Below are 72089 nucleotides of genomic sequence, written 5' to 3' on the forward strand. Positions count from 1 at the left end.
TAGGGGAAGGTTGCCGCCAATGATCCATAACAGTTTTCGATTTTTTTAGAAAGGAAATCCAACTCTAATTTCACATTAATAATAGGAACAATTTCTCAGTATATATTTCTCTTTTAAAAATAAAATTCCCTTTCATGATAAATATACACAATAAAGAATGAAAAATAAAAATAAAATATTTTAGCATGTGGTCCATTCATGGCTACCGGTTGCTATGGATGTAGCCTTTTTTTTTCTCCTTAATATTTGACTTTGATGTGTCCTTTAAAATATTTTAAAACTCTTTCATATTTTTTTTTTACGAAATGCGGAAAAACAACATTAACGCATAACCGACATCAACTATAATGTGAACTTCGTCAAAAGTAGAATGCTACTTCGCACTGCTCTCTAGCGGATTGCCGAAAGTTTGTCTTCAAAATTCGCAGGGAAAACAGCGGCGGTCGGCACACTACTCTTTCCAGGCACAAGTTACTATGGCAAGTGCTGAACGCTCGTTTCCGCAAATTAAACGAAAAGTTATCTTCAGTGAAACATGTGTGTAAAAACCTTCATTGTACAATAAAAAAGAAACAGCGAAAAATTAATTTTTTCCAAAGCAGTAAATATTGTTACAAATTCTGTAAATAGTTATTATTTTAGCAACGTAACCTGTGAATAGTTTCCCGTAACGAATATACAGCCCCTATACATTCGGCTGAAGTATATGGTCCCCTATTTTTTTTCATTGATAAGATTTGTGAATGAAAAGAAATAAGAAAGTGTGGAACGGTGTAACATTTTCTGGAATAGTTGAGAGATCTCTTTTGGGGTGTATAAAAAGCCGTTATGCATGATAAAAAGTTAGTTTCGATTGAGGATTTGTAATGAGAGTGCAGTAGCTCTGATTATTGCGAGGCATTTCGCTTTGTTGTTTTCGTATTTCGATGTAAATACGTGTGTAACCGTTGAGTTTACGGTGTTGATTGATATTTGCTTAATTGCTGATGATTAATTTTTAACATTTTTTCACAAATCTTATCAATGAAAAAAAATAGGGGACCATATACTTCAGCCGAATGTATAGGGGCTGTATATTCATTACGGGAAACTATTCACAGGTTACGTTGCTAAAATAATTACTATTTACAGAATTTGTAACAATATGTTTTAGCACAAACAAAATCACGCATTAAATAAGCATGCATTAAATGTGTTAGTATTTGTAAGTTTTCTTCTGAAAAAATATAGGGTCCCAAATGGTTTCTACACCAAGGTCCTTTAGACCACAGACCAGGGTACGATCAAGCCATAGTGACAATGTGGGCCTAGATTTCATGCGGGCCTTTCCCTTATTAGTGGTATGAATTCAATTAAAAGTGTTCCGATTTTTTTTTCTTGTTTTAATGCAATATTTACTCTAGTTGTAGAAACTGCGAAAAATTTTAAGGTGATATTGTAAGATTATTATGCATTACTGTTTATGCATTATTATTTTGTTATGCTAATGCAGTAAATATTAATTTTGAACCACAAATGATAAACAAAAGACATTTTAACAAATATTTTGTTTTCTGTTATTTTATATTTAATACTAATAGATGCAAATTCTATAACATATAATATAACTTTGAAAGGAAATGGGGGCTTTAACCTGGGGTCCCTGGGCATGCCACAATCAGGGCCTGACTTAGACAGCTTTTTTTTTTTTTCGGAGCTTTAATAATATTTTTTTCTACCTCACGAATAGTGAAGGAAAGAGAAAACCACCGGGAAAGGAATGGATTTTTTTCGAAGTTAAGCATTGAAAGACTTTTCCGAATAACCATTTTCAAAGCACTTCACCATGAACTTATAATTTATGTTATCGGACAGGTCAAAGGACAAAAGACGCATGACAGTTCCAACCTCGTTTATTAACTGATAAATAAATTCTGCGGCCAAGGATAGGGAGAAAATCGCAAATTTGGTGACCCGTGTGGAAAACATGGGGATTAAACGTGTTTTTCCATTGGTTCAATCTTTAGCAGTGTAACCTATGAATGTAATGCTTTTGAACGAGCTTTTCCGACCACGTGTTTAAGAGTCGGTTAGTGGACACCATTTTGTCTTTGTCGTCTAATTTCAGGACAGCAGAACCCGGAGAATCTTGAAGCGAGTTTGGGTTTGCAATTGTAGTAAGTTTTTTTTATTTTAAATTTCTTATTATTTTTTTTCATTTAAAGCATAGATAAAAGATTAAAGCTTCAAATAATTTTTATGCATGAACTTGGCTAAAAAAAATGATCGTTCTGGCAGTCACGGCAGTACCGTTCTTCGATTTTAACGAGTCGCGGCAAAAGCTTTAAACTGCTGCACTTACCGCCCATCTTCCTTCAAATTTTTAAATCGAAATTCAACAGGAAAAAACCACATAGAAATAGGGTGAATTTTATTGTCACTCCCAGAAGTTGCCGCCCGTGGCAAAGGCAGGGTGCCACTGGCGACAAAAAATGAGACTATTGCTACTATTTTGAAGCAATGGCGACTTTTTTAGCTAAAATGTGATCAAAACGACTATTTTGCAATCAATCGCAAAAAAGCGGTGACTTTTTAGAGAAAACGCGACTAAAATGTATAAGAACTCCTTTTTTTCCCCAAAGGCGAAAAAATTAAAAAAATTTAAAATTCGCTTATTAGTTTACTTTCTACTTTTCAAAATAATTTAAAAAATCTGGAAAGTTTTGCCGCGTTTATTTTGTCAAAATTAGCGTTTTAAAAAGTTGGAAAATGAAATGTAATAAAAATATTCACGATCAGAAATGTGTGATGTTCATAGTTTTGAACGAAATGTTGTGTTTTTGCAATCGCAATTTTCGTACACACTGTTAAAAAAATTTCCTGAAAATAACGGATAAAGTACCGGCAACAAAGTTGCCGTAAATATTACGTCTCCGTTAAATTATTTTCCGTGACTTAACAGAAGTTCCATTTCTCATTTCTCCGTTTAGTTCTGTTCTTCCATTTATAAATTTTCCGTGACTTAACGAAAATTCTATTTCTCTTCTTTCCGTTGATCTATTTTTCCGTTTTTAAATTTTCCGTTCATCTATTTTTCCGTTTTTATATTTTCTGTGTCTTTACAGAACTTTCGGTTCTTGATTTTTCGTTGCGCTATTTTTTCGTTTCTCATTTTCACATATTTTACTGAAATTTCATTCTCGTTTTTCTATCCTATGTTTAAAATGATATATAGAGAAAAATAGTTAACTATTCAAAAACTATTATTGTTTTAATTTGTATTTATTACTCATATTTTAAGTGAAATTTTTGCTTGATAACTTACTTTTCAAGGCATCTATCTCGAAATTTGCACCTTCAGATGAATAAAAATAATCGAAAAGTACCAGCAAGGAAATTAGTGGATTTAAATATAACACCAATTTTTGATGTTGATACTGTTCGATATTTCCTTCCACATCTCCTCGTACATATTCTGGCGTGGCATGGAAAAGCATACATGAAAAATAGAATATTTTTATTTGCAGAATGAGTCAAATAAAACACCATCAAAAACCGGTTGACTTTATCATGGAATAATATACCTGATGGAGAGTACCGCATACCAATTTACTGTGTTTAAAAACAGAATCATTGACATACACGTGAAGAATTTTTTGCTCAGATGATGTATATCCCCCCCCCCCCTCGGTGATTTCCGCATTTTTCACTCATTGGAATAGCAACATAGATTTTTAGTGCATAAGCATTATACTTAGGCTAAACATATCAATCAGTTCGTTTTACCCGAAATGTTTTTACAAGAAACTTGCAATAATCTCAAATAAGTTGTTGGATGAGATCCTAAGGAAATAAATTAAATAATTTATATTTTTTATTATAAATGAAATCCCGAAAGGAGTAATGAATGTTTCCAGATTTCGAAGTAGTCAAGAAAACTTATTCTTGTCAAAATTGTAATTGTATTTTCAAAGATTAACAATCTACTATACCTTTTCGCAAAAAATATAACAGCAAGAAATACTTTTATTTAGAGATTCAAAATGTTTACCTTCAATCTGTCAAAAAAAAAAAAAAAAAACTGAGTGATTTTTTCTGTCTTGCTCGCACACCACGATAATCTCCGGTTGATACGAAATGTTGGCCATTTAACTTTTTAATGACTTTCAAGAATACAACGCGTTAGAGCAAAAAACAGTAACTTTATAATAGTTCTATAAATTCTAAATCAGCTACCATCGGAATTCTATCAAATGCACATTAACAAGAAAAATACATTTGTATATTAACATGTACAAAGATATTCAACAATACTTACATGTGACCAGCGGTGCTAAATTTAAGTGTCTCCATTGCATCTGGACACAAGTAATCCAATAGCCTTTATTTTAAATGGATAACACGAGATCCTAAAACTATTCTCACCGCTAGAACACACAATATGACTAACGAATAGAATTGTCGTCGACGACGACGAACGTCGTCTAACGAATAGAATTTCGAAGTATTGAGCAAAATAATACACCGCAATAATATTCTAATATTGTCTCAGTAAAACCCACATCAAATCACCAAGGCGATCAAAACACTTCTGCCTGTCTGAAAATGGTGCAAACATTTTTCCAAACTTACAAAGCCCAAAGGCGTAAAAACAGTTTCGACATAGTACTAGTATATTACTTTCCAAACATGAAATAGCAAGTTATCTGTTTTGTCTACGGCATCTGAGTTGTTATTCTAAATAAGCTTTTAATTAACAACATGTAACAGTGCGATTTAATAAGCACTCTCAAAAAGCGATGTTTATCATGACTTGAAGGCTAATCAGAATACTAACAAAGTACAGCACAGCGGCAACCCTAGAAATGGAGAAATTCTGTTTTCATCACTTCCTTTCGTGATATTTCTGTTGTTGGAGGGAAAAAATACGTTTTGAAGCATTACGGAAATATTCTGTTAAAATCAGTCAGAAAACTACCTGAACTTTCAGGTTTTTTTTTAACAGTGCAGGTTTAGTTTTTTGCGGTAGCAATTTTCACTAAAAGTTTGTTTCCGCTACGATTAATTCTTATCAACTGTTTGCATTCTGAATGAATGTCAATAAAATTTTGCGTTTAAACTCTAGTAGCTTTATTAGGTGCAATCATTTTTTTGAAAACGAGCGTTAATTCAGAGATGTGCCGACCAAAACACGCTAGAGCAATCTTAGGAGCAGGAAAATAGTGAATTTGGAGCAGGCTGGAGTAGTAAAATTGTAAATTTGGAATAAATTGCAGCAGCAAAACTTAACTTTTTGCATCAAATTGGATCAACTTCTCACACGCAGAAACATGATCAAATGATTAAAAAAAGTATTAATAAATAAATAAATAAAAAAAATAAAGCGATTAAAGGTGTAAAAACACCATTATTTGAACTAATCAGTAAAGCTATTCTAATCTCACTTTTTGTTACTTTATTTGTCAAATAGTTTTCAAACCTGAAAAGTCCGGTCTTGCTCCACTTTTTCTTACGCTTTTTCTGATTTAAAGTCTGATTAGTTCACACATTTACTTTGCTTCATACATTGCTGCTTTTATTGCACATTTAAGTTAATAGTTCTACTTATTCTAAAAATTTGTTTGCTTTTATGTAGTTTAGATAAACATAAAACTCAAAAACATATTAAAAGGCGGGGGGGGGGGGGGGGGTGGAAGAATGATTAAAAAAACTTACCTCAACAACTTACAAGTGTGTTTTAAAGAGTTATAAATGTATACTTTTTTTGATTGGTATGTGTAAGTTAGTTACTAATTTGACCTTATTTATAAACATGTTTGTACATGTTATACTGAACTGTACTTGATTAACAAATCTGAAAGTTCAAACAAGGCCCCATTAAAAATTATACTTTAAACTGTTTCATATTTAATCATATAACAAACAAGTAATAATGATATTACTATGAAAAAATTTGATTTTGAGAAATAATGCATAGGGAAAGGAATTTTTAAATTCATGCGAAAAAAATAAATAAAAATTAATAATTAAATAACAATTTAACAATAAATAAATGAAATTTAAAAAAAGCGTTCACAATGAAAATATTTTTAAAACTAGATAATGAGGGTATATTTAAAAATTTACATGATTACCAAAATTTTACGAAAAGCTAAAAATAAATTGCTATGTTTGCATATTCATTTCCAAAGCATTAGAATTCCCCAAATTTTGTTCTCTGTCTCCAATCAAAATTATAGATTAATTTTAGTTCCAAAAATCTTAAGAAACTCAAGATCAAGACTTCTGAGAAAGAAAGAAGAAGAAGAAAAAAAAAAAAAAACAATTTTTACAGATGGCATGTCACAAATCAATTTGGATGCAACTGGATTGAGATTTTCGAGTGGGCGTGGCAAAAAGACGAACGAACAAGTCCTCTCTTACCGAAAATAAAATAGAAGGATTGTTGAAAATAATGATCAATGCAAAATTATTGAATTAAAAGTGGCAGAATCACATAGTAAATTAAAACGATCGAGCTTTGCTAAAGCAGATTTCAAACTGAATAAAAAAAATCTGAAGCAGCTCGAAAAATCGTAAAAAACAGCTTCAAATGAATAAACTTTACGCTAATCTGCAGGAACTGCCAAATATGCTGAAGGGACTGCAATATTAAATGCAAAACCCGCATTTTCGGACGCAAGTTTCTTCGATTTGGAGCAGAAAAGTACATTTGAGGAGTTTACTTTAAAAAGATTACATCCAGTTTTATATTTTTTTAGCAAAAAAAATAAAATTTTGCGCACAAACGCTAACTGTTAGAATTTCGAATTTTTCGCAATGTTTTAGTAGGATAACAAGTGACTATTGGCAAAAAATTGGCATAAGTCTAGGAATTTTTCCTCAATTTTATCAGACCAAAATTGCCAATTTCATTTTGGATATATTCCCTTAACAGTGGATATCATAGCTTTTGCCAAAAAAAAACATGCATTTTCTAGTTTACTTTCAAAATGGATTAAACAGTTTTGCATTTTTTTGGCAAAACGAAAAAAACTTTTTATGCACAAACACTAACTGTTAGAACTTCGAATTTTTCAATGTTTTGGTAGAATAACAAGTGACTATTGGAATAAGTCTAGGAATTTTTCCACTATTATATCAGACCTAAATTGCCAATCTTATTTTGGATATTATTTTCCCTTTTGGTGTAAAGCAGTGGATATCATCACCTTTTGCAAAAAAAAAAAAAAAAAAAAAAACGCATTTTCTTCAGAAATCAACTTTAAAATTGAAACAAAATATTCAACATTTTTTAAATATATATATATATATATATATATATATATATATATATATATATATATATATATATATATATATATATATATATATATACACATATATATATATACACATATATATATACATATATATATATATATATATATATATATATATATATATATATATATATATATTACTCTACTTCATTCCTTCCTACTTACTTTATTCTTTTCATTGAACATTTAAAAAAAAAGGACCTTCGATGCAATTAAGTATGAACAAAGAAACCACCCAAGCCGATTCAAATAACAACGTTGTAGGTATTAATAGATCACATTTTTAATCACAATTTTTCAAGTAATCACAATTTAATCGTTAATTAATCACAATTTAGGTCGCGCTTGTCTAACATAACAGACTTGCACAAGGCGCAAGGTGCTGCAATCTCTTAATACGGACGGGTATCATGCTTGACTGGAAATGTTCAGCCAGTGCCTCGCTACGTATTTTATTTGTGAACTACTTTTGAATTAAAAGTGGCAAATTCAAATTTGGATGTGTGCCCTTTTGATATGAAAGTGAATGAGTGGGTACCGGCAAATAAGGGATAAGTTGCACTTTGCTGTAAAAGACCTGGCGAGAAATAAGGGGATGGATATACTTACACCGTTTAGGAGGTAAAACCAATGTTTACGCATTTTTTCATAGTAGATATAAATCACTTTCAAGAAGAAAGAAATTCATGGGTCGTTAGGCTTATATTAGAGATTCTGAAAACGAAAAAAAAAAGTTTTTTTCCCAAAAGTGTATATAATCAGTTTTCAAAGTTAACTCGTATGTAGCAGCTCGTAGGATCGAGATTGGCGTAGCAGCGAATGCTGCGTTTCTATTCTATTTCTTTTTATGCAGCTTGTCCTTTTACTGTTGTTATTAATTTACAATCAGACAATGAGAAATTGTATCAGAAAGTGTCTGTATTTATTTCTTTAGTATACCTTTAAAAGAGATGTACTGAAGTCTGGAAAATATTTACTGAAGTTTCTTTTTTTCAAGGGTTATTTAGTGAACATCTTCGGCAGGTTTGACGTGTGTCCAGCGCCCTGCTGCGAGTGGTCCTGCTTAGATACCAAGCAGCCAAAATATGTCGATTGAAGTATCAGTGCATTAATTCATTAATATAGTTTATATGCTTTTTTTTTAAAAAAAAAAGGAAAACTATTTTCTGCACCTGGCGACTTTTTTTCATATTTTAGGCTACTGAAGCTACTATTTTTAGTAGCGGAATCCAGTGGCAGCTCCCTAGATCCGGCACCGAGTTAAGATCTCATAATCGACTTCGCCCTTTTCCCAATAATCCGAGCGGGCCCGATTAATCCAACTTGGATTTCTCTCACAACAATTACGACACATGTGTAACACACAACAGTAATTAAGGTGTATTAGTAAATCATTTAAACAAACAGTATTATTTGAATATAATGCCGTGCTAAGCACAAAAGCCATATCTGCAGTTGAGCTGAAAATGAGATTTTGCTTTTTAAAGTTAAACGCCTTCATATATACTTACGTGAGATATAATTTTTAAGATTATTTTTTTTTTTTTTGAATACTTCTCTTCACAAATGACCATAAAACATTGCATTTAGCTAAATCATGTTAAAAATACTTGATTAGCACTTTTGATAAGCACAGTGCAGATATGAATGAGACTTCTGAACTTAGCAAGGCAGTAAGAAATAGTAATTAGCATTTAATAAATACTATCAGGCCCGGGGCCCGGATATATAAATGTTCGGCACCTCCCCAGAGGCCAGCAGTGTATTTTGCAACGGTAATAAGTTTTAGTGACTATTTTTTCAATTTCTTGGGCCGTTGGGCCCTTTAAGGCAGGTGTGCCTACGGCCCCCTAAGGGCAAGGGTACACATCCCTAAATATCACAAAGACACCCCCAAAAAAGTGAAATACACCTTAAAATCCTCCCCCCCCCAACTGCAGGTACACAGATCCAGACCTGAATAGTAAAAATAGTTACAATAGTTTTTTTAAAAACTAACATTCTAAACTGCTCCAATTGATTTCAACATGTCAGGAAAAAATAATTTCAATCACAATGGGGCCGGGGGTCTCATGATCATTTTTTACTTTGAATGACATTTCGGTTTAATGAAGTTTTTAAAATGTCTCTCTAAGTAATTAAAGTTCTAAGTTCTTGGCATGTAGTAGAATCAATTGTAGAAGCAAACATTTATTATTATTATTGTATGAAAATCGAATTCTGAGACATTTTGCAAACTATTGATAAAACTGAAGCCATTCTTCACTTGCAAGACTTTTTACATGTGGAAAACATGTTTGTAGTTTATTTATGTAATTTCAAATTGGTATGTATTCTAATTATTTATCATTACTATGAAAAGTTTCTGCTTTGACCTAATTAAAACAATTTTCTTTTTGCTTATTTCAATGTTGCTTTTCACATGCATATTTGAATTACAATTTGCTTTTGTTTCCTATTTCAGAAAAATGCTGACTATGACTGGAAAAGTTTCGTTTATGCTTATTGTATGGATCTTCTCCACTGCTTCTTATGCTCAAGTTCCGACTTCTGATGGTAATTTGAAACTATAGTTGGGTCAAACTTAACCTGGCAGCATTGTGAAGGTTAAGCAGATCCCAACCACATCATAATGACGCCCCAAGTCCTAACTTGGATGTATTCTTCTTTTTGAAATTTTCTTCTGTATCTTTCTAAAGAATTCTCGGTACTTACGTAATATCGCAACCAATTAGATTAGAGGCCTTGACAGCATCTCAATTTTACATATACATGTATTACCAAATAAGGTAGGCGCGTTTACTGTTTTGGCTATGCATAAATAATTGGAATGACGATAACATTTAAATTCGCTGACCTACTGCAGAAAATAAATATTAGTCGTAAAATCAGATTCGGGGAGGGAAATGTAAAATTCTTATTAGTTGCCGGAATATTCCTATTGCATGATCAAGTAAAAAAATTATTAGTTAATAATAGGCAGCATTTAAAATTTAAAATGATTGAGCTTTTTCAGATCCTCTGTGAGAAAATCTCCATCAATGAGCTAGAAAGGTTAGTATTTGACATGGCCTCGGAATCTGTGGTTAAAAAGGCTATAACTCCAGTTCTGTTTCACTTGCCTCAAACAAATTCCATCTTACGTAGAAAACAAAATCCACTCTTCTGATTGGTGTAAAAACTTGAAATGCAAGAGTATGTTTATACCAAAAAATTAGCGAAAGAATGCTAATTAGATTCGGCTTTTATCGCGGTTATTTATAGCCCTATCAACAGGTCCTTTGCTCTTTAATAAAACTCACTTTTCCAGCACTTTTTTCTATTTTTTAACAATCGTTTGGCGCAATTTTACGGCTCTTGTGCCAAAAAACCCAATTTCACCCAGCAATGTTCACATACAATATATTTAACGTAATAAAGTATTTTCTCATCTACTAAATTTCAACTAAGCTTTGTAAAAATTATTTTTAAGTTAAGTGACTATCATACTTTTACTTTTTCTCCTCACAGAAAAGCCGACAGTATCTTGTGCACCAGGTGAAACTAAATGTTATTTTGGTTGTTGTCCATATGCAAATGCAACTTGTTGTTTGGATCGTTATCAATGCTGCAAACATGGAGAAACATGTATACCAGTAGTGGGTATATGCATCAGTAATGAAAACCACATTCAACCTGAAAAATCAATGAAAATACGAAATCAGACTCAAAACTTTACCACTGTATCTGACAGCCATAAGTTACATGTAAGAAAAACTGAATGTTCGTCCAAAACAACCCAATGTGGCGAAGGATGCTGCCCGTACGAGCACGCTACCTGCTGCTCAGATGACCTTCATTGTTGTCCCCAAAATTATTATTGTGACTTTGAAACATCATCTTGTATTCGAAATGGAACTGAGGGACTGGAAGAGGACGAGGAAGATTTCCAATGGTGCCCTGCTAACATGACGAAGTGTGGCTTCTCCAGTTGCTGTCCCCTTCCAGAAGCGGTATGCTGCTTTGACAGCCTTTTTTGTTGTCCAAAAGGCTACTTTTGTGATCTTGAACGGAAAACATGTGCTGAGAAGTTGACAGAGGGATTCATGCTACCAATTAAATGATTTTTTTTAATTCTGATTTCAAATAAAAAATTATCTTTTGGAGTACTGTTTTCTCTTGGTATTTTCAAATTCACACAAAAGTTTTAAGATGACAATTGAAAAATGTGTTTAAAAATAAAATTAATGATAAAATATTACCTTGACTGAAACTAAAGATGTGCTCTTTGTAGTTATGTAGAAAACAAACTTTTACATAACTGTGTGATTATTTTTATTCATACAAATAAGACAAAAAATAGCTGATATGAAAGGAATGCTTTTATTTTTTACATCCTACAATAATTATTCATTTAAATATCACCTTGAATTCACCAACAGATATTAGAAAAACTTCCAAAACAGAAAAATAGTCAAAATATGATTTTGATTTCTAATTTGTTTCAGTCTTTCATTGAAAAGTGTATCCATTAAAAATTTAATTAACACACATATGTATATATATATATATACACACACATTATCATGAAAAGAATAATAAATTATATTGCAAATAAACCAAATCCAGCTTGGTTTTCTTCCAATCAACACCAATATGTAAGTATTGAGTTGTGTGCACTATGACATTTCACCCATATATACAATGTTATATTCAGGGTTGGCAAAATCCCAGGGTTTTTTTTTAAAAAAAAGCCCATGGATCCAGGTTTTTTTTGAAAAAGTATTTTAAATAAAACTCGAAAAAACTCGACTAAAGCTGGGTCTTTTAAAAGAAATGTGTTTTTTTTTTGTCTTGTTTTAGGAAAAAATGTGGGGTACTTGTAGCATATTGTAGCGTAAGTATATGGACAAAGCACAAAAATTGTCTTGGTTTAAAAAAAGCTGGAAAACTAGTTAAAATTCTGCATTTTCTGAAGAAAAGTATAAAAGACGACAAAACCCAAGAATGGTGAAGTTTCAGATTTTTAGTTTCCATGATTACCAATTTTACTTTATTGTATTTCGTTTTCTTATGCAAAACTACTGTAGAACCTCTAGTACCCTTTTCACTGAATTCCAGCTTAATCAAGACATTTCTTTGAACTTTTTGTTGCCTGTTTTTCTATTTCTGTGTACAGAGTAAGAAATATTAAACTTTTTCGCAAGATAATGAAAATACTGTACATCAAGGGCGCCCATATGCAAAATTGTAAGGGGGGGGGGGCTCATATTTTCCCCCATGGTATAGCAGGATATTTTCCCCATGAAAACCGACTTCAGGACAGATTCGTCATTAAAATTTGACATTTTAAATAACTTATTCATTGATGGCTGGAGAAGAAATATTTTTGCAAAGAAAAAAGTACCAAAAGCAAGGAAGTTCTAATTCCTAAGAGGGGGGGGGGGTCTTGAGCTCCCACTTGCCCCCTTTATGGGCGCCCTTACTGTACATCCTATTCTGTTTTCTGTCCGACCGTTTGTAAAAATCTGTTAATTTCTAAAAAATATACCTTGTTTATTCAAGATTTGTGAGATGTTTTTTGCAGAAAATAATCCACATGAAAGCCTTTTAGTTTGAGTAGTTTCCTCTGTACAGTCTACAAATATTGAGAAAATCAGATGTGACAGGACTTAGTCAAGATAGTTTGAGATATTTATTGACTAGTTAAAGAAAAAAGTTAAATATATTTATTTAAAATCTCTGAAGTACTTTTTTAATGTCACTAAGAGTTAAGAAATACTATTAAAGTTCAAAATTGACTTTTTATGTCCATTGTCTGTGGTGAAAATAAAAAAGAAGTTTAAATTGTGAAAGTGTTTAAATTAATTAATTTTTTTAAAAACTTCTCAGAAAATTTAAAAAACCTAAAAGTTGGATAAATAATGGGTTTTTCAAAAGAAAAAAAAAAAAAAACCACTGGGTCCAACCCAATTGGGTCCAATCTGGCCAACCCTGGTTATATTGCATGTGAAACATATCAATAATTATTTTCCTGTCCAGGAAGGAAAACTTGTTACTTCTGCACCAGAGTCTTGGTTGCTCTAGTTTGAAAATGATTGTCAGATCACAATAGTACATATACAATGTACAGTAAAAAGCACACCAAAAAAGGGTACATATTTTCAGCAATACAGTTAATATAGTTTTCAACCTCACAAGGAAAAGGATCCTTTAAATCGAAATTGCACAGTTCAAAATACACCACTTCTGGAGGAAGGAAAGTAAAAGGACTTCACAAATGCATTTCAAAATTCAACCTTTCAGGATTATTGTATTTGTACAGTCTTATCAAAACTAGATCGTTGGTCTTTTCACTTATTATAAGAGTTAAATATTGTATTTTGTAAAATTATGCCCATATCTAGACAATTCAAACCATTTGACCAAAAATATGAAAACATTTCCAAGTCCATTTTCTAAATTTTCAATTTAAAATATACCACATATTTCTGGATTACTCAGACTTTGAAAGAAGCTTGAAATTATTGCAATTAGAAAAGTAATTTGTAAAGTTGTTGAAATGTAAGCAACTGTTTTACTAAAGTCCATCAAACTGAGAAGTAAAAATAAGATCTATTATACCTCAGTTACACTGCATAATTACTCATGTATTTATTGATTATATTTTAAAGACAATATTTTTTAAAATTCTAAGCTAACAAAAGGGGGGGGGGGACAATAATATATAAGTTATAAATCAAGGGAATTCAGCACATCAATGTCAAGTTTAAAGCATGAAAATTGTTTCATGGATTTTGTAAAATATCAATAAATTTTGTTAACTTAATTTATTCCTTTTAGATAGTTCAAGATTCATATATTTTTTTCCTTCATAAGTATGATGACCCATAACATCAGCAAAATAAAGTTGCTTTTGTCTTGACATATATACATTAACTTAAGAAAATGTTCTAAGCATAATATTGTAAACTAAACTGCATACACATGCAGGTTTAAAGCTTATTCACAAGGCATCTGATATCCCATGCTAGCCGAGGCAAATACTAAAGGTATTTAGGGAGAGGCAGCTCGGAATCAGAACTGTATACATTTTGTTTCAGTTTCATGGGGGGGGGGGGGGACCAAACTGTCAAAGGCCTTGCCTCTCGGCAGCGCTGTTTATTCAGAACAAAAAAGAAAGAAAATGCCATTTCTAAACGCATTTTAAGAATGATTTCATTTTAAAGTTCTGCTTCAGGAGTAATTAGATGCAAAAAAAGTTCTTTTTATGGGTTGTGGGAGAGGGAGCTTTTAAAACAAAGCAAAATGTTTACGATTTGTAATATAAGTAAACACGTTGTAATAAATCACTTCAATTACAGTCCTCTAATCTTTTAGGACCCTGATATGGATATATTAATCACTTGACCTAAATTAGTTCAAACAAAAGGTTATGTATGCTCAACAAAATTTACTTTTAATAATTTAAAACACAATGTTGTGTTTGGAGCAAGTGTTCGTGATGGGGGCATGGGGGGGGGGGCAGAAACAAGTTTCAAATAATTTATCAAGTTTTCAAAACTCAACAGCATTATAAGAGGGTGTTTACCTTTTCTCCCATACAATGACCCTGAAAGAGTTAAATAACCAAACTTAATGACTGCCTGTTTCAGCGGCAGCTCAACCGTTATTTTAATTTACATTTTCTCCATGAGTTATACTTTACTGGATGGAAGAGTCGGTCCTAAAAAAGTGGACTGAAGCGAGGAAGCTCTCATGCTCTCCTCCAGGTCGACGTTGTCGTAAAAGGAAAGAGACCTTTGGAGAGGTTGTGGACTTGAAAAGTCTCTCTCATCACAGGAACTTTCAGAAACGCTTTGGAAAGACTTGAGTTGGGTTCTGTTTTCTGAAGAGCTGAAGCTCTCGAGGGAAAGAGTCTCATGGAAGTTGGTTTTATTACCATTGGCAAAAGTCTAGACAAGAAAAAGAAAGACAAAGTTACAAATCACAATAAAGATGTAGATGGAATTTTGTAAACAGGTCTGAAACTTCATTAGTAGCTTCAGATCTGGGGTGAAAGATAGAGAAGGAACAAGGCTTCGGTTAGGCCGAATCATGAGGTGTGATTTGGTTGCTTCAGCTCATAATAATTTATGCGGTAAATATTCATTTAAAAACTATAATTAGGATAAAATATTTTCTTTTGAGCTATGCCCAATTGTACCATATAATAAAACACTGTTGAAAATTATACGTAATAGAAAAAACTTTGTGTGAACTGAATCCTGGGAACTAGAAACTATTCAATACTTAATGCAACTTGAAAGTTGCTAAGAAATAAATAAGTTACATTAAAATATATTTAGTTAATAATTTCATGAATAACTTTAGTTGCTTTAAAATGAAGCTAAAATATTGCAGTATTTAAATATTTCTAGCTTTGACACTTAAAAATTAATGTCAGCTTTCAACATTTACCGAGACCTCAGAGTGAAGATGGATAGAAACATCATTCCACTTAAAAATCGGGAGGAAAGTGCCGCACGCACGGGTCACGTGATGAGCAAACAAACTTCTTGTTTCTCGGCGCCCTAAATTTATTGGCAAGAGTTTGTAAGCCCACAGGTTAATAATTTTAATCTTTCTGCTTCTTGAAATCTTTTAAAGATAACTTGCAAGGGGCCATTCATTAATTAAGTAAGGGTCCCGAGGGGAGGGGCTATTATAAAAATCTCCACATACCCTTACTTCAGGGGGGGGGGGGTCAAACATATTCCTACTACCTAATATTTTCCAAGTTGATATTTTATATTAGAAATTTGCGGTCAATTGGTTTGCAAGAATCATATTTAATTTGCACCTGGAAGTTAGAAAGTATTAAGATGAAGTTTTTTTACTTGTTTTTCAAGGAATGAATAGTGTATAGAATTGCTCTATGTATGATATGTTTTATTTTTAATTAGTATCGCATCATATAATATATTTAAAAAATAAAAATCTTTGATTTATATTTAAAAAAAAAAAAAAAAACTGGAAGTTTCAGTGCAACTGATTCTCTCCTAACAACATTTTATTATTTTGAAAAACGAAATGGAACCTTACATAAGAATAGGAGAGAAAGGTTTGAAAAATTTTACGCACATTTATATGGGGGTAGGGGGGGGGGGGGGAATTTCTCAAATCATCCTTACATAATTAATGAATGGCCCCCAACGTATTAACACAATTTAAAGTTTCTTAGATTTCTCTGAGACCCCTCATCAGATTAAGACACAATTACCAAGGAACCATTTGGAAAGCATACCCTTTCAAACAAAACAAATTTTTTCAAATCGGTCCAGACGTCTTGGAGAAATCAGAGAACATGAATAAAACGCCACAAACAAATACATTGCCTCCTTTGAAGTCTGTCAAAAAGAGTTAAAATGTACAGCAGCTGATATTCAGCGCTTTGTGCCAGCTCTATTCATATATATAAAAAGCACAAACTCTTCATGATGTTTTAATGAACACTGCGGATTTTCATAAATAGTCCAGTTAGTGTTTTTTTTTCCTCAACTTGAGCTTACCAGTGTTATGATTTGGCTTCTTGACAAAAAAAAAAAAAAAAAAAAAAACCCTAAATGCATCACATACGCAAAATCAATTTGATAGTTGAAAAGGGGCGACTACCAAGAAATGATAGATATTTCAATATTTTTAATACAAGCAAACTACCAAGAAACAATATGCATAGAAAGATGTTTTTTATGTTGGAGAACAAAACGGTTTGGCCACAGATCAGCTAAATGTCAAACTTAAAATAAAACGGGAGCATTGAGCAGAAAAATGTGTTTTATGTTGCAGAACAAACCCATTTAGCTACAGAACATTTATTGTAACAAACTTAAAATAGAATTCCCACATCGAAGTCATTCTTGACAAAGAAATGTCTTTTCTTTTAGCCCTTGTAAAAGAAAATATACTTAGTTAACCATTTTTTAAATTTCGTCATGTGTTTTTCCCAAATTTACATTATGTATTGCATACATAACAAAATATTTTCAATCTGATAAAGATTTAGTACAAAATACTGCAAAATGGATTTGCTGCTGCGGCAAACCAAACAAATTATTTTACCAATGAAGTATCTGATAAAGACTAAGTACATCTGATATTGGTAACGAGTTAAATATTTTAAGTAATGCGCAATGTATCCCATAATTACAAGACCATCTTTTATATAGAGAAGTCATTTTCTTTTTTTCCATTGATTCAATTCAGATTTTTATAATTCTGATATGCTGTGCTTCAAATTAATCTTGATTAAGGAGGTTCTATTGCACTTACATAATTTAAAACAAACAAACCATGTTAGTTAGTATGCAAAATTTTAAAACATCTGAAAGCTTAAGGACCTTCAAAAGCTTTATTAAAATTCTCTCATCCTTAATTAGAAGCATTCTAAGAAAATCAAATAGTATAGTTAGATTTAATAACACAAAAAACTTTTACTCCCAAAACTACATAAAGTGAGAATTTCCCACATTTTTCAAAATTTTTGCACTTCCTTTGCATATTTATTGTTAAATATATAATAATAATGAATAAAGAAATAAAATACACATATGAGATATCGTGGGGTAAGTACCGTCATCTAGGACCCGAATTATTGCAAGATCATTTCAGCTCGATTTGCCTTGATATCCCGCGGGGCACACACTATAACTGTAGTTGGGCAAACCCGAGTTTGTCCTATTTATTGGTAACCATATAATGCTTCAAAGATAACTCAACAAATGAATAACTTAACAACGTTTTAATGCACAAAAATTGCAAATTATTGCAAAATTTGTAATTTTTGTGTATTAAAACATTGGTAATTCATTCAATTAAAGGAATTATCATTCACAAATTTTGGAGAGTGAAAATTTGATTCACATGTTATTCAACAATCATTTCTACGTTTTGTTTAATAAGAAGTATTTGTGTCCTTTTCAAACAAAAATTTTTCAACAATCGTGGAGCATTTTTTAAAAACCAAATTTGCAGTTTCCTTGTTGAACAATATGATCTGAATGCATGACTTAAAGATAAGATGTAACTAACCTTTCTAGGAAATTGTTCACTCTGAGTCCTCTTGGGGATGAGTCCAAAAGGCTTTTGGGGAAGCTCATCAGGCATTGGTTCTCCTGGCAGGTGCAGCCTCTTTTTCCTGAGGTCTTCTATTATCATTAAGAGGGCCTCAATAGCAGAATCGTCCTGGTAGCCAAAGTCCTGCTCTAGCTTTATTTGAAGAAACTCAATCAAGTCTTCCATCTCCATTTTGAGAAGGGTTTCTACAAGAGGTAAAGAAGAGAGGCTCTACATGGAACTGTGTTCGAACAATTCTATCATTAAAAAGGTTGTAATTAATGATAAAGAGCATTATTGGAAACCCGCACTTTCGGCTTTAAGCTGGTTTATTGAATTTCCTTTAAAATGCCACAATAATTGCAGCTAAAAGTTGGTTCATATAGGATGGTGGTGTTTCCAAACTTTAAAGTTACTTATTCGCTTTTGATCTATAAATGCTCAAAAAGGTTCGAGGGCAAGGGACTAAACTCGTAATGGGAAGCTGCTTAAACTTTGAATGATGTTCCTCAAACCCCGTTGATACCTATAGAACACAATGGTAAACTACCATCCTGAAAGTGACCCTCTCCATACGGGTACAGCAAAAAGTGTAGAGCGGCACAAAAATCTGTTCTAAAAAAGCTACTGAAATTGGGTTTTATTGTAGAAATCAAAAAGATTTAAAAAATATTAAAAAAAAAAAAAAAAAAAAGAAAAGAAAAAAAAAAGAAAAAATAATATTCTGTTAAAATGCATAAAAACTTCGTTTTTGAAGAGAACAAAATGTTTTTAAAAAAAGGACATCAAGAAGGTTTTCAAAAGGCATAAATATTTTAAGAAATTAACAGTATAAATTGTATGAAAATATGGAATGATACTGACTTTGGTGAAGCTTCATTAATGTGAAAGACATGGCAGTAAGAATGACTTCACCATCTAAAATATAAGCATCCCAAAGGCGGAGAGTTAACGTAAAAGGCACCTATACAAAGGGGGAAAAAAAATAAGTTAATGCCAGAAGTAAACTCAAGATAAAATGTGTTAACATTCAAAACTATCTTGTTTTCAATCAAGTCACATTCTTACTTTTTGGTTTATAGTTATAATGCGTGCAAAATAGTGCACATATTTGACCTGTTAACTACAAATGCATACACAATAAACAGGGCCGAATTTAAGGGAGGGCAGGCGGGGCTACTGTAGCGGGGGCCTCCACAACAAAGGGGCCCCACAATAAAATTTTTACAAAATATCCTAACTTTCAGGGGTCGAAAATATCGGATATATACATATATAACAAAATATTTGGATATATATCCAAATATCCGATATTTTCGAAAATATGATGATCTTTTGAACCCTGATTAGGGGCCTCCACTCCTTCATTGCCCCTGGGCCTCCACACTTCCAAATCCGGCCCTGACAATAAAAGTCATTTAAGTGGAATTTTCTACACAAGATTCCGCATCATAAGCAGGAAAAATACAAATACAATACAAGTGTGACAACCAACAACAAGCTCTGGGCCAGGCTAGGCTGGTCCTAGTCAGTTTATAAGTTCCCAATGAAGATCAATAACCCTTTTAAAGCTATTCACCCCCTTGCTCATTACAGTCTCTTCTGGTAAGCTGTTCCAAGTGCCCACGATCTTACTAAAAAATTAATTTTTCCTAATTTCCAGGTTAGCCTGAGATCTGAATAGCTGAAAACAATTCTTCGTCCTGCTTTCCATGCAAAAATTTAGCCCATTAACATCTTTCATTTTGATAAATTTAAACAACTGAATCATGTCCCCTTTGACTCAGCTTTGCTTCAGGATATACATATTAAGCATGTATCACTACCAGAATAAAATTACTTATATACCAAACAAGAATTTTTCTTGATAACATATCAGTACAATTCCTTGTTTTTCTCTGAGGGGATGGCAGAGAAAAATCATGGAAAATACGTTTTTTCCACTGTAGAGGTTAACTCTAGGAGGAAGAAAACAATGAACTTTTCCTAAATTTTGTTATAAGAAAAAGTTAACACTTGATTATAAAAGAGTTTTTTAAAAACCTACTAATAAAACAAAACTTCCCTTTTTCAACATCAGGAAAATAGTGGCAAAGTAAGAAAGGGAGGGGGAAGGATCCTTCAAATCCCTGACAATCTTAGCAATTTATTCCCGTTTGATTTTTTTTTTTGGCCATCGGCCATCAACATTGGCCATCTTTGAACAATCGGCCAAAAAATGCTATAGGTTGAGTCCTAAAATGCACATAAATTAAGAAAAAAGATTATTTTTTTAAAAATTTGAATTGAATTGAGAATGATATAAAGATACAACATGAACATAGCTTGCAGTTGAGAACTTAAAACATTATGAATAAATTTTCAAAAACAAAAATCAAAAAGGATTTAAGCAATAGAAAAAAGTTACGAAATTAGTGCTCATCGAATATTATCGTACTTACACGATCGAGAAAACACTGGAAGAACCATTTCAAAGTGTACAAGCTGCTATGAATTCCAAACTTGTCCATATGCTTTTTCAATTTTGGAAGATATTTGGTCAGTAGTTGATCGTGGTGCTCTTGAAACCGTTTCAGTTTCGGAAAACCAGGAATAAAGAACCCTGAATGTATGAATATGAACAATTTCAAAATTGAAATATAATGAAAGCATTGTGAATTTAAAGAAATTTTTAAGCATTTTTAAGTCACATTTTACTATTTTATTGTTGAAGACAGAAGCGGAATAAATGCTTTATTTATGTAAACGACCTGGAAAGAAATTTTGTAAGACGGTTCAAGTTATGAATATCATGATTTGATGCTGTAAGGCAATAGTAACATCGATTTGGATAGTTAAGAATTGGTTTAGTTATTTGTTGGCAATTCATTAAAAAGACGAAATTATTATTTTTTTAATATTTACCCATTTTCAATAAATATGCATTTGTTAAAAATTTTTGAGGAAGTATTTGAACACTTGATGCCAAATACTTGGTGTAGTAAAGTTTTTAAAATTTATTTAAAATACTAAATATGCAGATGCTCGTTAACACTTGCTATCATAATTTATAGCAGGTTTAAACATTTTTCCACATGAAAGTTTTTTTGAATAGTTTATTAGATTTGTAGATCAATTATTAGCCAATAACTTACTGTGATTACTAGAAGAGAATTGATGCCAAATACTTGGTGTAGTAAAGTTTTTAAAATTTATTTAAAATACTAAATATGCAGATGCTCGTTAACACTTGCTATCATAATTTATAGCAGGTTTAAACATTTTTCCACATGAAAGTTTTTTTGAATAGTTTATTAGATTTGTAGATCAATTATTAGCCAATAACTTACTGTGATTACTAGAAGAGAAACCAAATAAAATAACAATTGTAATAATAATAAGTGCAAAATGTGTACTGCAGAAGATTAAAAAATCATGGCCTGGTCAATAACGATTTAAATAAAAAAGGACAAAAGTGATGTGGTCATAACAATATTTTATATCTAAGCACAAACTATTAACATCATAATAATGTAATAACAATAAAAAATATAGTTCAGTTTCACAAACAAGGCATGAATGTTCTTATGGGGGGGGGGGGGCGGAGAAAACAAAAGTCCTTACATTTATATGAATATAAACATACTTGAAGTGGCAATACAGCTTAAAACCAAGGGTTTGGTGGTGGTGGTGAGAAGGGTGAGGTTAACTCCCAAACCGTTTTGCTGTCTTAACTATTATTTGCACACACTACATTTTTATTTGAAAAACATGTATATTTCCAAAACTCCAATTCTTTTTCTTCAAGATAAAAAGCATGTGGAAACCGATATTGAGTGGCACAAATACGAAGGGATTTAATCACAAGTGGCATTGTCAGTATTACTAGACCTATATAATGATTCCTACAGACTTGAATAATAGACAAAGTAAGGTGAACAGATTTAGTTTAGTTTTAAGTACAAGAATAATGGAAGCATTTACACACATGAGGCAGTGAGAAGCAAAGGCAAAATTAAAAAGTTGGAGATAACTAGTACAAATAGTATGGGAACCTCTCCTCTGACTTGAGGCAAGAGATAGTACTAGTAGCACTGGAAAGTACTGTTATACAGCATGGGTTATAAAAAAAAAATCAATGAAAGTCTATCTAGGATTTTATCTTTAAACACGCTTTACTCAAAAATGTCCACTTACATCCCTTTGCTTCTCACTGCCTCATACGTATCTTTGTAAAATGCAAAAAAATAGAAAAAGTAAAAAGGCGATTATAATTACCATGCATTGCATGTTTCTGATCAGACATCAAAACTGATAAAGCCCAAAATGAATCCTAAAAATAAAAACAATTAGTTATAAAGACAAAAAATTTAAAAATAGGAAAACATTACATACTAATAATTCAAGTTCCTCAATCTCTTCTTTGATAGGGAGTGTAAGGGGGGGGGGGAAGTAATAAGGTCGAAATGAAACAACAAAAATTAAAACGAGATGCTTAAATATATATAAAAAGTTTTTAGAAGATTAAACATAGTATTCAAAAGACTGTCGTGAGAGATAATTGTGAAAGAAAATGGGTGTTTTCAATGGAAAAGTGGCTTTTGAAACTACATTTAATACACATCTATCATCACCATAATTGGCTCAACAGCCCGTTGTGGGCCTTGGCCTTCTTTAGGAGATCCCGCCAGGCTGTCCTCTCTGCCGCTGACTTCTAGTTTTTGAATTTAATGATATCAAAATCAGTGTCCACACAGTCAACCCATCTCTTTTGTTGGTCTATCCCTTGGTCGCTGTCCAAAAGGGTGTCCATTGAAGACCTTCAATGCAGCTCAATCATTTTCCATTCTCAAAAGATGACAAGCCCATCTCATTCTGTTTAGTTTGGTAAATTTCAAAATATCAATATCTCTAAAAAGTTTATAAAGTTCAAAATTGTATCTCTGTCGTCAATTTCCAGTTCACCATATGATTAAAACATGTTTAAAATTTGATGTATATTTCTAATGTAGCATCCAATCTTCTCAAAGTGTTTGAAAAATCCTCTCAAAGTGTTGGTGTAAAGGTGAGATAGAGCCAGAAAAAAATACATTTTACGACAGGTTTTCTCAAAACTGATATTTTCAATATTGGTTGCTTTTGCTCCACGGTACAGACACAATATGATAATACAGTCGACGCTCATTATAACGACCACACATTATAAAGACCGACCCATTATAACGACCAGTGGTAGAAGTCCCAACTTTGTTCCTATAAACTCTATGTTAATTTGCTTTCGTTATAACGACCGTTCTGTATCGTCTAATCCAATACAGCGACCGAATCAGCGGACGCTATTTCTTGTGTTCTTTCCAATAAAACAAATTTGTAGCTTAAAATGACATTGATTATTGTTTACGGACATCTGCCTGAAGTTTTCAATGTCAAATCCAACTTTAAGAGGGGGTGGAGGGGGGGGGGGCATTACCATTCACCACAGCTAGCACAGAAAAAATAATGGGAGGAAAAATCGAGAAAATTCCAGATTCCTAAGAAAAGGGAGTTGACAGATGTATTGGTAGTTTGGTGTTTGAATCTACTATTTTTAAAGATTTGGGGTTCTCGGGGGACTTTTAAATGTTTCTTTGGAAAGCAAGAGAAACACAATTTATCACCTATATCTGAAACAGAAAATAATGTTTTGCAAAAATCACGTCTGCTAAAAAGGCAGACCTCTGTTTCTGGTTTTATCTTCAGAAATTGTTGTGGTAGTAGTAGTAATAGCAGATCTAAAAGTGTGTAACATTTTCCTCCCTATATTTTCTACTTTAAAACTTGTTTAATATTCTGTCATAATATTTTGCACACTACTTTTCTAAAAATTCCTATGATAAAAAACATTTGGGCATTTACTTGGGCATGCATGATGACGATGTACATTTTTTAAATTTATACCTCTTATAACGACCACTCGTTATAAAGACCTTTTTCTCTGGGACGGAGATGGTCGTTATATGGAGCGTCGACTGTATATGTTCGTTTCCCTAAATTCTAACATAGAAATAAAAATTAAGTATTCAAATGCATACCTGCCAAAATCTACTGGGAAAAGATCCAGTAGATGTTTAAAAAATCCAGCGGATGATTAAGACGATTTTTCATTGTTATTTAAGGAAGAATAGGGTTTCTTATTATCCTTCTTAGTGCAACCAAACGTTCCTTACATCATATACACAATCAAGAGAAACAATCAAAATCCAGGAATCTCCTGGAAAAACCAGTAGAGTTAGCAGGTATACAAATGATAAATGAGAAAAATATCAGATTTGCAGTCTCTCTGCCCTAACACTATATTTCCTTACGGTGCTCTAATGTTTACCACACTAGCCGCCTGCGGCGACCAGCTGGTTCGCCTAGGTTGCCGCCTTTGGCGGCTGTTTGAATTTATTTGGCGATGGTATAAATGACTCTATATCTTTCTATATCAATATTATCAGTCGCATTTTTACGCAAAGATTGCCGTCTTCGGTGGCTGCTTAAATAAATTTGGGGGCGGTATTAAACAATCTATGTCGGTAGTTTTCAAAAAACTGTACGCTTTATTCTTTTAATTAAATAGCTCAAAAAAAAAAAAAAGCTCTCTCCTTGTTCCCCGTAGTGTTCAAAAAATAGCCCCCTGTTTTTATTACAAGTTTGCCGCCAACAGCGGCTGTTTAAACAAGTTTGGTAATGGTATTAATTAATCTGTATCTATCTTTTTCGTATTTTCTATACCTATTTCCAGTTGTGTTTTACGTGATTCACTTTTTTACGCCAAAATTGCTGCCTTCAGCGGCTATCTACCTATACAATCTATCTGTAATTTTTTTTATCCGTGTCTATTTATTTTAACCTCCCCGCTTATTTCCTAATCTAAACAAAGATCATTTAAAACAAATTAGCTTTTATTCATTAAATTAAATAGCCCAAAAAAAGCTCTCTCCCTGTGCCCTGTAGTTTGCAAAAAAAAAACACCTCAATATTTTAATTAAATTAAGTATGCAAATATGTAATACAAATATGTAAAGTAAAATAGATACAGCCAAACGTCCGGCATGGGAGGGGGGTTTGAAAAAAGAAAGAATTCCTAAGTTCAAAAAAAGAAAGAAAAAAAAAGATGAAGCAAATCGAAATCCAGGCATGATGTCACAATAATTGGGAACACCCTATCATGATGTCACAGCTTGATAAGGAAGAACCATTTCTGCCCCTGGTCGGAAGGAGGGTAGAAGATAAAATGCGTCACTTTGAATTTAAAAAATTGTAAAAAAAAAGCTATTGCATATTTTTGAAAAATTGTTTCTTCTGAAGAAGTTGAAATGTTTTGCCCACCACATACTAAATTTTCAGAGAGAAATCTCTCATACTTTTTCTGGGATGGGTTTAGAAAGAAACCCAGAAAAAAGCGAAATATATATCAAAATTTCATAAAAAATTTAAAAAAAACAAACTATATAAAAATTTTAATAAAATTTTTAAAAAATTGTAAAAAAAAAGCTATTGCAATTTTTGAAAACTTTTTTTTTTGAAGAGGGAGAAATGTTTTTACTACTAAATACTAACTTTTCAGAAAGAAATCTCTCATGCTTTTGGCAGGATGGGTTTAGAAAAAAGTTAAACCCAGAAAAAAATGCAAAATAAAGGTTTTTTGAAAAATTCATAAAAAATTCAAAAATCAGTCAATTTTCAAAATTTTTTCAGTTATCATACTTGAGATTAAATTTCCTACAATATAGTACAAAAAATATTTTGCTGGAGCGATTGGTTGGGGTCTGTGACGAATTAAACACAAAAAAGGGCTAAAAATGGCATAATACATTTAATTAAGAAAAAACTAACTAGAAATTTAGAATTTTGGCTTCGAGGTGCACACCCCCAGGGTATGTTCGAATTTTGTGCTAAGTTTCAGAGCTGTATGTGCTATGGGGTCTTTTAGCCATCGGATACAAAGAAACAAAAAAAGAAACAAACACCGTATGCGTTATATATATAGATAAAACATATTTATAAGCAACTATAAAAAAGTACTAAAAACAGGATGAATGAGATTTTTAAAAAATATGAGAAAGCGGGAATTTGAAAGAAGAACTGCCACAGGGAATACTTAACTTGAAATGTTAATCAAAAAGACAATACAAAGCTTTATTCAAAAGATGAACCAAGCTTTAAACACCTGATTCATGGATCAAATGTAGTTTTCTTCTAAGATGAGGACATCTACACAATTTATATGGATTACAAAGAGTTGATTGGTTAAAATGTTTCTATGCATAACTGCCGAGGTATTAGAGAGGTAGTGTGTGAGTTACATAACTTTTAAAAAAAGAGAACATTTCAATTTTAAAAGGCAATAAATTCACATTACTAAACTACTTTCATTGATTTTGCAATTAAGAGTCAGATTGTTTAATTATAAACTAATGTCATCTTTCTTGTATTATTCACTTTACTAAAAAAAAGTGTTTTCTTTTTTACATAAAGAACGATGTTTTTTTCTTTTTTTTTGAATTAGTTAACAAAAACGAACCTCATCATTCATAAACATAAGTAAGAGACCAGCAATCTGATTCATTCCTTGGCAGTAACCCACTTCCTGAAAAAGACAGTTTCAGTACATTAATTCAATATTTATCAACAAATGTTTATCAGAAAAAAGGGTATTTCTTTTAGTACCAAAAGTAATTATTGTGGAAAATACGTATCTTTTTTGAACTAAGATTTTCATTTAGCATAACTATGATAGTTGGTTATACAACAACAACATTTGACAAATATTGACAATTTTAGGATCTTGATAATGATGAAATATTCAAGCTTAAAGTCATCATAAATAAAATATTTATTATTTATATTCATATTTTAAAAATAAATTATTTCTTACGCTTCATGGATTAAGTTCACTTTTATGCAAGAATGTTTCACAATTTTTTTTTTTTTTGGAACGGCAAAAAAGTTCTTATATTTTGTTACTTTTAAAATATCTGAATGATATTCATTAAAGCAGAATTCTTTCAGAATAAAACTAATAAAGAAACTCCACTATTATTTTAAACATTTTTGTGTGAAAGGTTACACATTTGTCCATGGAATTCATTCATGGAAGAATAATATATATATTTTTTCTTTTGATAAGTTTTATATTTCAGAGAAAAATAAACTTTTTAATTGCAGATGATTTAAATATTAATTAGGTTTTGAAACTCATTTTATATAGTACAAAATTTATCAAGTTAACACAAATTCAACAAAACATTGTCCAAACACAAAGCATTAAACAAAATGTAATAAAACTTAAAAACATTCTATTTTTTTTCTTTTATAATAAAAAAAAGTAAAAATCAATGTATCATGGGTATGCAATGAAGATCTTGACAGCAAAAACTGTTTTATTTCCAAAATGGATTTGTCTACATTGATTTTTTATAAAAAGGAAGAAATATTTCAATCACAATCAAATTACATTTTGAAAGTTAAACTTTATTTTATCTATGAAAAATTACTTACAGCATTGTAAACTGAATAAGCTGTTAGCACTTGGAAAAGAGATTGCTGTCTAAAAAAAGAGAGCAAGAAATATATACGGATTTTCATTATGTTTATTTTTAAATACAATCAATGAAAAAAATATTTTTTTTTACTGAAAAACAAAATTAGCCAAAATTAATTTACAAAATGATTAACAATGGGGTCATTTACAAAATTTTAAAAGTATTTTTTTCTGAAAGAACGTGCTTAAAAACATAGGATCCAACTATTTTTTAAATAATTTGTTTAAGTTTAATATTAAAAAAAAATTACTTAAGTCGGTGAACTTTCATTGTTTACATTTCTTGCCGATGACATCACGAATGATGAAATGCCATTTTGTGATGCCATTCACAGAACAAAATATTTAATTCGCATCTTTACTCACGTGTATTGGCAACAATATGGTTTATAGCAAGCATAGAGCTCAATTTTAATTCGCTTCTTGATTATCATAACGTGGAAACGCGGTACAAAGATTCACCAAAGAGCATCATTTGTGACGTCATCAAGATCACGCCTTGTTTGAAAAAATCGGATAGTTGAAAAAATTAATTAAAAAATAACTGTTGGGGAAAATTAAAAAATTTTTTAGGTCCATGTTATTTTTTTGCTTATTCTATAAATTTCAGTGGCTAAACATACTACTTTTGACAGAATGAAACAACCTCATTTACAAGCAAGGAACAAAATATGACAGCACAACATTTTGCACAGAGCTCAGAAAAAAACCTACCAAGTATTATACTGTCATGAGCAAGTAAAGGGCAGTAATTGCAAATTTTTCATTTTTTAAAATTTTTTTTATATTTTTGTCATCTATTGCAGGTTAGCTTTATTGTACAAAATTGCTTATTTGGTTTCCCCTGAAAAAAAAAGGCGCAAAAAAGATGTCTAATTCATACATTTCCCTATTGTTTGTATTGAATCCAAAACGCGTTTCTTCAAATATCTCGATAACTCATTTCTGCAGATACTGCCGTTTACTTGCCAACAGTAGAATATAAGTAAATACTTTAATTTAAAAAAACAGCATTGTACATCTTTTATTTATAAAGTAAAAACTTATAATTGTCAAAATTTGCAACTGCATGAATTTTATTTCATTTCTTAACTGAGAGAATGCATAAAATTGGAAATTATTTTGCAATAAAGTAATGAACGTACTTCGGTCCATATCTTTCTCTGAACATAATGTTATTTCTGAAAGTTCTATTAACATCCAGATCTATTTGCTTGATATCTTTTGAATGTATTCGAGCCTGCTGAACCATCTCCTGCCAAAAATAATAATAATAATTATAAATCAATCAATAATTCAAAGACAAGGTAAAAGAATAACCACATTTAAAACCAAATTTCATTTTAAATATTGAATTTTAGTTGGCTTAGAATATTACTTATGAATATTTTTTTAAAAAAATTACTGTGTTAAGGGGTTACAGTACCTCAAAAATGATGAAACGAACAAAAAAATTTTTATTGCTTATTCCAAAATAAAAAACTATTGTGAATACAGGGGAAAAGTTTCAATGCTTTAGTTCAAATATTTAAAAAGTTATGAGTGGTTTTAGGCCATGCTCCCTATGTGTTCTTATGCAAAAGAAAAACTTCAAATTGCTTTTCTCTATGATGGTTTTTTTGTGTTTTCATGTCATTAGAATCCCTAAGGATTTTTTTCTATTAAAGGTACAGCTTTAAAGTAATACTTTTTGCAATTGGGATAACATATTTGACAAAACTGTGCATTGGATAAGCATTTTATAAATTATTCTAATGTTTAGAGCATGTTAAACCTTTAAAAACCAAATTTTTTTTAAAAAAAACTTTGATTTTTTACATAATTAATCACAGAAAATTTTCTAATGAACTCATATGTAAATGAATGCACAGATTTTTAGAGATGATTATAGTGATCGTTTTGCAAAAACGTTTTTTAAATTAATGCAAAAATAAAAAGTCTTAGGAATTTTAAAAAGTTGAAATTTTCCTCAATTTTTTGAATTTTCAAAAAAAGTAGGCAATATTTTTAAATTTTGAAAATAAATTATTGATTACGAAATAAGTATGCATGTTATGGTTTCAAAGAAATATAAAATAAAAGAAATTGTTTGAAAGGTACTGTGACCCCTTATAAAGACTTAAATCCTGAAATGTATTAAGACTGAAAATTAAACATTTTTAGTAATGAAATGATTTTCTACTTTAAAAAGTAGAAATCTCTTGAAAATATCATTGCCTCAGAGCAACAGTAAGACATCTAATCCCAGAAACAACAGTAAGATATACTACCGTTGTTCTGAGGCGACGATATATCAAAACTTCCCTTGAAAAGATTAATTAAAAAGGCTAGTGCTTCAATGTTCTATTCAACAGAAAACTAAGCTGTCTTTTAATCTTATTTATCAATAAAGAAAAACAATATCACATAAAACAAGAACTTCTACAACGTATTATGGGGTAACACTTATTTAGATATTTAAGTTTTAAAACTTCATACAGTCAAACCTGTCTACAACGATACTCTGGGGACCGAGAAAAAATAACGTTAAAGAGAGTTTGAATAAAAAAATTTCAAATTCAAAAAATATATTTTTACAGCCTTAAATAGAATTTAAAATGAAAGTTTTGCGAAGTAAAAGGCAGATATTATGAACATTGGTTTATATAAGAAATTTAGTTTTTTTTCCTTTTTCCGAGAAACGTGTTGATTATTATTATTTTTTAAAAATCCTTTTATTTTTTATGCAAATCGCGTCAAAAACGAATTTTGCTTAAAAAATGGTCTTTCCAAATTACGTGGAATCGATTCTCTAAAAATGAACTGGTTCGACACTAATGGAGAAAGAAAACGCCCTCGTTCCTAGATGGGCGCCATTTTTAAAAGAAATGAACAGCTGTACACATTTCAATTAATGCTTCATCCCCCTCCTTTGACCCCTCAGCTACAAAATGGTAGACTAACATTGGAAATAATCCAATCTTTTCTTATCTCACATTCCAAACATTATGGAGTCGTTTTTTGAGACAGAAGAAAAAAAAAATCTAGCTCTTAATGGACTTACAGAGAGAAAAAAAATATCAATGCAGACAGGTTTTGTTAGAAAATGATTATCGTTGTACGCAGGTTCAAAATGCATTGAGTAAATGAGAAATCCGCGGGGACCAAACAGAAATATCGTTGAAAGCAGGTTTATCGTTATGGATAGCATCGTCATACACAGGTATTTTATTTATCGTTATATACATAGGCACTTTATTTATCATTATACACAGGTACACTGTATTCAGTTAACAATAAAATAAAAATAATTCGAAATAGGAGGAAATCAGCATGGAAATTTGTACAGTGCTTTAAAATATATTTATAATACATTTCAAACAAAATAATAATTAAAAATAAATTTTTCATACCATTGCGTAATGTATAAGTTTTCAAAAACAGAAAATAAAGAAATAAAATATAAGGAAAATACATGGACGTGGATCAATAAATAAATGAGAACTATTGAAGTTATGAAATTCGTTATGAGCTTTTCTACAACATCAAGAACACATGTATTGATTCATGATATGGGTTATGCATAGTTATTTTAGAAATTTTAGTATGAGATAGAATTTAAGTAAACAAAAAACATAAAGCACACTTGAGAATGTATTCCAGCACACCTCATACTTTCCTTCCTGTTCCATCTTGATCTGCGGAACACCTAACAACCTGCACCACACTTCTCCACGGACAGAATTTGGGATACCTTTGTACACCCTCTCACGTAACTGAAAAGAGAATGGCTTAGTAAAATATATATTTTAAAACCATTAAAAATGATGATGTCCAAAGTTCATTTAAACATTGTAAACATATTTTTCCCTCAGAACAGAGAAAGGATGCTTTTTTGCATGGTAAAAATATTTCTTATTCCTGAAAATCATAACAAGTAATATTTAAAACTGAAAACAATTGTAAAATTTTGAAACATTTCAATAACAGGGAAAAATAAATCCTTTGAATCCCTAGCACAGCCAGAATTAACCTCCAAGAAGGGGGTTTAGGTCATAAAAATCCAAACATATAAACTACCGTATCACAATTGGCTGTAATGTTAAAAGCGCCCAAGAGCTGTGGGAGGGAGAGGTTTGTACCCTATCATTTAGTATACTAAATTTTATACATATTTTTATTTGTAAGTAATAAATTTTGCTGGTTTACATTCTTCAATTTCCATTTCTTCTCTGGCATCTTACAAATGGCACTCAACTCATGACAACTAACCAGTTTTTTTAAACTGTCTTACATGAAAAAATACATGAAAGTATGTGTAACACATAATTAAATTTTGTTATTGTGAAAAAAAAATTGTTGGTCTCACTTCTGCTATGAAACAGTTTCTGAACATTCATAAGTTAAAAAAAAATTGTCCTAAGAATGAAATTTAGCTAGGTTTTGATTCAATGAATATAAGAAATCACACCAGTACAATATCATGTTATAGTTCAGTAAAATCGTGTCTTGAATTTTCATCAGAAAGAAAATATTTCTTATAAATAAAAACCAAGAATTCTATTTTAGTTCATAATAAATAGAATTAAGAATTCTATTTATTATGAACTAAAATAGTTTAAGAAACATTTATTACACTTTCTTTCAAAGAACATTACTCACTTTTACACTATCACAATATTTATCCCATTTTTTCATCATTTTTAGCCATTTTCCAATTCTTTCTTGCTCCCTTTCACGAACCTATAAATAAACTGCAGAGTATTCAGAATGCATTAATTAAATAAGTTCACAACTTAATGCAGGAAAACTTAAGTCAGAATCACAATAAACAAGCCAGCAATTTTACCACTTGAATGTAGAATACGATTCGCAGTAAAAACCACACTGAGAACAGTTTTTTCATTATATACGTCATTTCACAACTTTATGAAATAATTTTCAGCATCTATCAGTACATTTGCACATCAGAATAACTTTTAACTACCATGAGTATTAAAACTCTAATAATGGAAGATGTCGGTTAATAAAGAGGATGTAGTTACTTTGTGGGTGGGAACTAACGATGTAGGCCATAGTAACAACGATGAGTTTACAAAAGAATGAGATTCCCTGCTGGACAAAACAACCAACAGTTCGACAAATGTCCAAGTGGTTGGTTTGCTTCCCAGATATGGAGTGCATAGGAGTTGGTTAAACCAATGGGCTAGGTGTGTGAACCTGGTACTCAAGGTAATTTCCATTAAGCATAGTATCAGGTTTATTGATGTGTGGAGTAAAAGTAAACGCGATTGGATTACTAGGGATGGCCTGCATCTGAGTTCTACAGGGGTCAAAATGGTTAGTGGTTTGGTTTTAGAGGCTTCAGAATCAAAAAACTAAGTCGGAATGGGGGGCATAGCTTAAGAAGCAGAATTCGAAAGGGTACTAACTATTGGGATTTTAGTAGAAACAGAAATAGGGTGGCTAACAAGAGAAAAGATTTTAACAGTTGGGATTCAAATAAACACACAGCATTAAATGAAAGTAAGATGGGCTTACTTAAGGTTTTTTATACCAATGCTCGTAGTAATTGGAACAAGAAGGAAGAATTGAAAAGCATAATAATAGACGAGAGGTTGGATATTATTGGAGTTACCAAAACATGGGCTACTGAAAATGATGCTGATTTATTATCTATTGCTGGGTATAATTTGTTTAGACATGATATAGTAGGTAAAAGAGGTGTTGGGGTTTTATTTTATGTCAGAGACACTATAACTAGCAATGAATTGGTAATTAATGATAAACATAATGAGATTGATATGATTTAGCTGGATTTGATGAGCAATAAGGGCAAAAAATTACAGTTAGGGAACATTTAAAGGCTTTAAGGAAAAGCTAGCAAAAATGGTTGGGGATCATGTTCCCTTTAGAAGAAAGAGTGTCAACACAAAAATTGGGCGGATGTAGTTCCCCAGGGAAACTAAAGATGCTTTAAATTACAAGCAAGCCGCTTCTCATAGGTTTAAGGAAACTGGTCACTGTGCAGATAGGCTCCAATATTGTAAGGCAAGGCATAAATTTAAGTATTTGGTACGAACTCAGAAAAGAGAGATGGAGCAAAGACTGGTAGATAACATAGACAGGAATCCTAAGAGGTTTTTTGCGTACCCTAATTCGAGAAAAGTTCGAAATAGTCATATTGGGCCACACGTTGATGAGCACGGAATTTTAATTCAGGACGATAGTGATATTGCTAATGTTCTTAATGACTTTTTCCGACTAACGACAACTGTATCTCAACAGTTGAAACCAGCAAGACACAAGCTATAGTACAGCTTGAGGACTTTGTATTTTCCAGGGATGACATTTTACTTCATTTGAAAAAAATTAGACTAAGGCTCCGGGACCAGATAATATTTATGCAAAATTTTAGTTGAATGTGCAGAGGAATTAGCAGATGTAATTGTAAATATTTTCAATGTTTCTTTTAACTCGGGGACAGTGCCCGAGGAATGGAAGCTGGCTAACATTAGACCACTCTACAAGAAAGGGTATAAAGGGAGTGCGGGAAATTATAGACCTGTGAGTCTAATTTCGGTGGTTTGCAAAATTTGATACATTGATAAAAATTAAGATAGTAAATTTTTTATATACTAATCTATTGACTAGTTTTCAGTACGGTTTCAGGAAAGGTAAATCTTGTGCAACTAATTTACTACATTTCTATGACAAAGTTACTGTGGCTTTAGACAATAAGAAGCTTGTAGATGTTGTTTACATTGATTTTCAAAAAACTTTCGATAAGGTACCGCATGTTGATCTACTTAGCGAATTAGTTGATATAGGAATAGGAGGGAAAATTTTCACTTGCGCAAAATACTGACTGACCGGAAAGAAACAAAAGGTAGTTGTAAGGGGAAATTATTCTTAATGGAGTGAGGTTTTAAGCGTTGTTCCGCAGGAATCAGTGTTAGGGACTGTTTTGTTTATTGTTTTTATAAACAATATTCATAAAAATATTTCTGAGAACATGAATTGTTTTGCTGACGATGTCAAAGTTACGGGGATTGTAGAAAAAAAAAAGAACAAGCAAATCAGCTGCAAGAGGATCTAGATCATATTACGGAGTGGGCTGATAAATGGGTATGGCTGTTAATGTTGGGAAAAGACAAGTGCTACATTTAGGGCATAGAAATAAGTGTACAAGTTATTACAGTAGAGCGCCGATTATCCGAACACGTCGGGACCGACCCTAGTTCGGATAAGCAAAAGTTCGGATAATTGGACAGACAATTTAAAGGATATCCCTATCTATACAAAAACCTTCACACTTTATCCAGGCTTAGGACTGGCAACACTGTTAGTGCTGGCGTGTTTAAAAATGTTTTTTTTTTTTTGTCTTTTTTTCATTTTTTAAACTTTTTTTGTCTTTTTTTAAAAAAGATTATAATTTAAGTAAAAAAGCTTTTGATTTTTTCTTGCTTCAAAGAAGACATTCTTTTCAATGCTGCCATATCTCTAATGCTTCTTAAATGCATTGCTTGAATAGGATCAGCGTCTTTCTGCCTTTCGAGCCATTTCATAGCTTTTTCAAAGCATTCAAAGGCTTCGCTATGTGATGGACCTGGGTCATTTTCAGAGCATTCATTTTCAATTTCATTTTTATTTTCTTCATTTTCGCCTTCAATCTCAGCCACAATCTCATTGTCATTTAAAATCTGATATCCAGGGTCTTGCATGTCACAATTTAGCCACTCATTAATTTCTTTTTCCTCATAATTTAGGATTCTTCCCATCTCGTTTATAGTTTTACACTCCTCATTTTCCTTATCAGATGCTTCTGCGCCAGTATCAATTTTTTCCCTGTTTAAAATTTTATTCCAGGCATTTTTTAACGTTGATGATTTTACAAGCTTCCAGGAATCGGCAGCCATAATGCAACAATCTTTTAAATTAATGTTTTTGGCATTCTGGGAATCAGGCTCTTCAGTGTCTTCTGATAGAAGCATCTTTCTCAACATTTGCTTTCTATAAAAGCGCTTAAATGTCTCTATTACACTCTGATCCATGGGTTGTATCAGTGATGTAACATTAGGTGGCAAAAACTTTACTCGGAACTTCCCATTTTCCCGTTCAAGGGTATCTGCACACGGATGTGAAGGTGCATTATCAAGAAGTAGGAGTACTCTGCCCTCTTCATACCTTTCTTTATATCTTCTTGATGTGTCTTAACTTTAGGAATGAATGTGTGATCATACCAATCAATGAAACCTTCTGATGTCATCCAAGCCTTCCTTTGAGAAGTGTAAATTACTGGCAGATTTTTCCAATTATTAAAACATCGAGGCTTCTTTGAATGTCCTATCACGAACAATGGTATTCGATGGTTACCGGTTGCATTTGCGCAATTAAGAACTGTGATTCTTTCTTTGTTTAATTTAGTTCCAGAAGCACTTTTTTCGAACCCAGATGCTAATGTTTTTCGGGGTAAAGATCTCCAAAACAGGCCGGTCTCATCTGCATTGTAAATAAATTCTTCTTCGTATTTTTCTGATTTTACAAATTCAATAAATTCTTTTACGAATTTCGTAGCAGACTCTGTAGCTGCAGATAATTTTTCACCATGCAATCCGATTTCGCGTATACCATGCCGTAGCTTAAAATTTCTAAGCCACCCAGAGCTTGCTTGAAATGTATTAGTATTTTCTCCATTCAACTTTTCGTTGAAAAATAGTGCCTTCTCACATAATAAGGGTCCAGAAATGGGATGACCAGATGAGCGTTTCTGCAAAAACCACATGTGCAAAGCTTTATCTACTTTATCATCAAAGGATTTTTTCATCGATTTTCTATCTAAGCTTCCTTGCTCACTTTCAAGTCCCGTTAAATACTTCATAATTGATTCTTCATTCTTTTTTATATCTGATATTGTAGACTTTCCTACACCAAACTCCGCTGCTAATTTTGAAGCGGCTTCATTATTTTTCAGCCTCTTCAATATCTTTCCTTTGTCTCCTAGCGAAAGAACAACTCTTTTTCGCTTTCCAGACATCTTTTCACCTTCGTTGCAGAAAAAGAAATGAGCTAGATCGCTGGTGCAATCAACAACCGCTATCAAGAAACCTTTAGTAACAACCACTAACAACTCTATTAACAACAAGAATTAACAGCGGCTAGCAACCGATATCGACGATAACAAACTCTAAAAAAAGCAGAGCACATGATTCTGAGCAACTCACTTTGTCAACGTAGATACGTCACACAAACCAGTTTTTCCCCACGTGTCCACAGCGAGGGTGGGAGGAGAAGAATGCAAACAGGAATTTTGTGCTTTGACCTTGGTTTCTCAACCCCTTTCTTCAAACCTTTTGTGTTCTCTCTTCCCACTAACAAAACTCCCCAAAAATACCTTGCAGTTTCCGGATTAAAATTTGTATGCCAAGAAAGAAAAGAAAAAAGATAGATAACAGGGTGAAAAAAAAGAGTACGTACGTAATTGAAAGCTTGGTTGGAAGGGACAGAAAAAAAAAATTAGGTTTTGGATGAAAAATATGCCGTTCGCATAAAGTTCGGAAAAAAATTTTAAAAGGCGAAAAACACGGTTCGGATAATTGGAAGTTCGGTTAAAAAATTTTAAAAGGCGAAAAACACGGTTCGGATAATTGGAAGTTCGGTTAATTGGAGTTCGGATAATCGGCGCTCTACTGTATTTGCAAGGTTCTGTCATTAGTCAGGCAGAAAAAGTTACTGATGTGGGCGTCTTAATAAATCGGGATTTAAAGTTTAGCCAACACAGTGCAGCATAGCTAGTAACAAAGTCAATAAGATGCTTGGGTTTATCAATAAATCTATTTTAAACAAATCTAAAGAAGTTATTCTGCCCTTATATAGAAGTTTGGTAAGACTTCATTTGGAGTATGCTGTTCAGTTTTGGTGTCCTTATCTTAAGAAAGATATTAATGTATTGGAAAGGGTTCAAAGGCGGGCTACAAGGCTAATAAGTGGAAGTAAATTTTTGCGGGGAAAGCAGGACAAGGGGTCATTGTTTTAAGCTATTTAAATCTCAGGCTAACTTGGAAATCAGGAAAAACTACTACTTTAGCAGGGTCGTGGGCACTTGGAATAGCTTACCGGAAGAGGCGGTAATGAGCAAGGGAGTGGATAGCTTTAAGAGGGCCATTGATCTTCATTGGGGACTAATTAATTGACTAGGACCAGCCTAGCTGGGCCCAGAGCCTGTTGCTGGTCGTCACTTTTACATTTGTATTAGTAAATGTGCTTCATAATCAAAAGTAAGGGAATTGTCCTGCTCTTTTACTAGCTTCCTGGTTTGTATAGCAGCAGTATTTTCAAGGAGAACCTGGTACAGTAGCCCCTTGTTATATCATGCCTTGTTATATCGCTTATTCGGATATATCGCTCTTTTCTTCTGTCTCCCGAAATATTAAAGTCTAAGAAAAAAAAAACTTTGCTTTAAGTTTCAAACCATTTCTGAAAACATATGGTATTGCTCAGAGAAGGTCTCTTTCTTCTTTATTTTGTCAATAAACAAAAAGAAGCTGTTCTTCAGAATCCACTGGAAAAGCAGCATCAATATGTGTCATCGAAATGTACGTACCCGCGCAGTATATATAAATCTGTAAACTACTTGACATCTTCTTTTGTACTGATACATTGCCTTTACAATGAGTGAGAGACATCAAGCAGGTGTCATACTAGCCCATGTAGAAGAGCACATACGCCCTTCATTTAGTACAGAAAAGATTTGTGCTTGGTTGTACAAACCGGGATTTGCATCAAAAAAAAGAATGACATGGACGGGCAAAAGAGTTTTCTGTAAACAATGGGGTTACTTTTACTTTTCACATCCATTTTACAGCAAGTCAGACATATTAGAAAGTCTATTGGGAATAAGAGGGTATTGGAGAATGCTTACTCTTATCTCCCGGCAGCTCGAAAAGATCGTCTTCATTCACCATTTGTTCTTTTTAACTTTCAGAGGGTGAAAATTTACTTAAATTTCAACCTTGTTTAAATTTCAATAGGTGTGATGATACATTCGTGAACTACATCGAAACCATTAGAAAATCATGTCAGAAAGAACGAATGCTAATTTACTTACGTATTGGACTTATAACTATTTTTAATGACCTCTGTGATATCGCGCTTTCGGATATATCGCTCTTTTTCTTTGTCCCCCGAAAAGCGCGATATAACGAGGGGTTACTGTACTTTTAAACTGTGAATACTATTTTTCATTTAAAAGCTTAGAGTTAAGGTGAAAAAATTAAAAACTTTTAGAATTGAATATGCTAAGGAGTGCTTTTATGTTTGCAATGAAGAATTATTAGAAGGTTTCTAACTGCACAACTCATTCGTTAGTCCTGAAAAGTCTTGCAGTTTATAGAGAATTGAGTTTCATCACAGACTGGCAGTTTAAAAATATTCTACTATATTTATATATACACACACACACACACATTGCTGTGGGCAGGTAAAAAAGGCAGTAACTGCAATTTTTTCTCCGTTTTTTCCATTTTGCCATCTATTGTATGTTAGCTTTATTGCAGTGGTGCGCCCCACCAAGGCAGGGGTCATGGTGCAGACTGGGCCATTGAAATTTTTAAGGGATTCGGGGTTGTTTTGAGGGGTATTCAGGGCTGGATTTGGATGTGCGGAGGCCCCGGGACAACAAAGGAGTGGAGGCCCCTAATTAGGGTTCGAAAAGATCATATTTTCGAAAATATCCAATACTTTGATATATATCCGAATATTTTGATTTATATGTATATATCCGATATTTTAGATCAGCACCTTAATAGTAAATACATCCTGAAGTTAATGCTATTTTTTATTATATTATTATTATAATTTATAGGGGAGAAAAAACGTAAAATTTGCTGACCCGTAAAAGGATATTTTGCAAAAATTTTATTGTGAGGCCCCTTTGTTGTGGAGGTCCGGGGGCAGTATCCCGCCTGCTCTCCCCTAAATCCGGCTCTGGGGGTATTTTCCTCATTTTGAGGGGGGAGTCTGTGAAAATAAGGGGGGCTGCGCCCTTGCTCTTCCACACAAAAGAAAGGGCAAAAAAAAAGTCTACTTCCATTATTTCCTTACTGTTAGTAATCCAAAATGCATTTCTTTAAAGACCTCCCCTTTGTTGTGGAGGCCCCGGGACAGTATCCCGCCTGCTCTCCCCTAAATCCAGCTCTGGGGGTATTTTCCTCATTTTGAGGGGGGAGTCTGTGAAAATAAGGGGGGCTGCGCCCTTGCTCTTCCACACAAAAGAAAGGGCAAAAAAAAAAGTCTACTTCCATTATTTCCTTACTGTTAGTAATCCAAAATGCATTTCTTTAAAGACCTCAAAAACACAATTCTACAGATACTGCCATTCACTAGCACACGGCAGCTTGACTTTGTGTATCAAATAACAAAGCAACACAAAATTATTAGTCACTTTAAATTCTTACACTAAGCAAGGGCTTCATAGTCTTTGAGAAAGACAAAATGAACTATATGAAAGGTTATCAATAATAAGAGATGTAAAGAGGGATTGTTCAATTCAATAGAACTAACCTTCATTTCATGAGCTGTCAGCTTCTCTGGCAGTCTGTGATTGCTTGAAAAAAAAAAAAAAGTTACAAAGTAGTTACAGTATTCAAATTAGCTTATATCGATAATTAATATCTTCAGATAACTTTTCACACACACACACACACAAAAAAAAAAAAAAAAAGATAAAATTCACCACTATTCTCCTTACAATTTACTTTTAATAACTTTTTTTTTTGTTGCAACACAGAGCATGAAATAACTAGATTATAACTGGTAGTAATTTTCAAAACCTTTACATATTATTTAGAGCAAAATAAACCATTAAATGCAACTTTTCATGTGCAAGCAAATTTTTTTTGAGATAATTTTTGGAAGAATGGGTTTGGTTTCAGAGTAGAAAATGCTTCTTTTTTAATAGCAGAGCTGATATAACACTTGATATATATCATGATACATAACATGATCAGTGGTGGCATGGCCCGGTGGGACACCGGGATGCCTCCTGGTGCGGCCCCTTTAAAAAAGCGCCCCCCCCTTCAGAAAAGAGGATTTTTTTTTGTAATTTCCAAAAAAAAAAAAAAAACCTCCTCGGGGAGCAATAAAACCTCTACAGGGGCGCCACCAAAATTTAGCGACAATGTCGCAAATAATTGGGTACTTAAAGAATGAAACCTTTCAATATTTCGCAGTGCCCCTAGATGGCAAAATCTTGCATTAGAGAACTGGCTATATATCACTGCATTTAAAAGAATGCTCCCAGGCAAAACTATTACTCTGAGCACTCTTGGACACATTAATGTATTAGGGGCGTATTTTAGTAAGGCTCCAGGTAATGATACCCAAAAACGTGCACGACTTTCGGAAGCTATGAAGTCTCTACAGGCACCCCGCGAAATTTTGCAACAATGTTGCAAACAATTAGGGACTTATTAATAATGAAACTTTTCAACATTTCGTGGCTCCTTTAGAAGGCAAAATCGTTCTTTAGATATCGGCTCTCTATCACTGTATAAAAAGAATGTTCCGAGGCAAAACAACAGCTACGAGCGCTTTTATATGTATTATGCATTAGGGGCATATCTTAGTAAGGCTCCATGTAAAGATTCATATTTTCAGTTTTTATTTATTTATTTTTTTGAACAGGGAGTGATTGGAAAATTATGTTACTCCTGAAATATCATTTTCAGTAGTTTTGAAATAGCAAAACAATTATCCCAGCAACTGTAGTAATCTTTCACTTAGTTTTACTTCATCATCATTCATACTCAAGTCAGATGCTTAGTTACATAATTCTTTCCAGCAAACATTTAAAAAGAATTACTGAATGAATCCATATTTGTCCATAACATGGTAGACTTCCAATGCCGGGTCTTCCCAAGATAAAATTTCGTTGGTAGGACTTCGCCCAGCATCATACTTGAGGAGAATATCACGGTCATCATCATATGTACAAGAGTTCTCTTCCACATCATCTAAGAGCAAGGGGAAAAAACGATGTTGAAAACTTTTCAAATGAAATTAAAACAAGTGTTAAAGAAAGTAAATCTTCCGAAAACACGAATTTCAAAATACTATTAAGTCTGAAACCCATTTTTAAATGGTCATTACAAATATCACTTTTACCCAGTGGTGTATCCACAGGGGTGCCGATTGGGGCGATCGCCCTCCCCCCAAAAAAAATTTGTAAATTTGAAAGATTTTCAGGAAAAAGTCACCAAAATCTCCACCCCCCCCAACACATCAAAAAAAAAAAATCACCTACAGCTGTATTTTCATAACTTTAATTCCCAACATTTTACAGGGGAGAGTACCTCAACCCCCTCTCTCCAATGTCATCGAAGATCGCTAAAATTTTGAATTTCTAGAGCTTTAATTTCGAAAAGATCGGCGGAATCCGAAACTTTTTCGAAAATGTTGTTAATGAGGGCATTCAATTTCATTTTTAGAACTTCAATTCTGAAAAATTCCGGGGGAGAACAACCGATACCAAACTTTTCCCCAAACATCATTGAAGATCCATTAAAACATAACGTTTTTGAAGCTTTATCGAAAAGTTGAGGGATAGCTCCTGGCCCCATCCTTTCTCTTAACGCTACCAAAGATAGCCAACCATCGCGATTCAAAGCTCCAATTTCGAACAATTTCCGATGGAAAATTTCAAAACCCCGTTCCTTTCCCCTACGTCATAAAAGATGAGTTACGACTGCGTTTTCAGGGCTTCAATTTCGAAAAATTTCCGGAGAGGAGCCCCAATGTCCTTCTTTCCTCATTTGTCAACATCATTGAAAGATCGTCTAAAACAGCGTTTTTGGAGCTCCTACATCGAAAAATTTCTGGGGAAAACTTCTGAACCCCATTCTGCTACGTCATCAAAGGTGGCTTGCAATTGCGTTTTTAGGACTTTAATTCCGATTTTTTTTCCGGGGGGAAAGCCCCCGAACACCCTGATGCTTAGCATCACTAAAGATCTAAAATTGCGTTTTCGAAGCTATAATATCAAAAAACGACTGTGGGAGGATTCTTGAATCTCATCCTTTCTCTTCAAGAAACCAAAGATATCAAACCATTGTTTTTCCGAAAATATACCCTTAAATTTCAAAAATTTTCCGGAGGGGGACCTGAAAGACTCCCTCTTTTATATTAGCCACCAAATAGTCTAAAGCTTCTTCAGATGGGGAATCAGATCTGGGATTTTGGGCGGTGCCTTTATCTTGCTGTCCAATCATTAAAGAGAAGTTTGAAACTAATATTTGGAGACTGCAACATCTCTTTCATAAGGAAAAAAGTACAATTGAGGACCTAAATGGCTACTGAAAATAGTTCACGAGTCCTCAAACGAATCATAAGTTGAAGGGTTTAATTTGGGTAATAGATCCAGAATATTAGAAGAAATTCTTTTTTTCCATTTTTTATTCTTATGGTACTCGAAACACTTATAACTTTCATTCAAACTCTTTAAACGATTTTCATTATTCGAAGAAAAAAAAAAAAAAACACCATGCTTTATTTCTTAAACTTTTTTTTTAAATTTTATTTTCATTTGTCCCCCACCCATAATACATTACTCATACATTACGCCCATTATATTGCATTACGCCCCTCCGAACAAGAGCTTCTGGATCCGCCGCTGCTTCCACCCCTCAGCCATACGGGCATAGGCGGTGCGCACGGAAGGGGGGGGGGCAACTGCCTTCTCACTCTTCAGATTTAAAAATTAATGATTGATTGAAAAATGATTTTTTATAGGGTGGATTGATTTATTTCACGAAAGTGAAAAGTAAAATTTCCATATAAACAGACAGTTCTCATCTTATATAATTAAAAATTGAGCGTATGTACCTATGTATGTCTAAGCTTCTTCTCCCGAACGACAGTGAACTGACCATCGAACCTGGTATCGATGGATTCTTAATCTTCCCGTCTTCATGTTTGGCTATTTAACATTCTCCTCCGATAATAATTAGCGGAGATATCAATTAAAAACTATTAATTATGACACTTAAATTTCGACAAAAAATCTGTATTTTTCGAAGGCTTTCCTCCATTCACAAATTATCATTCAGTGCTTCATCTCAACTTTCCGTAACAATGCTTTTATTGAAATTTGTAGTTGTAGCGTGAAGAAAATCGTTAAATGAAGGATCTGTCGCAATTTTTTTCTCAAATATAAACAAACAAAAAAATTTTTAGTTTTTGTTTTGAGGCTTTTCCTACAATCGGGGAATTTAAAATGTTTACTTTTTGGTTGTTTTCCCGCAATCTGCCGCAAAATTTTACTGATTTTTTTGAGCAATCACGATTGCTTATTGTTCTCATTTGACTGTTTTGAATTCCTATGATTTTATTTTCCCCCCACCTCCCTCTGCCAGCACCACCGTCGCGTCGACCGGCCTCACGATGCTGCTCTTCTTGCAAGGGACTGAGTAGAGCTTGGACTGAGTAGAGCTGAATAGGATTTTCTGACTCCTTCGTCTGGGGAAAAAAAAAAAAAAAAAAAACTATCATAAATGTCAAATGTGATTGTGAATAGTTTTATTTCTAGATGTTATTAGTATCGTGTTTTTTTTATGTGTTTAATGAAACAGTTTAAATATTTTGTAGAGAAAAGAAAGAGTATTTTCCATTTTGAAGTTTTCAAAAAAAAAAAAATCTTTGGGTTTAAATTCATTGAAGTGAAAACTGATGCAGATGGTGGTTCAGAACTGGGTACGTATGCTGTCATGAACCTTGACGACACAAGTTGACAATTGTGTTTGGTTTGATTTTGGGTTATATGCATGCACAGCGCGTATGTTGCCGAACCTCTCATTTTGGATGTGATATGAGGGAGGGACTTTGCATCCGTCCCACATCTAAATTTTCAAATGGATCCCAATGAAAATTTTTTAGGGGGAAGGAAGCTGTAATGGATACGGCTATTACGGCACCAGGATATTACGGCTAAATAATCTTTCATCACGATATCACAGCAAGAATTATGGTGGCAAAGCGGTTGGATGAAGGATCTAACCTAAAGATTCTCGAATCCAGAAGACGTCTCCCTGTCATGGATTAATAAGAACTGTTTGATGAAACAAGTCTGTGGCGGTTGCGTGCGTTCGTTTCAATTTTGATTGGGTTGTGAAAATTGAGCCTGAGTGTTCTAGAGCGGTTTTGCACTTGTTCTAGAACTTAAAAAGTTTCCGCATTGCAAGAAGTGCTCCTGAGCTTTTCCAGAACTGTTTCTTAACTGTTCACGAGTTCTTCATGAACTGGTTGGCTTCTGGAACGCAACCTCAGAAAATTCCGAGTTTCAAAAACTGTTCGCATGGTTTTCATGAACTCTGACTGTTTCTGAAAATAGATACTTTTCGCGAGGTGCCAAGGGAGAAGATAAATTAATTCCAAGGAATTCAAGAACCTGTGGGTAAGTCCCTCTTTATTATACGCGTCCTTTATGAGAGGTTAGCGTCGTTTGAATGTATACTGCGCTGAAATTGATTAGGTTTTAAAAAAGGAATTTTCGCGTTCAAGGTTCATAGATAAATAATTGTGTTCCGTGAGTATTTTGTTTAAAGGTTGAAATTCTTTTAATCATTGAGGGATTGAGGAATTTATTTACTATGCTTAGTGAATTTTGTTTGAGATAAATTAATTAATTTAAATTGCTGAAAGTGTTCTAAGAAGTAATTCATATAATAAATATATGTATTGAATTGTTTATATGAGGTACATTTAGAAACTTTTAAAGAAAAAGAAAACTTAATTTTTACAATTGTGTAAAATTTTCACTTTTCTTGCCAGTTTGATTTGATACAATTGTGTAAAATTTTCACTTTTCTTGCCAGTTTGATTTGATGTGCTTGCATTGTTATAATTCATTAGTTACTCAGTTTTGAAGCACTGAAGTTTGTGTTTTCACTTGCTTAAATGTTTGGTATTTAAGTTGGGAAAATAAATACGAATTAATTTTTATTTTGTGAGCGAGATTATTTATTATAGCGGAGCGAGTGTGAGCCAAGTGTGAGCGAGCGATTAATTTTTATCTTGAGAGTTTTATATCGAAAGATTTAAAATGGCTAGTTTTTGAATAAACAAACAAAAACTATTTTGCTCTTGCTCGCAGAGGAATTCGATTTGACGACAGTTTCTGCTCAAAATACGAAAATTGAAATAATTCGGGAGATTATGGGTGCTTCAGAGTATACAGAACAATATGCAAGGGATTGTTTAGAGAGTGTGTTACAGTGTACAAAAGAGAAGCAGGAAAGAGAGGATAAATTAAAACGGGAAGAGCAAGAAAGAGAGGATAAATTAAAACGGGAAGAGCAAGAAAGAGAGGATAAATTAAAACGAGAAGAGCAAGAAAGAATGGATAAATTGGAGTTGGAAAAATTCAAAATTCAAAATGGTATAGAAACTGGCTCTAGTGTATCTACGGTTCCTGTAATTGATAATAGAGTGAAAAATGTAAGTTTAAAGGATTTGGTGCCAAAATTTAACCCTAAAGCAATTGACATTTCTTTGTTTTTTGTAATGTTTGAACGTCAAGCTAAAAAAGAGGAACTTGAAGAATCAAAATGGGTTTCTCAACTTATTCCGTTGTTGCCGGTAGAAGTTGCTGAGGTAATTGTAAAGCAACCCATAGAAGTAGCTGATGACTTTAAACACATGAAAGATTTATTAATGAAAAGATTCAGGCTTGGGGCATTTTAAATTAAAATTTAAATTTGATAATCACCAAAGAAAACCGGGTGCACTATATTCAGATCTAGTTTACGAATTGAGAAGTTATTTGGAGAGTTGGTTAGAAGCTCTGAATATTGAGAGTATGGAGTCACTGAAAGAACTTATACTCACAGAACAATTAAAACGTAGAGTTCCATTTGAGATCAAAGACAAATTTTTGGACGATTGGGATGAAATTAATGACGCAGCTTCGCTAGCGGAAAAGTGCGATAAATATGAAAGCGTTCACGGAATGGTTCGAAAAACGGAAAATAAAACTGGAAATACGAGAACGTATAACAGAGACAGAAATGTGCAGGCTAGTAATAATAATAAAAGTAAAAATGATTGGTCTAGTAAGGCAGAGATTACAGAAAAAAAATTTACTGTTCAAAATAACTTGTGGTGTAAAGACAAATTTGATAAAAGGAGAAATATTGTTTGTTTCCAATGCAATAAGGCTGGGCATATCAGACCGGATTGTCCGGATTTAAAGAAGAAAACTGATAGCGATTCAGTATCAGTTAATCACATTGATTCAGAAGTTAACTTGGGTGATTGTTTTAGGCCTTATTTAAAGAGAGCGGAAGTAAATGGAATTGAGAGAAACTATTTGCGAGATACTGGGGCAGGAATTGATTTATGCGATACTAGCTGGATCAAAAAAGAGGACCTAATTGGGGAAGTCACTTGGGTGAAGCAGCCTCTTGATGGTGAATGTAAATGTCTACCGTTAGCTAAGATTACGATTAAAGGGGACTTTGGCACAATTATTACTAAAGCAGCTGTGAAGCCAGCTGGGCTTGAACAGGGGTACTACTTGCTTGGTAATAAAACTGCAGAATTAATTGAAAAAGTTAAATGTAATCCTGAGCTCATTAATGCGGTAGTCACTCGCAGCCAAAAAAGACAACTTGAGGTGGTAGATAAATCCCTAGAATTAGTGGCGAATGAGTCTTTGTTAGAGAACGGAGAAAAAGAAGAAAGTCGGTTGAGTAAAAGTGAAGAAGAGGTAGGAATAGAAATTCCGAAAAGATCCGAGGAAGAAGAAGGGGTACATAAGGTAACGGCGGAGGAGTTTTTAGAAGAACAAAGAAGATGTTCATCGTTGAAACAGTTATGGGAAAGGGCAAGCTTACCAAATGAAAAGGAATTCACTATAAGGGAAGGAAAGCTTATGAGAGTGTCGCAATCAAAGAGAGGAGATGAAAAGTTGCAGCTGTGTGTGCCGGAACGTTATCGGTCGAGGATTTTGGCATTATGCCATGAGCAGGTGTCTGGGCACCAGGGTTCAACAAAAACCAAAGATAGGGTATTACGTTGTTACTTTTGGCCAAACTGTTATAAGGAAATTGAAAATTTTGTCAGGACTTGTGATCCGTGTCAAAAGGTTGGGAGTAACAAAGACAAGCGTAAGGCCCCTCTAAAGTTGGTTCCCATAATTTCAGAATTTTTTACTAAAATTAATTTAGATGCGGTTGGCCCATTAAAGGTTAGTCATAAAAACAACAAGTACTTAATTACATCAATCTGCCTTGCATCAAAGTATCCCGATGCTATACCTGTGGAAGACATTACTTCTACTTCAGTTATTGATGCATTGCTTCAGATATTTTCTAGGACAGGGTATCCAAGAGAAGTACAAAGTGATCTAGGAAGGTCATTTACGAGTGAATTGACATCAGAGTTTTTCAATAAATTTGCAATTAAGGTGACTCATAGTTCGGTATCCCATCCAGAGTCCAACAGTGTTGAAAGGTTGCACTCTACTTTAAAGAGGGTGATTCCAACTCTTTGTTTGGAGTCAGGTCGTGACTGGGAAGAAGTCTTGCCAATGGCTTTGTTTGCACTTAGGACCGTAACTCACGATAGTACTGGGTTTAGTCCATCAGAATTTGTACATGGAAAGAATTTGCGCATGCCTCATACATTGGTGTACGAGGATTGGCTTGGACAAGAAAGTGTAGATCAGAATGTGGTTGACTATGTATTGAATTTAATTAACAGGCTTAAAAGATGTCAGGATTTAGCGGTTAAGCGTGTGGCAGAGTGTCAGGAGAAAAGGAAAGTGTGGTATGATCGTAATGCAGTCTCGAGAAAGTTTAAAGTAGGAGACCAGGTGTTAGTTCTGGCTACGGCCAAAACCCATAAAATGGCAGTAAATTGGATAGGACCAGGAACTGTTACGGGAGTAATTTCGGATACAAACTACACCATAGATCTGCCAGAAAAGCGAAATAAAGCAACTATATATCATGTTAATCTCATGAAAGCTTATCAGAAACGACCTGAATTTGTAAATTTGGTAGTTGAAATTGACGCTGAAGAGGTAGAAGAGAATGCAGAAATTCCATACCCCTTATCAAATCCAACTCAGTTAGACTTTGTAGATATTGTAAATAGTAATGATTTACAAAAACGTGCGACAGAGAGTCAACTGTGTGAGTTCAGAGATGTCATAGTGTAAAATGCTAAAGTGTTTTCTTCGGATCCAGGAAGAACACATTTAGTTGAAATGGACATTGAGTTGATGGATGAGACTCCGATCAGGTCCAAGCCATATAGGATGTCGCCAAGGCAAACAGAAATTTTGAGGGAAGAAATTAGGAGACTGTTAGACTTATCCGTCATTGAGGTTGGACAGTCAGATTTTACGTCCCCCTTGATTTTGGAGGAAAGCCCTGGGAAAGATCCTAGACCTTGTGTGGACTACCGTAAACTCAATGCTAAGACACGTACCGAGTTTTTCCCCCTCCCCAACATTGAGGAAATCGTGGAAAAAGTGAGTTCAGCGACTTATATAACAGTAATGGACTTAACTAAGGGTTATTTCCAAATACCTCTGACAAAAAGGGCTCAAAGGTATGCTGCTATTGTGACGCCGTTTGGGGTATTTCTACCAAAGGTTATGATGTTTGGGCTTGTCAACGCACCCTTTTATTTCTGTAAATTGATAGCAATTGTTTTGGGAGGCCTAGAAAAATATGCTCTACCATACATAGACGATATCGCGGTGTTTTCGCAATCATGGGGGACCCATATGAAGGATTTAACTGAGGTGTTAAAACGCCTAGGAAAGGCGGGCCTAACTGTAAAACCATCTAAATGCAAATTTGCACAAGACAATGTCAAATTCCTTGGGCATGAAGTTGGTTCCGGGAAAAGGTCCCCTAGTGAGGTAAAAGTAAAGGCAATACAGGAATTTCCGATACCAAAAACTTAAACTCAAATACGGTCGTTTTTGGGTATGACGGGATATTATTCAAGATATATAAAGGATTATGCAGTTATAGCTGTCCCCTTAACAAATACGATGAAAGGTAAAGTTAAGAAGGAAAAAATCGAGTGGAATGAGAGTTGCGATAAAGCTTTCAAGGAATTAAAACGTCAGCTTAGTCACAGTACAATCTTGTATGCTCCAGATTTCACTAAAGAGTTCATTGTGCAAACGGATGCTAGTCTGCATGGGGCGGGCATTGTTCTTTCGCAGATGTGGGAAGATGGGGAGCATCCGATTTTGTTCCTCAGTAAGAAATTTTCGCGAGCGGAACAAAATTATAGCACCATAGAACGGGAATTAGCAGCAATCGTATATGGACTTAAGAAGTTGAATCATTATTTGGATGGGCAGAAGTTCATAATTCAAACAGATCACAATCCGTTAACATTCTTAAAGAAAATGATAGGAACGAATGCGAGACTGACTAGGTTGGCTTTATGCTTGATGCAATATAATTCACTGTTGAACATAGACCGGGAAAATTGCATGGAAACGTAGATGGACTGAGTAGAGCTGAATAGGATTTTCTGACTCCTTCGTCTGGGGAAAAAAAAAAAAAAAAACTATCATAAATGTCAAATGTGATTGTGAATAGTTTTATTTCTAGATGTTATTAGTATCGTGTTTTTTTTATGTGTTTAATGAAACAGTTTAAATATTTTGTAGAGAAAAGAAAGAGTATTTTCCATTTTGAAGTTTTCAAAAAAAAAAAAAAATCTTTGGGTTTAAATTCATTGAAGTGAAAACTGATGCAGATGGTGGTTCAGAACTGGGTACGTATGCTGTCATGAACCTTGACGACACAAGTTGACAATTGTGTTTGGTTTGATTTTGGGTTATATGCATGCACAGCGCGTATGTTGCAAGACCTCTCATTTTGGATGTGATATGAGGGAGGGACTTTGCATCCGTCCCACATCTAAATTTTCAAATGGATCCCAATGAAAATTTTTTAGGGGGAAGGAAGCTGTAATGTATCCTATTTTCCCCCTCCTGACCTCGGACTCTTCAGTATGGAAAAACAGAAACTGATTTAGTTTATGGCAGATTAACTGTCAGTGGTGTGTAAGTTAATGATGATCTGGGGTTCGTCTCAAGTCATTGAGGCCCCAAGACGGAGATTGATGAGATCCTTGCCTTTGGTGGAAGGAGGGTTTTTCGGGTCTCTTTTGGAGAGGGAGAGAGGAGAACAGTGAGTGACGGTAGGGTAGCAAGCTGTGCTACTCGCGAGCTCACAGAAAAAATCCATATTTTGTAGTGTAAAATAAATGTATAAAGTGTGTTGTGGTTTTAGTAAAAGGTAGTTTTGTCTGTGATTTTGGTGTGTATTTTGTTCAGCCATAGAGGTGGAAGACCTACGTCCTTCACCAGGATATTAAGGCTAAATAATCTTTCATCACGATATCACAAGATGAACAAAATATTGAGTATAGATTGATTTCATAACATATCATAACAATACTCACTAAGTCTAAAATTTATCATCAAATAAGATGCAGATTCTGATGTGCAATAACGTGTACATTTTGGATATGGTCCTTAAATATTGTCTTGCATACATAAAACACGAAAAGAAAATGTAATAGACATTCAAAGGCTCTTAAAAAAAATGTAGCAGGTGGGTCAGTTTTTCAAAATATTCATACACATACTGCTTACAGTGATTAAAAAAAAAATATTGTACCTATACCCAGTAGCGCGGCTATGGGGGGGGAGTGCGTTTCGCCCTGGGTCTCATCCAAAGTGAAATTGCATGTTTCTTCAATACTTCAATTCAGAAAATTTCCTTCAATATTTTAAACTATATTTACTTTATCAAACGTAGGTTGCATTAGAACAGAGGGAGGAAGCGGGGGGGGGGGAGAGGGGCTAATATGAAATTGGATTTAAGAGTTTATGAAAAAATATACATAATTCAGCTCTGAAATCCCTCGACCTCCCCCCCCCTTAACATTTCAAACTACATTTATTTTATCACACAGAAAAGCATCACTATGGGAGGGGGGGGGGGGAGCATTTGCGCCAGCTGACATCTTTCGTGCGGCGATGTCCAAAATGCTTTAAAGAGTTTCTGAAAAATATAAATACTGAAATCTGATATACAGTCGGATCTCGATAACTCGAAGCTTATAACTTGAATATTCCTTTTTCCCGAAGTTTTCATTTGGTCCCAAACTCTTGAGAATGTTGTGGAAACTTCCCATAACTCGAACTACCAATAACTCGAACGTTTTGGCGGTTCCTTGGGACTTTGAGTTATCAAGAGTTGACTGCATTTACATTAAATTACATTCAATCTATTAATCGCAGTAGAATCACTGCGGGAAGGAGGAGGGGAGCTGCTGTCCAGAGACAAAGCTTTAGCGAGTGACACCCAAAATGCATTCAAGTATTTTGTGAAAAATATAAATGTTGGAATCTCAATATAATTTAAGTTAAATTTACTCTGGAAAGAGTTTGAAAGAAGTTCACACATCAGCAAAAAAAAAAAAGAAAAAAATCTTTTGTTTATTTCATTAAATTTATTATCCGTTAGACAAAAATACTGCGATCAGATGCCACCAGAGAATTTGAAGACATTTTTTATGTAACTACACTTGATATTTACTAGCAGTACCCACACGATGACGCCAGTGCTAATAATTTAAAGGAAGTCCCTTGAATAAATAAAAATACAGCCTCTACCCCTCCCCTCACTCTGAAAAAAAAAATGATAATTTTTCTTCAACTAAAATGCGTGCACAGCCTTCAAAAAAAAAAAAAAAAAGTTTTTTCGGAATTTAAAATAATTCGCCAGAACATTAAATTATATTCACAGTTGCCTTAAAACTTAAAATAATCTTCCAACTGTTTTGTTAATCGCCTCACGCGTCAAGCGACAACACTACCGAAACCCAGCCCTTCTGCGAGTGAAACGTTTTCTTTTTGTTGCAATTAAAAATGTTTTGTCAAATAAACAAAAAAGACATTAAATTACATTAATAGTTGCTTTCAAATGTAAATAATCCCGAAAATCTTGTTTATCTCCAAAATCGCCAAACCAACCCAGCCGATTAGCGAGCGAAGTGAACTCCGACCGATTAGCGATCCTATCAAAGATTAAAACAGAAGTCCTTCGATCAAAAGGAATCCCCCCCGCCCTCTGATGTAAAAGAATCATTTTCCTTTAACTAAAAGGCGTAAACACCCATTAAAAACCTGAAAACAATTCTTCGTAATTTAAAATGTTTCGCCAAATAAACAAACAAGACATTAAATTACAGTAGCTTTCAAATTGTAAAATAATCCCGCAACTCGATTGCTTATCGATCCAATCTTTCTAACGAAAACGTTTAAACAAAAATCCCTCAGCAGAAAAACAGCGTAATTAAAAAAAAATGTTTCTGGCCATCGAATCCGGTGAATTCAAGCAGGTTGGGAAGGGGGGGGGGGGGAAGCTGGAAATCACTCACAAAGTCGAAAAATATTTTCATAAATGCTTAAAATCTTACTCATGCTTGAGAGAACTGGCACTCGAAGTTTTCAGTCATTATTCTGCAAAGAGAGAGAGAGAGAGACATATTTAAAGAAAATTTTTGAAGGAAATTATTGTTTTAAAAATAATTTATACATACAATTCATTATTGTCTTTCTAGTTAAAAAAACCAACGTACTGTTTGGCCACGTTTGCGATGGAATTGGCAAGCAGCCAGGTAAGGTGATTCTATCTGAATGAGGGAAAAAGGAAATTTTCTGATACTAGTGTTTCGTTCATTTCAATGTGATTCTGCTTAATTTAGAGGCTAACACACATCTGAAAAGGAAGGTATTCTCTGCAAACTAACAGATATGTCCATTTTCGCCTTTCCATCTTATTGATGTTCAAACAGTACTAGAGTCGCTATATAGATAGGCCGACGCATCAGCTTAAGTTCAGCCATTTTGGATCGGATTTTTCATTGTTGCGGAGCTAGGGCTACCAGAACAAAGTTTCGTGTTTCACCAAATTTGCCGCAAATAATATTTTATTTAATACACGTGCAGCCAATATTTGCTCGCAGTGAACAATCACCAAACGCGATAACTTTCCAGAAAAGGCAACCACTCAAAATACGCTCACCGATCCAAAATGGCTGATCTTAAGCTGACGTGCCGACTCGTATATACAGGGCCGTCCGAAGAGCAGACGTCGCCCGGGGCGAAAGTTTCCTGGCGCCCCCCCCCCCTTATACACACAGAAAAATCAAGTTAGTCATAACATCAATGCATAATAGATACTTATTTATTTTTTTTTTTTTTTACATATTAATGAACAGAACAATCAAAGGGCTATGCATAATACAAATTGAAACAAAAGCAATGGATCTGTTTCGTATATTCGTGAAACATTAATGCCCCAAAAACTTTTTGAAGAAAGGGAAATGTTGAAAATTCAAATATTTATCTAGTAAAATGTTATTCTACTAGATAAAAAACAATCAAAACTGAGATGGTTATTCATATTGATCAAACTAAGAACACGAATAAATAATTTGCTGATTATAAATAGAGTAAAATACATAAAGTAAATTACATCAAAGTTAAATTTCGATCTGGACTCATCCAATGATTCTTTTCGAGAGTTTTTTTAGTTTTACTTGTACCAACGTAATACCAGCTTTCATATATGTTATAAACAAAGCTGTTATTCTTTTGCATCAAATACTTGTTGTAAGTTTTAGGGAATAGTTCACAAATACTCAACTACATCGAAAATCACTCAGAATGGCGGTTTTGGAGCTCTAATTTCGAAAAATCACTGGCCCTAATATTACAAAATATGGCCTTACAAATTGCATTTTAAGACTTCCGAGTTTGAGAAAATATTCGTGCAAGGGTCCCCATGCCACCTTTCTTTAATATCACAAGCAATGGATTTTTTAAACGACACTTGGGGAAAAAAATAAGTTGAACAGCCCCTGAATGTAAAACATCGCTTAAATTTTTTGAACCATAATTTTGAACAATTTTCCTTTTAAATGCTCCTGATCCTCCTATCTATAAAATCTTCAAAGTTTGTTTAAAGTTGTGTTTTTGAAACTTCAATTTCAAAAACTTGCAGGGGGAGAAGGAATCGATTTCAATCTATTAAAAAAAATAATCGATCGGAAAAGTCTCTGAGCCCTTAGCGTAAAAATAAACATGGCCTATAATCGCGTTTTTAAGGCTAAAATTGCGTTTTTAAAACTAAATGCTCAAAATTTTGACCGAACAACTTTTGACCTTTTTCCTATCCGACCAAAAAGGTTTTTTTAATGGATACGTCACTGCACGCAGGGGCGGGCAGAATTCAAGCAAATTTGGTGAGAACTAGACAAAGGAGAAGTACCTTTTGTTTGATTCTAAACAGTTATATTCCCAAAAATTGTATCTGCTTCAATGATACAAGGGAAACGAATGTTTTGGAGATTTAGAGAGAGAGAGGAATAATTTCGTGCCCTAGGAAAAAATAGAGAAACATTGCAACGATTCCCTATTTTGTGTGTCTATGACTGTGGTCTATGATACACGAAATGAGGGGGCGCCGCAAGGCACCCCTTATTTTATACAATCGGGGCATTTTATACGATGAGGGGCGCCGAAAGCGCCCCTCATGAAAATGTCGTTTTCGTGTGAATGTTGTCGTGTTCCGTTGAAACGAAGGGTGCCTTGCGGCGCACAGTGGAGTATTTGACTGAAAATCCTGGCCAAAACTAGTTTGAAATTTTCACCCTTCTGAAGGCGACATCCTTGTGTGCGTTTGTGCGCTGTACGGCGAAGCTATCCCACTTATAGACATGAAACTTGGTATACAAGTTGTCTGAAATGTCTAATGTTACAATTTGAAACTCGATTTTTAAAATTTGAATTAGAAAATGAAATATTTATTATTTTATCCACGGTTTAGACTTTTGCATGTTTACGACCGTAAAAACGATCCTAGTAAACGTAGAAAAAAACCCAATGCATCACTAGATAGGAAAAATAATTTTCTTCAAGATTACGGTTTGTTTGAAGTTCTAACGTAATTAACCGAATTTCTAAGAATTTACAAAGGGAGGTCACTTTTTCGACTTTTTTCAATTATTCAATCCATGTAAACTAAAATTCTTGCATCCAATATTCTAATAATGTTATGGCTCTGAAACTTTTTAAGGAAATAATATACACACCTTACCTTCATTTACAGCGAAAACGGTGAAGTTATGTTCTTTCACTGATTTATAATGAATTTTTTTTCAATGAGTTGAAATAAAAATTTTCAATAATTTTCACTCGATCCGAAATGAATGCCACGGTTGGCTCTTTGCCAATAATGCTTAGACAAGTGATAAGTAAACATGTTCGATGCGAATTGCTGTTTTCCTTTGAAGATATGTAATTAAGTGCACTGTTCGAGGGGGGAAAAGAGCAAAAAGCGGTTAAAAAAATCCTAGTATTCTGTACAAAACACTAATTTGAAACCAAAAAAATAATCAATTTTATTCTTTTCGTTTGGTTTCAATTATTAAAACCCTGAGTTAATCATGCACAAAAAGAATTAAAGACAAGGGTTTCGGGGTTACAAAGAACCTTTTTTCTATTGGAAAAAAATAAATAAATAAATGAACTAGGATATTATAACTGTAAAAACACTCGAAAATGGATATTCAAAAGCTCTTTGTTTTTGAATTGTATATATTGTACTCGTACCTTGGGTCGATCCTTAGTTTTACATCGTGTGATGTGTCCCGCTAAAAATTGTACAAACAAATTTGGAACTAAAATTTTATGTAACTTTAATTTCACAATGAGTAGGTAAAATTTCTTAAATATGGATAGCTCGCTAGCGTAGGAACGTTAGGAGACAATTACAATTGTCTCCTAACGCTAGCAAGTGTGTGTGTGGGGGGGGGGGATTTCCCCCCTTTTGCTACGTATAACGGGGAAAGACCCCCTCCCCCGGCACATTATTTGCAGCAATGATCTGAAAAAATATAAATATTTATTTATTTTATCTAAAATCTATCTCAATTTTAAGGAAGAGCAAATTTTCTTAGCGAGATCACAAAATAATTTAATTTATTAACTCATTAACGTACATGAGAAAATTAACATAACTGAACGCAAACACATGTTTTAGGGGTGCAGTGAATCTCTTTAGCGATGCATAAAGGTAAGCGTTTTCGAAATTAATTGGATGATTCTCATTCCATAACTTACATCTTTACACATTTATGAAGTGGTTTCTCATAACCATGAAATTCGTGTCTGAAATTTTATTGTTGTTTGTGCGCTCAAATATGTCGATCTTTTCATTCAGTAGTACTTATGATAACTTTTTTGCAAATTTATTAAATCTTTGTAAGTAAATTCAGTTTAAAATCATGATTTGTCACAAAAAGATCGGATTATGCACTTTAAAAAAAATCATTTTAAAAAAGGGCAGTTGTAGGCGGAAGATTTTTTTGCTGAAATTAGCACTAGAGACTTTGCCAAATACGATGCAACTTTCAAAACAGCCCGACCAAGCCCGACACCCATTTAAAAAGCTTTCTCTAGTTATAAATTAAGGCGAAAAGCCTTTAAAAATCTCACGTACCAAGTTTTCTTTATTTTTTTCACTAAAAGAAAATAAAAATATTTACTTTGATTTATAATTAGCACTAAGCCCTGACATTTCTTTATACCGTAAAATTGGTTTGGTTCAATTCCATTCATTTAGAAAGCCACAAAAAAATCTACATTGAAACGTAATAATTTAGCTGAAACGTAACAAAAAAGCGAAAATTCTTATAGAAATCTCATCTTTCACTGAGGCTATGAGCAATTGTATGTGACTCAAGTTTCCAAAACAGGTGCCGATCGATGCACCAGTTAGTCAACTATCATGGAATAAATTTTCATAAAAATCGGGTAAATTTTTAATTTTGGACTTTTGGCCAGGATTTTCAGTCAAATACTCCACTGTGCGGCGCCTCCTCATTTCGTGGCGCCCGGGGCGATCGCCCCGCTCGCCCTCCCCCGTCGGGACGGCCCTGCGTATATATAGGGGCCTTAGACAGTACGTGTACTACTTATAAACAAGAAAATCAAAATTAACGACTCTGGGTGCCGGGCTCGAAACTAAGAGTGGTCCGTTGGTGAGAGACTATAAAAACTTTCATTGGACCAGCAAAACGTAAATTTTGATGGCTCTTGGGACCAGTGAGGTTTAATTCCTGTTTTCATTTAAAAAATTTTAAGCACGATCATTTTTTGAAGTTTTGAGAGAAAGTTCGTGCCTTTATTTACAACTAGAAAATCGCCCGTCAAGGTATGACGGGTGAAAATCGCTTCTACATTTGAACGAAGCAATTGCCTTTGGTGATAGTTGAAATTTTAACCCTAACTCCAGTGGATTAACCTTAAACTCCAGTAGGTAGCTTTCATTGTTGACCACTTTTTCGTTCCTTCATTCTCCTAAAATGACAGTCTTACCAGTAAAACAGTTAAGTTACGGGATCCAGGTCAGCCTCGTCAAAACAAATCATTTCCCTGCATGTCAAAAATTACCAAAAAATATTATCAAATTATCATGACGTGGAGCGAGTTTCATTGTTGATGACTTCAGGAGCGTTATTCGATCATCCGTTGTTATATATATGAGGATGTTTAGGTTTTCATAAGAAATTACTACAAACATATTGTTTTTGCCACTGTATTGTTTTCCACCACAGTTAAGATTTTTTAGTTTAATTCCTTGAACAGTATTGGTGAACAAAAATATACCAGTATTTCCTTCTCTTCTTAAGTCATTCAGACATGTCTATTAAACTCTGCTAATTGACTCCATTTGCCATGTTAATTTCATTTTACATTTTTTTTTCTTTTATTTTTCATTATTTTAAAACAGGATGTAAGAATGAACTACTAAAAGTACAGAATAGTAAAATTTCTTAATTACTGATCCCCTGAACCAGTGACTTTTGCACCTCAAAGCGTCTATTATTATATATATTTTAAATGTGTGTGTATTGTAATTCTATTTTTTAAGTTACAATTTAAAATAACACAAATTGCCTACTAAGTTCCGTTGTTCACATAGAGATAGCAAAAAAAGAAGCAGAAACGAAGAAATGTGTCCAAGTTTTTAAAGATATTGATGCAAAAGTGTCCATCTACCCAAGAGCAATGGAGCCCCTGCCAGAAAAAGGGAACTCTAAAAAACACCATCCTAAAAATTTCAATTGCGAAATTCACGCAGGGATTCCCCCCCCCCCCTCTCCCATACATTACTATATGCATAAAATTTGAAACTTCAAAACATTTCCATTTTCAAGAAAGAGGGAGCCTGCGAAAAATCCTGTACAGACCTTGGTACTGTAATCTGTATACTTTCCCTTATCTATGCTTTAAAATGTCATTATACAGGGTGTTCCGTTTTAACCTGCAAGAGCTTTATTTTCGCAACCGTTAGTCTTAGATGTATACTTCCAATTGCGAAAATGTTCAAAATCAGATGCAGAGCTAAGATATTAAAATTTTGAAGCAAAAAAAAAAAAAAAAAATTAGTCAAAAAATACAAAGTTTAACGTTTTATACGGGCCCTAGGTCCCCCAACTGATATTTAGAAAAATAATATCCATTGAAAACTATTACTAACACGAAAACATGAAAAATGTGATATTTATGCGACCCAAACTCAAGGAGATATTCCAAAAGTTTTAAGGGACCATACTGAAGATGAGATTGGAACTTATCGCCCTTTAAGAAGAATGCAGGTCGCCAAAGTAAGAAAAACAAAGTATTTATATTTTTCATTGCTATTCAAAAATAAATGCAAATGTTATGCCGTGATACGCAAAACACGCTACTAAATCTCGAATAGTTTGAAAACCACTCTATGCATCCATATAATTTTAAACACTTGTTAAGTTATATTTTCCCCCAAAAGGTGTTACTGGCGGCGAGTGAAAAGTGGTGTAAGTCACAAAACGGTGCGTTTCATATCTCGGTGAATATTGGTCGTACTAATTTCAATTTTTTTTTTTTTTTTTTTTTGTGTTTATTATTCTTCCAAGCAGGCGATTCAAATCTTTGCAAACCTATTAAGATTTGCGAAGGAATAGTCGATGTTGGTGAGCGACACGAGCGAGGGGGGGGGGAGTCTATTTAGGCTAAAGAAATCTAAATTTTCTACAAAATGCATTAACCCATACCTTTAAGAACAGAAACATATATGTTAAAGAGAAACTATTTAACATTAAAATATAATAATAAATCCCACAAAATCATATGCTTAAACAACATACAGACAGAAGTGAATCTTAGCATAAAACTATCTGGTCGAACATAAATTGGCACACACCTCGGGGAGAGTGATTAAATGTTCATTTATTTTTTAAACTTTGAATGCGTGTTTCCTTAAACTGCAATGCCCCGACCTAAAAGTCATTAAAATATATCCTTAAACTTGTTTTGCTTTCGTACTCCACTGTGAAACACTAAACGAAAATCCGCTCAAAAAAGCTGCTGTTCGTTCCATTAGTGTGAGAAAAACAATTTCGAGCAGACAAGTGGGCGTTATTACTTGTTCCCAAGAACCAGCTTGAACACTTTAAATGGAGTGATTTCGTTTTACAGATAAGAGCGTGGCCACTTCAGAACCGCTTAAGCAACTAAAATAAAATTTCCGGAAAAGAGACATGTTCGCTTTGCTTCGAGAGCAACGAATAACATGGATCAACTTGTGGCTATTCATAATACATCTTCCTGTGCGTCTGTAGAACGCAAGCACAAAAAAAATTGAGAACACAATAGAACCTCTTTTATTCGAATCAAATTTGTTGAGTTAATACGTAGGGGAATGTGGGGCAAAGTGAAATGGTTAAGATCACTGAGTTTTTTCAAAATAAACAAATCGGATTTTTTTTTTTTTTTTTTTTTTTTTTTGAAAATTACAGTACACAAAGGAAGAACACTGTATTTCATAATAAAACTTGCGCTGAAACAGTATTTTTCGTTTCGGGCGGTAAATTTGAGTCTTCAAAAAAATTTTAAAAAAAAGAGGAAAAAGCTCTTTATTTTTTCATGGGGCAAAGTGAAAAATAAAATATTTTTCTAATGAAATATTTTCTATTCGATGATAAAGCATATTTTTGATCAAAAGAATCAGCAAATATAAGGTTGAATGAATAAATGAAAAGATAATGAAGCAATAAACAAATAATTAAATGAATAAATTAATATATGAAAAAAATAAATGAGTGAGAGAATCAATGAATAAGAAAATAAGTGAATGAATGAATTATTAAATGAAAGAATGTAAATGAATCAATTATTAAATGAAAACGTAAGTTATTTCATTAAATGATTGAGTGAGTAAATGAAACATATGATTTCACAATGCAACGTATTACTAATTGTACAAAGTATTTAAAATGCAAATAAGCTTAATATTAACTAAATTAATACTGCATTAAATATTAGGAGGTTTCAATAATTATTTAAAATGTTAATTACAAGGACTATCATTTTATTTTAACAAAAATAATTTTTGACTTACAACAAAATGTTACAACATGAGTATAAATTTTTAAAAATTGTTTGTATTACCAAATGCTTTAATCTCCGGCAGTATTTTTTTCCTAACAGGAATAACTACATATGGTACTATATAGTTAAAATAATACCAGATAGGAGGATCTAAAAGCAAAGTAAATATTTCCCCATTTCACTTTGCCCCATGTTCCCCTAAATACGAGTATATACTAGTGATGTTCCGGATATCCGTATCCGTGGATATCCGAGGAAAAATAAAGATCTGTATCCGAATCCGTATCCGTTACTTTTTTGATGGATCTTAAACAGATCTTTTCTATTCTAACAAGAAGTTCTGTCTAGAACTAGACGAGCCTACTTTCCCGTATACCCATACTACTTTCTAGTACCCGATCAATGTTCTCAAAATAGCTAAAATCGCAAATTGTTTCAAACATATTTTTCCAATATTTTAAGCTACTTTCTAGGAATAAAATATTCCTCACTCATCTAAAAAAATTAGATGCGTAAAAAAAAAACAAACAAAACAAACAAAACGAACAAATAAAATAGCAGCAACTTTTAAACAAAGCAGCTAATACACTTTTTTCCATTAAAAAAAAATTCTTCAACAGCTTTCAAAACGAAAAAAAATAATAAAAATTAATAAGCTCATTAAAATAAATACATCCTATCAAAAAAAAAAAATCGTTTCTTTTTCCCCTGTTGCCAAAAATAATTTTTTAAATGAATTAATGCACTTATCAAGATAAATAAAAACAATAAAATGTCAACGTAAAGAAATACTTTTCATTGTCAAAAAAAAAAAAAAAAAAAAAAAAAAAAAAAAAAAAAATCGTCTGCGCGTATCTTTATGTAGAAACATAAATGACTTCGAGTTTATTCACCGAAAACTGAATACATAAATAAAAACTTTAGCGTTAAAATAAAAACAAATCACATCAACAATAATTATTTCACAGTTAAAACCATAGCGTCGGAGTCGAATATCCAAGAATCGGAGTCAGTCATTTGTCCGTGTATAAATTTTTGCCAAAGCTAGGAAGTCATAGTCGAAGTCGGGGAGTCGGAGTCCGATTAATTGTCGGGCACAGGAGTCGGATTCGGATTCAGGTGCCCCTAAATTCTCGGAGTCGGAGTCTGGAGTTCGGCGTCAAGAGCTATTTCCAACAAAATTTGTTTGAAGTAAATCCGCCTTCAAGTACGGAATCTACATTGACTTTCAGTTTCCCCGTAGGCGCTAATGTTAAGGGATTTGAACTGTTCAAAATTGAACAGAAAATTGTTCAAATCAAAAAGATATTTTATATACAAGTTTTTCATCAAAAGCTTTTTCCTACAAAGTTTGTTTGAAGCAAATTCGCCTCAAAGTTCGGAATCGCCTTGAATTTCCCCGCAGGCGCTAATGTTAAGGGATTTGAACTGTTCAAAATTGAACAAAAAATAGTTCAAACCAAAAAGCGAAATATGGGAATGAGGTGTCAATGCCGAGATCTTAAAAACAAAAAAAAATTTGTTCGAATCGGACTATTCATTCAAAAGTTATTAGGGGGGGACAGACAGACAGACCGACAGACAGACAGACCGACAGACAGACCGACAGACATTTTTCCCCATCTCAATACCCTACTTTCCAATTTTTAATTTTTCGATATTTATTTAATTATTTTATTTTTGACTTTTTTTTGTTTTTCGGGATATTTTTAAGATGCATTAAGCCTTCTTTCATGCTTTTTTCTTCTTTTTCTGACTTTTACTGGGAAAGTAGGCTAAAAATTCTTAAATATTTGAATAAAACACTATTAAGTTTCGTTTAAATTAGATTTTATTCCCTATTTAAATTATAAGGTATCATTTCAGAAGCCAACGGCCCTCTGAGACATGTTTTTTTTTTTTTTTTTAAATTTTTAGTTTAATATCAGTTTTTGTTATTGCTTTGGGGATTCAGTTATTATTCATTTTGGTTTTCTCGGCATCCTTCAAAAAAGTGAGACAAAATTATCGATTTATTGTTTGTAAAAGTGTTCCCGGCTTTGTTATTCCGTCGGTCGGAGTAATTTGGGTGGAACGGGTCAGCGCTGCATTTATGCTGAAATAAAATGCGAAAAATTATTTCTAGCCTATCCAGTAGCAGCTTTATACTCATGTATCCTGTATCCTACATCTACCGAGCAAGCTAGAAAGAATTTTTCACATTCTTTTTAAACAATTAATGCAGCGCTGAACCGTTCCTTCCAATTCTCCCTCAATTTTAAAGGAGATTTCTTTAAAGAGTAAACCATAGTTTTTATTATAGTTCTGCCGTAGATGACATTTTTTGAAGAAACTGCTATTAGCATGACGGGAATACCTTTCGTAATAAATTTTACACTTGGATAGTTGAATTGGGCAAAAAAATTTTGAGATCCGTATTCGCGGATCTTGGTACTAATGATCCAGATCTGTATTCGCGGATCTACTTTTTTAACGATCCGGCGCATCACTAGTATATAAATATACATTCATTTAAATAATAACGTAATTAAATAAATTCAACGTTATGACAGAAAGGAAAGAACTATAAATGCGCCAAATATTCGCTCTTTATTTTGATTACGTACAACTCCTTTAGAGGTCGTGAAGTAAATTGTAGCCATCTAAAAAACACCATGACGTATTTTGGTACGTCAGTCTGACACCACTGTAACTGAGCTGTAAATGATCAAGTATTTACGAGGAGTGGGACAATCTACTTTTGTTACAAAGCATCGGTTTTTTGATGTAATAAAAGATAAAGTCTGCTTATTCACAAATGTGTTTTACTTATTACCCATATAACCCGGATTTTCGACAATCCGCATTGCCTTTGGTTCTAATAATTAGTTCAGATAAACGGAGTTGTACTGAATTTCTAACCGCCAGGAGGGGCAAGTGAATGGTCTGTGAAGTTTGGTAAATAAGCATATTTATTCGACTTATTATAAACTAGCCGCCTGCGGCGACCAGCTGGTCCGCCTTTTTGCGCCAGGGTTGCCGCCTTCGGCGGCTGCTTAGACAACTTAGCGACGGTATTAATCAATGTTTTTCTCTATATATCAATATTATCATTTGCCTTTTTACGCCAATGTTGGCTTCTTCGGCGGCTGCTTAAAAAAATTTATCGATGGTATTAATCCATCTTTTTCTCTATACATCAATATTATCATTCGCCTTTTTACGCCAAGGTTGCCGCCATCGGCGGCTGCTTAAATAAATTTTGTGTTGAATAAAGTATTTTTTAGATCTATCTCCAGTTATGTCCTTTGGAATATTTTTAAAGGGTGGGGGAGGGGAGGAACAAAGGGCATACTATTTATGCAAATTTTCTCGGAAAATAACAAAAAGCACTTCCACTTTTATGTGAAAGCATTGTTTTTTCAAAGTCATGGTGTGTGTTTGTGTGTAGGGGAGAGGAAGCTATTGATCCCCCATTGAATTTCCTCTATTTCTTACTTTCCATCTATTGTATCCACCTCTACATTTTTCCACCTTTCTTTCTCTCTATCTAGCTATCTATACGATCCATGCAGATCTACCTCTGATAGTAATTAACAATCCTTTTCTATGTAGAAAAAAACATTTTTTGCCCACTGACTTAATATCATCTCTCTATCTACCAAACCTAACCACAAACCCTACAAAAATCATGCAAAAAACCGCGGGCTTTATTTATTTACTTAAAATTGCACGCAAAAAAAAAGCTCTATGTTTCCCCTAGTGTGCAAAAAGCAGCTCAAAAGATAAAAAAAAAATCACCGCTTTTATTGAATTAAAATGCGCACAAATATTTGACCAAAAATAAATATAGCAAAATAAATATATGGAAAAAATAAAGATATGAAATCTTTGAACGTTATTTAAAAAAAAAAGTGAAGAGAAAGCAAACGATTTCAGTTAGGTCACGTGATGAGGAAGTGCCGAACTCAGCCGGCAATGCTTAAAGGTCGCGTCGTGTTCTACGTTTAAAAAATTGTAAAAAAAAAAAAAAATTGCGTATTTTTAAAAACTTTTTTCTTTTGAAGGGGGCGGAATGTTTTTACTATTACCAACTAAAATTTTGGAATTGAGGGCTTAATACTTTTTACAGGATGGGTTTCGAAAAAAACTAAACCCAGAAAAAAATGCAAAATAAAGGTTTTTTCAAAAATTTATAAAAAATACCAAAATTGCTCTATCTTCAAAATTTTTTCATTCATCATATTTAAAATTGAATTTCCTACACTATAGTACAAAAAATATTTGTGTGGTGCGATTGATTCGGGGTCTGTGAGGTAAAAAGTACTAAAAAGTGCAAAAAAACGCATAAAACATTAAATAACTTTTTTTCTAATAAAAATATCAAAAATCGAAGCCCGAGGTGCACATCTTCAGCAAAAACTGCACCAGTATACCAAATTTCATCTTTCTAGGCCTTACCGTTTTCCCGGGAAGCGAGCCACACACACACACACAAACATCTTATTTTATTATATGTATAGATTATCTTGTTAGAAATTCTTGAGGAATTTTGCTTGATTATAAGAACTATATGATGCGGCCCGCGGCCGTCCCTTGCTTTGGCCGCCCTTGTGCGGTGCACACACTGCACACCTGCTAGGATCGGCGCTGGCTAGAACTAATTTTGTATTTTTAAAATAATTAGCACAACTTTTTCTCATCATTCAACTGACGGTAAGTGCTATGATACAATTTTTCTTAGATTCCTTTTTGATGTATATTTATTTTTAGTTTCATTCAGTTTTCCTTATTACTATAACTAGTTTGTATTAATCGCTGCATGTGTTATTATCACTTTTTGTCCTACTATAATACCAAGATGTTGCGAAATAATTCTTATTAAATTATATTCATGATTTGAGGTTCAGTATTTTCAATATATTCGTCTGGTACGTATTCTTTTGTATTGCTTAAATTAGCGTAATATATTCAAAAATGTATGTTATACATTGATAAAAAGATCGATGTTTTAAAACATCGATGTTTGGAAACATCGATGTTTTTTGGTCGATGTATCAATACCATCCATGTTTTAATTTCTAACATCGATGTTTTGCCATCGATGTCGCATCTCTATTTCGGAGCATGGGAGCCATTCTCGAAACTTTGTCTTCTAGTGTGATAGCCTTCTGATAAACCAGAAAGGAAAAAATAAAATTTAGATGTAGAAACGCACTCACGCTTAACTGGGGGAAATGAAAAGAATTTATTGCCTTATAACTTCTCAGCTGTGGTCGAGCGTAGCGGCACACAGGAGCTAGCTCAAACAAAACATTCTTTATTCTTTTTCTTAAGAAAAGAAAGTTAAGGTTTCTTTAGTGCTCCATGATCCACAAAATGAACCAGTAGTTTGTACTCGCATCACTTCCCTGTTCCTTCAAACTCTGTACATGTGTTCCCATTTTAATGCTGTAAGCATTACAAGCGAAAATTAAAACTAATAACTTAAAACATTCACCTCTGCACCGGATATGAGTACCCAGATCGATCCCACTTGAACTAAAAATTTCCTTGCAAGGTCAAAGGTCAAAATCGACCCCCCCCCCCAAAAAAAAAAAAAGTTGGAAAAATCGGAAGAATTCGCATGAAGCTGAAAATGGGAAAATAGGTAATACATCATTTTAAATGAGCAATAAAAAATTCCAATCGACCCCACTTCAGCTAAAAAAAAGTTTATGCAAGGTCAAAGGTCTTTTTTCTTTTGCAAATATTTTATATACAAACCATAAATATTTTATGGTTTGTGTCACAGTTTGTAAACTATGCAGTCTGTACAAAATAGGTATTCACATTATTTCAATCAAGGATCATTGATTTCAACCAGCTTGATTTAAATCACAATTCAAAACATGATTGAAATCAAGTGATTTAAAAAAAAATCATTGATTTGAATCAAGTGATTTTTTTTAAATAAAATCATTGATTTGAATCAAGTGATTTTTTTTAAATAAAATCATTGATCTGAATCAAGTGATTTTGCAATCAAAATCATTGATTAAAATCGGGTTTGGGTCGAAATCCCGAAAGCCCAAACCCCGACAAGCCAGAATCTCGACAGACGGTAACCCGACTGCCCGATGTTCCGACAGTGTCGAAATCCCGAAAAGACAGAATCCCGACAGGGTCAAAATCCCGAAAAGACAGAATCCCGAAAGGGGCAAAATCCCGAAAAGACAGAATCCCGAAAGGGGCAAAATCCCGAAAAGACAGAATCCCGAAAGGGTCAAAATCCCGAAAAGACAGAATCCCGACAGGGTCGAAATCCCGAAAAGACAAAATCTCGACAAGCCAGAATCCTGACAGGGTCGAAATCCCGACAAGCCAGAATCCCAACATGGCCAAAATTCCGACAAGCCAGAATCCCGACGTGGTCAAAACCCCAATAAGCCAAAATCCCGACAAGCCAGAATCCCGATGTGGTCAAAACCCCAATAAGCCAAAATCCCGACATCATCAAAATCTCGACAAGCTAGAATCCCGATAGAACCAATATCCAGACAAAATCTAAATACAAACACTCAATTTTGCTTAATAAAAGACAATTTTTAAATAAATACTAGCCGCCTTCGGCTGGCGCCTCGTCATCGACACAGATATATACAGTGGCTCACAAAAGTCTTCGTACACCTACGACTTGACTTTCAACGAAATAGGCCCCAATCCATTAGTTAGAATTAATATTTCGGAATAGTTATTTAATTATAAGATCTATGATCAACTTTTAACAAAACTACATGAAAAGTTTTTAAAAAATACTAAAACTTAATTTTAAAAAAAATCAAAAACCAAAAAGTTCCGGAAATTTTATTTTACAAAAGTCTTCGTACACTTTATAAAGTGTCTGTATATTATTGAATAATCTAACTTTTTATTAAGTTATTCATTAGTAGAATATCATGCAGTATTCATTACACCTTTTAAACGTCTGGGAATAGATTTTATTCTTTTTCCTTTTTTTTTTTTTTTTTTTTTTTTGCGTAATTTCTGAGTAAGTGTTCGACCACACTTCGAGTCTTACTGTTTCTAGCTCTAATTTCGTTTTAAAGCCGTATTTTCGTAATCTAACCTCCAGATATCTCTAAATACGTTACATTAAGTTCAAATCTGGAGATTGAGGGGTATTTTGTAAACTTTAGGACAATTTTCGAAGCACTAGACGCAAACTTTGAAAACCGTGTGCTTCTTATCGTTATCTTGATAAAAAAACAAAGTTGTTCCCAATAACCAAATTTTTGGCTAAGGGTTCAAAATTGGGTTTTAAAATATTTAAAGGAACAGCATGATTCATTATTTCATCAAAAAATTCCAAACTACTAAGTCCTGATGCTGATATGCACCCTCACACTAAAACACCTCCACCGTCCTAGTTAACTGATCCAACAAAGTTCTTAAGATTAAGTTCCTAATTTTTTCTTATACTTACAATTATTCAACAATTTAACCAAAAATGTTGAATTCATTTCTATCTGTAAGTAAGACGTAATTCTAAAACGTTTTGAGCTTATTTATCATTGATTTTGAGACGAAAAGCGTTTAGTTTTTAGTTTTTCGCACGACCAAGAAAATTTCTTCGGGAAGAGACCCCATTCAATCCAGCTAATCAGAAAACTTGGCGAAAAATTTTAGCTGAAAATTAAACGTAAAGTTTTTCTTTTAAGTCTGTAGAAACTTTTACAGCACTCAAATGTGTATTTTTCATATTTTTTTTAACTTTAAATCTCCGATCACGTTTTCTCAACTTTGCCGGTTGACCTTTTCTTACCTTGCTTTCGGTTCAATTCCTTTCTTTAAAGCATTTTATCAGGCACTTTACTATACAAACAAATAAATTAACTAATTTCGAGACATTTCAAATCAATTTACCGCTACTGTGGGCAAAAAATTCAAATTTTGAATGGTGTTTGCGGTTTTTTACGAATACCAGCCATTTTAAAGTAATTAAGCACAATATTAAGGAATAAATAAGCAAAACATTAAAGCCAAATGACTTTTTAGGGTCAACACAATGCAAAAATAATACAAAAACGACATATGATAAATTTTAATCATGAATTTATTCGAAAATATTTGAGTATATGAAGACTTTTGTGGCGTATTATTTCCCTGTCTCTTCGTTTTTTGACCCATTTCGAAGAGAAGATCCGTCAATATTTTGAAAAAACTACAGGGTTTTATTTAGAATGACATAGGAATGATGTGAAAAAATATTGGATTTCATATTCGAATTCAGTTTTGCGTTATTTCGATTTTACTAAGAAATTTCACGAACACTTTTGGGAGCCATTGTATATGCTCAGTTTTTAATATAAGTTTACATATTACCTAATACGTTCACTTCTATTACACATATTACATATATGTAATATTACACATATTACATGTATCGTTTGCATATTACATATTACTATTTTTGTGACCACTGTATTTCAAAACCGATTTCAATATGAGTTCAAATGACCGTTTGGTACAAGCATGGAACCACATGCGATTTGGTGCTGAATGGTTTTTAGTTCCAATTTCTCCAAGAGGGTGGAGCGCGACGGTTTCTATGTCATGCGGGACTTCTATATCTCAAGAAGTGATTGACGGATTTAGAAAAAGGGTAGATCTCAGAGGGTACAGATGATAATTCGATTTTGGTGCAAATAGCTTCAGGAGGGCAGAGGAGTAGAACTTTTTTTTCTCATTATTTGTGACTGTCATGTCTCGAGAAGTAATGCAAGAATTCAGACAAAATTTGGTCTGCAGACTTTGTAAAACATATGATTTTTTTTTTTTTTTTTTGTGTGTGTGTTAATCCTCTTAAAGAGATGGCGCAAACAGATATTCTTTCTCGTTAACAATGACTGCTCAAGAAGTAGGGCAAGGTTTCAGACAACATTTAGCGTACAGGTGCAAATTTATTTAAACAGGTACTATTCTGTTTAAAGTTGATTTTGTTTTTAAATCATTTTGCGATCTCATAATTAGAGTAATTAAATAAATAATGAAAAATAAATTAAATTAAAAATTTTACTTAGTTCGCCTCAAGATTAGCCAAGAGAAAAAAATAAAGAGAATTTGAGCAAGCTTTAAAAAAAAAAAAAACTAAACTAGCAAAGTATTTTTCCTTTTTTTTCTTTGTAGAACTGTAAATACCAGGGACATTAAATAAAAACTGAATTAGCATTCTTTCGCAATTTTCATAGTGAAAATTACTAGTTGAGGGGCTGCTAGGCCTTATTGGGATTTCGACCCTGTTGGAATTTTTGCAGGGTTGTGGAGTCGGAGGAAAAATGACCGACTACGGCTCCGACTCGGGGAATTTTAGAGCCTTCCGACTCCGATTTTTTTACCCCAAAACCACTCCGACTCCGTAAGCACTGGCAGAGTTGCGGACTTAAGAGGGAAAATAACTGACTCCTACTCTTGAAATTTTAAACCTTCGACTCCTGACTCCTCAACCCCAAAACCAGCCAGACTCCGATTTCTGCAGCCCTGGATATTGGACAGCCGGGATTTCGACCCTGTCGGGATTTTGGTTTGTCGGGATTTCGATCCTGTCAGGCTTCTGACTTGTCCGGATTTTGACCCAGTCGGAATTTAGATCCTGTCGGGATTTTGACCCAGTCGGAATTTAGACCCTGTCGGGATTTTGACCCCGTCGGGATTCTGACTTGTCGAGATTTCGGCTGTCGGGGTTACGTCTGGATACCAAGTTAGATCACACCTATCCATTAAACAAAAAAACCTTATACCCGGACTTGAAGACCATCAGACGACCGGGAGAAGTATACCGCTTTAAACAGAAAAAGAATTTTTCTAATCGGTCCAGACGTCTTCTAGTAATCGAGGAGCATACTACATAAAAAAGTTCCAACGAAGTCTGTTAATAAGTATTGCCATGATTGTAAATTAAACTGACGGCGTCATGAAATATTAAATCTAGAATACTTGTCAAACTGTCTTCAATTCCCCTTGACTTGAACACTAAATATATTTCAAAAGTGAATATATATATATATATATATATATATATATATATATATATAAAACTTTAATGACTAAATGAAGTTAATTGTTAGCAAAAAAATTATATTAAATTAATTTATTCAACTATTTTCCTAGCAAAATAACATCTTATTTACGGATTTGCTACAAGAGTAATAAATACATTAGTGAGACTATAATTAAAATTAACAGGCGATACCGTGAAAATCAAACATCACGATGCGTGAGAATTAAATATTGTTCAAGACAAGATTCCTCCGTCGAAAAAATGCACCATTCACGCCGAAACCACGTGACCTGTGACGTATCGCGCAGCTAAAGAAACCTGGTCTACGCAGCCACAACGTATAAAATTTAAAGTTTCATAGATTTCTCTGAGACCTCTCATCAGATCCAGACAAAATTACCGTGGGACCATCTGGAAAGTATACCCTTCCAAACAAAAAAAAAAGAATTTTTCAAATCGGTCCAGTATTCTTGGAGTAATACGAAAACATACATAAAAAGCCGCATTACAAAATCATAACCTTCTTTTTTGAAGTCGGTTAAAAATACCGCATGTTGCTCTTCTCAGCAAATTAGCTGATATAGGAATAGGAGGAAAAACTTTATTTTGGGTTAGAAATTGGTGGACTGG

General features: G+C 33.5%; 1 protein-coding gene and 1 long non-coding RNA gene across 2 annotated transcripts; one reads left to right on the forward strand and one right to left on the reverse strand.

Moving 5' to 3' along the window:
- The first annotated feature begins 2045 nt into the window (after positions 1–2045).
- Positions 2046–10949, forward strand: LOC129234453 (uncharacterized). The gene is made up of 3 exons (XR_008581540.1): positions 2046–2156; positions 9766–9857; positions 10812–10949. It is a non-coding gene; the product is annotated as an uncharacterized LOC129234453 (long non-coding RNA).
- Positions 10950–14977: 4028 nt separating this feature from the next.
- Positions 14978–42031, reverse strand: LOC129234307 (USP6 N-terminal-like protein). The gene is made up of 13 exons (XM_054868302.1): positions 42013–42031; positions 41762–41912; positions 40462–40504; positions 32563–32643; positions 31569–31676; positions 29067–29176; positions 27879–27927; positions 26902–26967; positions 22632–22686; positions 20816–20976; positions 19239–19338; positions 18351–18580; positions 14978–15235 (listed from the first exon to the last, which is right to left on the reverse strand). Exons 1-13 carry the CDS (start codon positions 42029–42031, stop codon positions 14978–14980), a joined length of 1431 nt encoding a protein of 476 aa, XP_054724277.1.
- Between the last annotated feature and the right edge of the window lie 30058 nt (positions 42032–72089).

The sequence above is a fragment of the Uloborus diversus genome, chromosome 1 (genome assembly GCF_026930045.1).
Source record: "Uloborus diversus isolate 005 chromosome 1, Udiv.v.3.1, whole genome shotgun sequence".
NCBI classification, from domain to species: domain Eukaryota; kingdom Metazoa; phylum Arthropoda; class Arachnida; order Araneae; family Uloboridae; genus Uloborus; species Uloborus diversus.

Bases quoted from the DNA above. Each gene is read 5' to 3' on its own strand.
- LOC129234307 (XM_054868302.1), bottom strand. The intron at 40,505-41,761 runs GTAATTCTTTTT...TTTTTTTTCAAG, and splicing joins GACAAATATGGATTCATTCA to CAATCACAGACTGCCAGAGA. The intron at 31,677-32,562 runs GTGAGTAATGTT...TTCTCTTTTCAG, and splicing joins AATATTGTGATAGTGTAAAA to TTACGTGAGAGGGTGTACAA.